This window comes from Gossypium hirsutum, chromosome A01 (assembly GCF_007990345.1).
Source record: "Gossypium hirsutum isolate 1008001.06 chromosome A01, Gossypium_hirsutum_v2.1, whole genome shotgun sequence".
Lineage (NCBI taxonomy): Eukaryota > Viridiplantae > Streptophyta > Magnoliopsida > Malvales > Malvaceae > Gossypium > Gossypium hirsutum.
In genome coordinates, this window is record NC_053424.1 from 110,403,688 (window position 1) to 110,475,776 (window position 72,089).

Sequence of the window (72,089 nt, forward strand, 5' to 3'; positions counted from 1 at the left end):
GACTAAGGCCCTAAGTTTGTATCTAATTCTGTTTCTGAGTGGGCCAAGGCCCGCACCGATTCTATATAAATGGTTTCAGCCCGAGTTATGACTATACTCTGATACATGTTTGTATGTATGCTAAATTGTGGGGATGTACACACTGGGTTTGCAAAAACTCACCTTTATTTTTTTTATCTGTTCAGGTAATCCCCAACAGTAGGTGAATTGGTGCAGTGGAGGACTCGACAGTGACCACGCTCACATATATTTGGTTTATAAACTTGTTGCTTTTGTTTTATTCATTATTTCGGGAATATTTTGATGTAATTTTGGACTTGGACTTTTGGTTTTTAATTTGGGTTTTTGAATTGAGAACATGAATTATAAGCTTCAACGCCCAAGTATGGTTTTCCTAAAATAAACTAAGAGTTTTCAAAATAAAAAATAAATTGGTTTCAAAAGCTTCCATGATAAAGAAATGTTTTCAAATAATTTGACTGTTATACGATATCGACTAAGAAAAAGATAACAATTTGAACGGTTTTCCTGATTCGAAACGATTTTTAAAGAAACCACTCACATGTGATATCGCCAGATTTGGCCATAATGTCTAAGCCAGGTTTGGGATGTTACAAATATAGTGCATTACTTCAAAAGACGCGATAAGGGCAAGTGGATATCACTTGGAGGAGTAGTACTTTGCATGACAGGAGAGTGCTTCCAGCTTTTACTTTATATCTTTTTTGTAATTTTGATACCCTTCCCTTTTATGTCTAAATTGTATGGACATTTCAAAGTAATGATGCCTATTTCATCCTGCATATGCCAATAAATTTGTGAATATGATCAAAGTCCAAATGAAGATAGTAGTCTTAGCAGGCTTTACAATTAGTCACTATCATCATCAAATTATAATCTACATATTATCTATGGATATGTGTAATTTATAATCGTCTTACAATAAAATATTTATGGAACATGTAATATGTAGTGGCCATTGCCTTGATGCTTTAGTTGAGCTTATTAGGCTCGAAGCAGTCAGTTTAGCAAGGAAGATTTGCTATGGAGAGTGTGAAAAATAAAAATAAAATAAAATAAAGAACACACAAATTTTACGTGGAAACCCTTTCGGGAAAAAAACCACGGGCAGAGGAGAAGAAAATTCACTATGTCAAAAAATTTGAATCAAATACAAGAGGAATAACTATGTCTATTTATAGGCTTGCAAAGCCATATTCTAGTAGGATTGAAACACCTTATCCTAATCAATATAAAATAGATGGAGTTTAATAAGGTTTAAAAACCTTATTCTAAAATAAAATAAAAGAAGTCTAGTTCTATATGGATTTTACTTTTATTTTATTTTCCATCGTATTTTATTTAAATAAGAATTTGGGTCACTTAATTCTAACAATCTCCACCTTGACACAAATTCTCAATGAACAAGTTCTTCATCGCTAACTTTCAATAAACAAGTTCTCCACCTCTTCCATAAAACCCCTTAAGGGTTTAACTTCAACAATGAACACCAACCAAGTCTAAGCAATGCTTAAACTTGGTTATAGGAAGTGACTTAGTCATCATATCTGCAGGATTTTCATGAGTACTAATTTTGCTCACAACAATATCACCACGAGCAATAATATCACGAACAAAATGATACCGAATATCAATGTGTTTTGTTCTCTCATGAAACATTTGATCTTTTGTAAGAAAGATGGCACTCTGACTGTCACAAAATACTGTGCTGATTTGAAGGTCTTCATTGAGTTCACTAAATAGTCCCTTCAACCAAATAGCTTCTTTACAAGCCTCAGTAATCGCCATGTACTCAACTTCAGTGGTAGACAAAGTGACTGTAGTTTGCAAAGTGGCTTTCCAACTAATTGCACAACCTCCGATTGTAAAGACGTAACCTGTGAGAGATCTTCTTCTATCAAGGTCTCCAGCAAAATCAGCATCAACATACCCTATAACTCCATCTTTAGTTCTTCCAAACTGTAAGCAAACATCAGTAGTGCCTCGTAAGTATCTTAAAATCCACTAAACTGCTTTCAAATGTTCTTTATCGGGATTTGCCATATATCTACTAACTGCACTGACTGCATATGATAAATCTGGACGTGAACAAACCATAACATACATGAGAGATCCCACTGCACTAGAGTATGGAACATGTGACATGTACTCAATCTCATCATCTGATTGAGGAGACAAGGCCGATGAAAGTCTGAAATGGGCTACTAATGGAGTACTAACAGGCTTAGCACTCTGCATATTGAACTTGCAAAGAACTTTCTCAATGTACCCCTTCTGACTTAGGTACAATTTACTTGCTTTTCTATCTCTGAGAATCTCCATACTAAGTATCTTCTTTGCTGGTCCTAAATCTTTCATCTCAAATTCTTCACTTAGTTAGGCTTTAACCTTTCTTATCTCTCCTTTATCTTTTGCTACTATCAACATGTCATCAACATAAAGAAGTAGATACAAAGAACCATCACTGTTTTTCTTAAAGTAAACACAACTGTCTAAACTACTTCTTTTGAAATCATGAGAAGTCATAAAGGAATCAAACCTCTTGTACCACTGTCTTGGTGACTGTTTCAAACCGTAAAGGGACTTTCTCAGTAAGCAAACATGGTCCTATTTTTCTGAGACTATAAAACCCTCTGGTTGTTGCATATAAACATCTTCCTCAAGTTCTCTATGCAGAAATGCAGTTTTTACATCTAACTGCTCAAGCTCCAAATCATGTATGGCCACAATACCAAGTAAAGCTCGAATCAAACTATGCTTAACAACTGGAGAGAACACATCTGTGAAGTCCACTCCTGGAATTTGACTGTAACCCTTTGCAACAAGCCTTGCTTTATATCTAGGTTCTTCAACTCCTACAATCCCTTCTTTCTTTTTAAACACCCATTTACAACAAACAGCCTTTTTACCTTTAGGAAGTTTCACAAGGTCCCATGTTCTGTTTTTGTGGAGTGATTCCATCTCTTCTTGCATAGCAAACATCCACTTTTCTGAGTCTTCACAGCTAACCGCCTCAGAATAATTAGATGGCTCTTGATTCGCATCTATATCTTTAGCCACATTTAAAGCATAAGCAACTAGATCAACCTCGGCATATTTCTTTGGAGGTTTAATTTCTCTTCTAGTTCTGTTTTTGGAGATAGAGTATTGTGGTGAAGAAGCAACTCTATTCTCAATTTTTGTTCTGGCTTGAGGAGTTGACTCTGTATTAATCTGATGCTCCACCTGCTTTTGATTTTCTTTATTGGAAGAGTCTTTAAGAGATAAGTTAGGTAGCATAGCAGTTTCATCAAAAACAACATCTCTTCTAATCACAACTTTTCTATTTTCAGGACACCATAACTTATACCCTTTTACACCAGCTTTATAACCAAGAAAAATGCATTTAATAGATCTCGGTTCCAATTTTCTATTATCAACATGATTATACGCAGGACACCCAAAAATCTTTAAATCAGAATAATTAGCAGGATTACCAGACCATACCTATTGTGGAATCTTTTTCTCAATGGCAACGGATGGAGATCGGTTGATAAAAAAATATGCAGTAGAGGCTGTTTCTGCCCAAAATGGCTTCGGTAAGTTGGCATTTGACAACATACATCGAACCTTCTCCATGATCATTCTGTTCATTCATTCTGCAACGCCGTTTTGCTGTGGAGTATGACGAACTGTCAAGTGTCTCATGATCCCTTTTGACTTGCACAATCTATTAAACTCATCAGAACAAAACTCTAAGCCATTGTCTGTGCGAAGGTATTTTATTTGTTTTCCTTTCTATTTTTCAATCATAATTTTCCAAAACTTAAATACGGAAAACACGTCGCTTTTCTGCTTTAGGAAAAATGCCCAAACTTTTCTGGAAAAATCATCAATAAAGATTAGCATATAATTAGCTCCACTTCTCGAAGGCACTCTGGATGGCCCCCACAGATCAGAATGAATATACTCCAACGTTCCTTTCGTGTTATGGATTCCTTTAGTGAATCGAACTCTCTTCTGCTTCCCAAAAACACAGTGTTCACAGAAATTCAGTTTGCAAATTCCTTGCCCATTAAGAAGTCCTCTTTTGCTTAATTCTGCCATGCCATTCTCACTCATATGCCCTAGGTGCATATGCCAAAGTTTAGTAATATCATCATTTGACAAGGAAGAGGAAGCTACAGCTACATCACCAGTAACAGTAGAACCCTGTAAAACATATAACTTGGCAATCTTTCTCTGCCCTTTCATCACAACAAGGGACCCTTTGGAAATATTTAAAACTCCACTTTCAGTTGTGTATCTGTACCCTTTTGAATTAAGAGTACTCAACGAAATTAAATTTCTTTTCAATTCTGGAACATGCCACACGTCACTAAGTGTTCTGACAACTCCATCAAACATCTTAACTTTAATTGTTCCAACACCTGCGATTTTACATGAAGCATTATTTACCATCAAAACAACACCTTCAGATATTGTTTCGTAAATTGTAAACCAATCCCGATTGGGACTCATGTGGAAGGTGCAGCTTGAATCAAGTATCCACTCCTCGCTTACTTTAGAATCATTGACAGAAGCGACTAGAAGTTCACCATCGCTGTAGTTTTCTACAACATCAGCTTCACCGGAATTTTCTGGTTGTTTTCCCTTTTGATTTGCAGCCTCCCTTTTAATCTTATTTTGTAGCTTATAGCACTCAGATTTAATGTGCCCTTTCTTCTTGCAGAAGTTGCAAGTTTTACCTCTGTTTGTAGACTTCGATCTACCCTTATATTTACCATGAGGATTCCGTTCCTGTGTCCTACCATGATCATCATCAACATTTCGATTTTGTCTTCTACGAACAAGGAGACCCTCTCCCTGAGAGTCGGGTTTAACCACAAGATGCTTCATCTTATCATACGAGGTTAAAGAATCATAAACCTCATCAACTGTGAGAGACTCGCGGTTATATAAAATCGTGTCTCTAAAGGTTGAATAAGACGGGGGCAACGAACAAAGTAGAATCAACCCTAGATCTTCCTTATCATACTGAACCTCCATGGCCTCCAAGTTTGAGAGAATTTCTTTAAACACTGTTAAGTGTTCGTGTACAGACGCACCTTCCTCCAAACGATGAGCATAAAGAAGCAGCTTCATATGCAAGTTGCTTGTTAGAGTTTTCGACATACATATTTGTTTTAGCCTCTTCCATAATGCAACGGCAGTTTTCTCTTTCATCACATCCTGCAAAATTTCGTTGGACAAATGCAGATGTAATTGTGTTAATGCCTTTCGATCCTTACGCTTCTTCTCTTCATCTGTTAATGTCGAAGGCATCTTATCTATCCCTAGCAGGGCATCCTCCAGATCCATCTGTGCAAGAACTGCTTGCATCTTAATTTGCCACAACGCAAATCTGGTGTTGCGATCCAACAGCGGAACTTCATACTTCAAAGACGCCATTACTGTGATCGAGATGAATAACCCGGAAGCTTGGATACCAATTTGTGAAAAATAAAAATAAAATAAAATAAAATAAATAAAATAAAGAACACACAAATTTTACGTGGAAACCTTTTCGGGAAAAAAACCACCTGCAGAGGAGAAAAAAATTCACTATATCGAAAAATTTGAATCAAATACAAGAGGAATAGACTATGTCTATTTATAGGCTTGCAAAGCCATATTCTAGTAGGATTGAAACACCTTATCCTAATCAATATAAAATAGATGGAGTTTAATAAGGTTTAAAAACCTTATTCTAAAATAAAATAAAAGAAGTCTAGTTCTATATGGATTTTACTTTTATTTTATTTTCCATCGTATTTTATTTAAATAAGAATTTGGGTCACTTAATTCTAACAGAGAGGATAGAAAGTTGCACAAACATCATTCTTTTTTTTTTACAAATCATGGTCTTTATTGCACGCACCAAAGAATAAAAAAGTTGGGGTTTAGTTTAACATTAATTTTATCCAAGTAATTTTGTCTCAAGGTATTTGAAACATCTCCATCCGTTTCACTTGTTCAACTAAATCTGGTTTCTGAGAATTCTACAAATGCTACACCAAATGTTCACTACTGATTTTAGCATTGGAAAATGAGGGTGATTGCTTTAAAACTGAAGTTGGCACCAGTTTAACTTGCATCTCAATGATTCACTTTGCGATTAAAATTCAATACAAGGACAACAACACTAGCAGGAAAATTCAACAGGTCATTTCAGATTCTTCGGAATATAATAGTTCAGAAATTTCTACATTACTTATTAACCAACCAAATAAATATTGTTTTCAAGAGAGCTCAACTATCCTTGTCCGCTTCTTTGATCGACTTTTTCCTGTTGCTTTACGGACAGCATCCTCGTTGACTGTGTTGGATTTTTCATGTTCCGTTGGACAAGATGTTTCCTTATCATCATTACCATCATCATAGCTTTCCTCATCACTGCTATCATCTGATTCTGTTTCGCTACTACTACTATTGCCAGCTACCATAATTGGTGGCTGATTGCCAGCAATTGCGGATTCAGCAGCAGCCAGAGCTTGAGGTGTGTGAAGATCAGCTACACCTAACATCAAACTTTGTTTTACAATATGCAACCAAAACATATTAACAAACTCATATACTCTTCGATGTGCACAATTCAAGAGAGAGTGAAGGAGAGTTCAATTTTAATGTTACCATTTCAATGACTTCAGAATCATTCCCATTGAGTACTTCAATATCATATGCTTGAGAATTATTCTACATTATGATAAACAAGAACATAGTTTAGAAATTAAAAAGAGTGTTTACTGATGACAAATTTGACAAAAAAAAGAAAAAACCTATGCATCAAGCTCCAGCCTTTTATTAGCTTCTGCCATGACTTCCAAGAAATCTTTCAATTTCCCCAAAACTGTAGCACTCAAAAGAAGAAAACTGCAATACTCAAAAAATTTGTTTTGTTTGTTTTAGCATTATCTTGAAATTATAGACAAAGTCTAAATAGAAGAAAACAAAATATAAAAGATCATATAACATATGGGTGTCATAAATGTGTTGTGCTTAACAACTGCGTGTGTAGCAGCATTGTAATTTTAATTTACCCGAAGCAAAGATATATTTTATTGACAAATCTACCGCACTATACTTACATATATATTATATGTAAACTCACTTATCATTTCATCAAGTCCTCTAAATCTCGAATGTCATTCCAACCCTTAGAAGTCTGGTTTGTGGTATCATCATCACTTTCTCCCCTTGCCTGAAGTTTCTCCTCAGAAAATTATACCCATAATCCACAATCATCCTTTTTGTATAGGAAGAATCGGATTTAGCTATCACTTCAGCTTCTCCTAGGAGGTAAATAATTCCTTCATCCTTTACTTTCTGAACAAACTGAATCTCTTCTTCAGCTACCAGTATGGGTGGTGCTGCTGAAACAATCCCACTCAACGAGTTATTTGATTTGGCCTCATTGAATGACTGGATGGAGGCTGAGGAACGACAAGATTGGTTAAGCTGGTTCAGTGTTTCCTCTACAAAAACTACCCTTCTACTACTTCCTTTGTCTTTTTCTTGATTTATTAGAATATTGGAGCTCTGGGGCGGGTTCTCTACAGCAACGGCCTCTCCTTCAGCTATGAAATATTCATGACGAATGAATTCCTTCAACTTCTCAACCAGTTGTTGCTCAAACTCTACAGGTGTTCCCATGAAATCCTTATTGTACAGGCTCAATTATGCCCGGCCCAAACTAAAAGACCAAACCCAATTAAATACAAACCCTAAAGCCCAAATCTTAGCCCCCTGCAGAGAAGAGAAAACAGCAGCAGCCCTCAAACCTCAGCAGCACACTAAGCCAATCAATGGCCGCCTCGCGCACCACCACCGGCATATGCTCCCTCCATGCGTCTGACACGCCCATACCCTGCAAACACAAACAACAAAAACAGCAGCCACAACAGAGGAATGAGTGAATTTTTTATTGTTATTGTAATCGGTTATAAAACCGAAGGGAGAAATTTTGACAGGGGGGATCGATTGTATTTTGGGGAGAGGGAACCGATTGAAAATAGGGGAATTTTTTTGGGAATAAAAAAAACATTGTATTTTTATACACACAAAGATTGAAATATAAAAAAAAAGAGCAATCAAAAAGAAAAAAGGGATTTCAAAAGTCTTGTACATTGTTTTTCTTGGGTCTATTTCATTTTTTTTTTGCTCTGCATGCGTTTTAGTATAATAAAGAGAAGATAGAAGACTTACTTTGCGAACGAGCCACCAAATCCTCGTCTTCTTCACCGGCGTCGAAGGTTGAGAGGGGTTTTGAGGCCGAAATTGATGAGCCTTGAGGCTGGGCTTTAAATGAAGGCATAAGGGGAACGCTTTGGTAGACCACCATCCATCGTTCATGGTGGACTGATGGTGGTTGAACGGCAGACCAAATGGGGGCAAACATTTTGGGTTTCCCCTTTTTCTTTCCTTTTTTGTTTTTTTGCTGCAATGTTTAATTGATTTTAGGGTTATAGATTTTTTTTAGTTAAAAGGTGGCTGCATTTGAAAAAGGGTATAAAAAAGGGGTTTTAAATTATTTGTAAAAAGGAAGGCCCGCATTTCAACTTGTTTAACAGGCCTGATCTGCGCCTTTTAAGTTGAAAATAGGGGAATTTCACATTGAGTCCTCCCCCTTTGTGCAAGCACTCAACCATGCCTTATTTATTTCACTTCCTTTTTTTAATTTGGCTTCAAAATTTACGCATGTTGGCAATTCGGTCCGCGTCTAAGCACTACATTATGGACCTGGATTATTTCCAGTTTTAGTCCTTGTGCATTTGCGCACCTTACACAGTGGTCCCCCATGTTGGTTTCTTTATTTTCAGATTACCCCTTTTATTTTAAATTTATTTTAATTAGGCTTATTATCTATTCAATACTTATTTCCAAAAGGATTCATTCAATTTTTTTATTTTTTATTACTATTTTTATTTATTTATTTTTTTTCCTCTTTTTGCCGAGATTGCTTTATTGGTTTTGCCTTGTTGAAAAATCATTGTTTTGGAATTTTCATGTTATATTATCCTAACATTTTGTATAATATTCCATTTAAAGACTTTTATATATATGTATATATATACACGTATATTTTAAAATCTAGATTATTTGTGTTTTCTACTGCACGTATTATTATTATTATTATCTTCATGTTATATTTTATCTTTTATTATTATGCACCTCCTATTTTGATTTTTATTTTATTTTGAGCCACTTTATTTGTTTTGTTGTTGCAATTTGATTATTAATATTGTCATCATTACTATCATAGTATTTTTATTATTATTCCTTTTTAATACTCTACCTAGATTATTATCCAACATTACTTTAACTATTTGTTTGTTATTTTTATTTCTAAATGTAATATTATACGCACACCTATTTATCCTTAAATTTTGTATTACTTCAAGTTGTTTGATTTATTTATTTATATAATTTCGATTTTTTTCTTTTTGTTCATTATTACATATATTTCTTAAATATGATTGTTTATAATCTCATGTTTTCACCAAATCTTACTATCGCCATTGTTATATTATTTTAACCCTTCTTTGTTATTTATTTATTTCTTTTTGATGTTTTCATATTCATTTTTTATACATATTCCACTTTCTTTCATTATTATTCTTATGTATATCATGGTTTAATTAATATTAGATTTAGTTGCTAATTGCCCCGGCATACTCATTGTTTTATTATTATAGATAAGTCGTTATGTTGTTTATTCGTGTTATCATTCAATTATTATTCCAATCACATCATGAGCCATGTTAAAGGTTCATTCTTTACACTGAAACTCAAATGATATGCATATTTTTAAACATTGCATACATATTTATTTGAATATACAAAAATAAAATAAGGCAATATTCCGTTCTTGGAAATTCGAGAAAATCGTGTCCTAATTTACTGGGTTTCGATTTTTCTCATTTAACTTAAATAACGGCATATTCTTTTAAATCATAATACGAGTTTTAAATAAAATGCTTACTCTCTGAGATTTTAGGTGTTGTATTCTAACTCACTGGATGTGACATCTTATTACCTTGAGATAAGGTTTTTTGCAAATAAGGCAATATTTCGTGTTTGGAAATTTCGAGAAATCATGCCCTACGTGTTGGGTTTCGATTTATCATTTGACCGAATAAACGGATATCCTTTTTAAAATTTCAATGCATGAGATTTGGAAATCATGAGATGATTTTGGGTATCGAAGGTTGGAAATGTCGTGTCCTACGTGTTGGATGTGATATTTTACTCCTTCGAAATAAGAGAATCTTAATATCCACTTCAAGTTAGCTAAACATTCATAAAAAGGGATCGTATTTCAAAATTTATTTTAAAGCTTTTCAATTTTCGATATTAAGACATTAATTAATCAATTAGGTACCAATTTTGGGCGTTATGAGGGCGCTAATCCTTCCTCGTACGTAACCGACTCCCGAACCCGTTTTCTCAAATTTCATAAACCAAAATATCGTTTTAGTAAACTAAAATGTTTTATTAAAACAAGGGTGATCCGATCACGCCCAATAAAGATCGGTGGCGACTCCCGTTTTAATTTTCACTTTCAAACCAAAGTCGATCCCCGTTTTTTAAAATAATGTATCTTACAACACAACGGAACATTCGATACTCTCTTGGTTCCACATGTCTGAAGAGAAAACGCTCCTCTGGTGTTACCTTGCTGATTGGAAGTTTCTTAATGGAGACAAAGACTAGAACTGAATGGATGGAAGGAATGCTGGAAATGAAATGAGAGAAGATGGGAGGTATGCCTTGAACCAACTCTGAGTACAAAAGACCAATTCCTGGTGCCCGGTTTATCCTTGGATCTTCTCCCAGTTGCTTAATGTATTCCTTTGAAACCTTATTGTTGATCTCAAATTCGTATTTTTTTTGGTGCACGTAGTGCCATATTCCCATGATTGTCATTAGGATAAGTGAGAAGACCAGTGGAAGGTAGCCACCTTCAAAGAATTTATACAAGACTGATGAGAGATATATGGTCTCTATAGTGCCGAAGAACACACAGAAGAGAGCAATCCATAATATGTTTGTCTTCCATATAACAAGCATGATAAGAGTAACCATACATGTTGTGATTACCATTACAGTTACAATAGCAATTCCTGTAAACCCAAGAGAAATGAAGTGTTATCCTTGATATTAATTTCAGTTAACTACAATTCATATACACAAATAAACTTCAAAATAAAATTTTAAGTTTTGCATTTCAAATTTGTTGAAATTTGGGTTACGAGCTTAATTACCATAGGCATGACCAATATTTTCTGTGGTTCTGAACCCAATAGTGACTGCAACACAAGCAATCATGAGCATGTAGTTGATTTCTGGTATATAAACCTGCCCCTCATACTCAGTGGAGGTATGGACCACCTTAACTCTTGGAAAACATCCCAGTGTTAACGACTGAGAGATAATTGAAAATGCTCCTGATATCATAGCTTGGCTTGCAATAATGGAAGCAGCTACAGCTACCACAAATGTTGGCCAATAGAGTGGATCTACATAATATCCAAATAAAATACATTATTCATCACAAAACTTGTTTTCGAAGCATCCATTTTCATACTCGTCTTAACAAAAGATGTTTACCTGGAATAGATTTGTAGAAAGTGTCCCCAACGTGTTCAGGGTGTTTTGTGAGGTAGGCAGCTTGGCCACAATATACAATAAGTAAAGAAGGCAAGGTAATAGTGGAGAAGCTAATCTGCAGATCCATGCACAAACAAACAACTGTTGAATAATATATATGTACAACAGTTTCCTATCAAACCATCCTATTTTCCACTGGTTGCATGAACTCGAACACTGAAGTGACCCAGATCAGCAAACATAGCCTCGGTTCCTATTTTCAAATGTCCATACAATTTATACATAAAAAGGAAGAGTATCAAAATAACAAAAAGATATAAAGTAAAAGCTGGAAGCACTCACCTGTAATGCAAAGTACTACTTCTCCAAGTGATATCCACCCTTTCTTACCGCGTCTTTTGAAGTAACCCACTATATACAACGGATTAAACGCTCGTAATACGCCCCAACCATGTGAGGAGGTTGTACGAACCAATACCACTTAGCAAGGTAAACCACAGGCATATGATTGGGGCAAATGAATATCCCAATTTGTTAGTTCCAAATCGTTGAACGCAGAATAGGATAACCAGAATTACCACAGAAATTCCCACCACAGCGTCTGAATATTATTCAATCATTTTACGTCAATACGTGTATTTATGCAAAAAATGGTTGAAGAAGTAAGAGTTATACCTTGCCCGAAGGAATCGATGCCACCAACCGCAGAAAGAACTGTGGAAAAGAAAGAATATTATATTAATGTAAATGAGTTATAAGTAAAAGGTTAATAAACTCACTGTCTTGATTGAATCGATGGTAGTGACAAATTGTGAGCAGATATGTAGGGAATACCTGAGATAGATGGGGTCAAAACCCCATCACCTATAACCATTAAGGTCGCAAGGATAGTGACCACGAAAATAGCAAGTTTGGCTTTTAAACTGTTCTCCATCTTTCCTCTAATTTTATATGCTCGATTCAACTGGCTGGAAGGAGTGTCCAACTGGTAGTTAGACAGCTCTCTATCCTCTGGTTGTTGATTCGGAAGTAAGCTCAATTTCACATGTCGGCACAACAGAGAATACAGCGCAAACGTTCCACCTGAACAATCATAGAAATTAACTATGGTAGATAGCGCTGACCACGTAGCTAGTTAGGAATAACTCTATTTAATTTTACCTTCACCGTTGTCATTGGCTCTCAAGACAAGGAATGCATACTTGAAAAATGGGATTAGAACTATGGAGTAAATGATGAGGAAAAGAACCGCAATAAGGTTATCTTGGTGACCAATACCGTCAGTGAAAGTACTGGCATATACATAAAGTGGAGATGTTCCAATATCTCCGTATATCACTCCAATAGACTGAAATGCTAATTGTTGCGGAAGCGACGATAATATTAATAACAATATTATCAGAAATATTTAGATAATTATTATGCCAACAATTATACTAAGAAAATTCCCAGTTAAATTGGAGGGGTCACAATGGTCCCGCTTAAAACCCAACAACTAGACAGAACTCACTTAGATATTTATAGCAATAATAACTAAATAAATATAACCAACATAAAGCTATTAAATAAAAGCAAACAAATAAGAAATAAAATACCAGAGATTTAACGAGGTTCGGCCAATTTAGCTTACGTCCTCGGACACTACCAAATCAATATTTCCTCTAGAAATATTACAAAGGAGAAGATTTTGGGATGATACAACCAAAGGGGGAAGGGTTCTATATATAACAAACCAAACCCCCTCCATTTCTATCTTTTCCTAATGTGGGATATTGCCAATATTCAACAAATCTCCACCTTGGCAATATTCCACATCTTCGAACATCTTCTCATAACACAAACTTCAATAGTGTCTTCAAATTTGCAACCAATCGCCTTCTTCCCTTTTGGTAGTTGTGCCAGCTTCCACGTCTTGTTTTTCTCTAGAGATTGCATTTCCTCTTCCATTGCACCTAACCATCTATTATTCTCTAAACTCTGAATGGCTTCGGTGTAAGTGGATGGAATATTATCAACAACTGGAAGTGCATAAGCTACCATGTCAGTGAAACGAGCAGGTTTCTGAATTTCTCGTCTCTGCCTTCTGACTGCAATTGGCTCTGATTGCTGTTGAGGTTCTTGGGTAGAAACCTCTTCCTCATCTGACTCTGCATCTGCCAATGAAGAATCACTAGTGGTACCTTTTGCTGGAATTACCACACTCTGCTCAAACTCCACCTGCTGCGGAGTACACTCCACCTGCTGCGAAGTACTACTCACTCCTTCTGGATTTACCTTATTCAACATGGCAGATTCATGAAAGGTAACATCCCTACTGATTATCGTCTTCTTTGCCTCTAGACACCACAAACGATATCCCTTAACACCAGCATTGAAGCCCATGAATAGAGCCTTCTTTGCTCTTGGATCTAACTTTGATTCTTTCACATGATAATATGCAATAGAACCAAAAATGCGCAAGGTGTCATAATCAGTAGCAGGTTTTCCATACCATTTCTCCAAAGGAGTCTTGCCATTTATAGCAGATGATGGCAAATGATTGATGAGATGTTGAGCGTACGTCACAGCCTCAGTCCAAAACTTTCTATCTAATCCAGCATTAGATAACATACATCGAACTTTCTCCACAAGCGTTCGATTCATACGCTCTGCCACCCCATTCTGTTGCGGTGTTCCACCTACGGTGAAGTGCCTTACTATGCCACAATCTTGGCATATCTTCAGGAAAGGATCGCTTTTATATTCTCCACCGTTGTCTGATCGGAGAACCTTAATCTTCCTTCCTGTCTGATTTTCAACTTTAGTTTTCCACTTAAGGAAAACTTCAAGCACCTCATCTTTGTTCTTCATAGGAAACACCCAAACTCGTCTGGAAAAATCATCAATAAAGGTGACAAAATAACGTCTTCCTCCAAGTGATGGAGTCTTGGACGGTCCCCATACATCAGAATGCACATAATCCAGAATACCTTTAGTATTGTGAATCCCAGTGCCAAATTTCACCCTTCGTTGTTTTCCCAGAACACAATGCTCGCAAAATTCAAGTTTGCAAGTCTTTGTACCTTTCAATAATCCTTGCTTGGCTAGAGTTTGCAAGGATTTTTCACCAGCATGGCCCAAACGCATATGCCACAGCTGTGTTGCCTCAGCGTCCTTCTTGGTACTCGTAATTGCTGCTGCTGTTGTCCCGACCACTGTACTACCTTGGTAGTAATACAGATTGTTCTTTCTTATGCCTTTCAACATCACCAATGCTCCTGAAGTTGCTTTAAGAACTCCATCTCGTATTGTCACAACTAGGCCTTTAGATTCTAACGACCCCAAAGAGATGAGATTCTTCTTCAACTTTGGGACATATCGTACATCCCGCAAAATTCTAGTAGATCCATCATGACTCCTCAGTTTAATTGAACCTATCCCGGCTATTTTACATGTGTTATCATTACCCATGTAAACAACCCCTTCATCTAGTTTTTGAAATTCAAAGAACCATTCCCGAATGGGACACATATGATAGGAACAACCAGAATCCATGATCCACTCATCTGCATATAATGTTGAAGATGTCATACTAAGAGAAAAGTCTGACTCTGCTTCACTATTGCATTCTGCAACATTTGCATCTTGCGGAGTCTTCCCTTTTTTCTTCAATTTTGGACAATCTTTCTTCCAATGTCCTTTTTCTTTGCAAAAAAAACATTCATCTTTGGCAACAGCTCGACCTTTGGACTTTCTTCTCTTCCCCTTAGACTGACTTTGCTGACGACCTCTTGTTACCAATGCTTCCACTGCTGCTTCACCTGAACCTTTCAACTTATCCTTTCGGCGTAGTTCATAGCTATACAATGCAGCAGTTACTTCATTGAAAGTTACTTCCGATTTTCCATGAAGTAGAGTAGTTTCAAGGTACTCAAACTCCTCAGGAAGCGATCCCAACAACATTAACGCCAAGTCTTCGTCTTCAAAAGTCACATCCAAATTCAACAAATCAGCCACCAGCTGATTAAAATTGGTAATGTGCTCGTTCATCGTGGTACCAGGAACATAACTGAAACGAAACAGTCTTTTCTTCATATGTAACTTATTTTGACTGTTCTTCTTCAGAAATTTCTCCTCCAATGCTTTCCACAATTTACTTGCAGAAGTCTCTTTACTGAATGTATACTTCTGCTCTCTGGAAAGACATGATCGAATTGTACCACATGCCAATCGGTTGATGGTCTTCCATTCTTTATCATCAACCCCTTCTGGTTTTTCTTCCTCAATGGCAATATCTAGACCCTGTTGAAAGAGGGCATCTAGAAGCTCACTTTGCCACATGCCGAAATGACCTGTTCCATCAAAAATTTCCACTGCAAATCTCGTATTTGCAGTTCCAATCCTCGGCAAAATGTACGAAGTGGAAGTTGTTGATATGGATGGTTTTTCTTCTGTCATTTTTGCCATAGCTTCTACTTAATAGCCACCAAATGCAGAATACCCACAAGCTTTCGGAAATGTTTCTGATGTGTAAGATCAGACTAAGCTGCAAACACAGAGCATACTACAAAACCTTGGCTCGGATACCAATTGTTGCGGAAGCGACGATAATATTAATAACAATATTATCAGAAATATTTAGATAATTATTATGTCAACAATTATACTAAGAAAATTCCCAGTTAAATTGGAGGGGTCACAATGGTCCCGCTTAAAACCCAACAACTAGACAGAACTCACTTAGATATTTATAGCAATAATAACTAAATAAATATAACCAACATAAAGCTATTAAATAAAAGCAAACAAATAAGAAATAAAATACCAGAGATTTAACGAGGTTCGGCCAATTTAGCTTACGTCCTCGGACACTACCAAATCAATATTTCCTCTAGAAATATTACAAAGGAGAAGATTTTGGGATGATACAACCAAAGGGGGAAGGGTTCTATATATAACAAACCAAACCCCCTCCATTTCTATCTTTTCCTAATGTGGGATATTGCCAATATTCAACACTAAACTCAACGTCCTCATCCAATCCACCTGTACAAAATTACATAAAGTAAACAAAAGCTTGTAGGTTTAGGCAATAAATAAATGAGTGTAGTCCGGAGCGACAACCTTGGAATGGGGGGACTTGGTTGAAGAAAATGAAAGTGTGCCTGCCTCCAAATTGAGAGAATCCACACGGCACAGCTTGGCCCGCGATAACTTTCGTTCTTTTAGTCGGTTTTTATCAGCTTCTGCTGCTGCCATCTCTTTCTCCTCACCTTTCTCCACATTCTCGGCCATACCTGCTTTGTTCTCTTCCATAAGTTGCAATGACGGTGAGAAATGAAGTGAAAGGTTGGCAATTTATTTATAGGCATTTAGTTCAAAAGATCTGGATTTATGATTTGATTTATGAATGAATGGCATAATGCAACATGTGAACAGCATTAAAAAAATTATTTTTATTTATTTTTAATAATTCACTTCTGTAAAAGAATTTATTTACAAATAGGAATGTTCATTTAAAGAATAAACTTAAATGGGGATTTTAATTTCTATTTATACCTTGATGTCCATCTTGGCATAGAAGTTAATTTGGAGTTTTTCTCTTTAGCATTTCTTTTTTGGAATATTTTATTATTTTAACATTAAATAATTAAATAACAAATTATTTTGGTTAAAAAAAAAAGAGAAAAACTACCCTCTAATAGTGCAATAAGATAATATAAAATAAGTTGATACTATCTTTTAAATTTACATAATGTAAACCTACGCTACAAAATAATTTACTTATATCAATGTAAAATTAATATGATTTTACTATTAATGTTTTACATCAACTGAATTTATCATAAACTACTTAAATATTAATCATATATAAAATTACATAGATATAAATAGATTTCTTTTCAAACATTTTTCTTAGAGAAAATTAGTAAAACTCAATAATATATTCCTGATGTATGCTAAGTCTAAAATAAAGTATCATAAATTAATGTCACACTATTTTCTTTTTTCCTTCTCTTTCCAAATAAATGTACAACGTTAGACATATTATTTTAATAAATTAGTGTTGGAAGTGGTGATCCTACATATGTCCTACGTTGTACCAGTTAAGTGCTCCCGCCCCTCCTCAGCCCCTCTTTAGCTAGTATATGGGCTAACTACCATCTACCTCAGGTATAATTCTTCCTTCTTCAACCATTTTTTGCCTGCATAAATACACGTATTGACGTAAAAATGGTTGAATAATATTCAAACGTTGTGGCGTGAATTTTTGTAGTAATTCTGGTCATCATGTTCTGCATTCAACGATTTGGAACTGACAAATTGGGATATTCACTTGCATCAATCATATGCCTGTGGTTTACCTTGCTAAGTGGTATTGGTTTGTACAACCTCTTCACATATGGTTGGGGTGTCTTACGTGCGTTTAATCCGTTGCATATAGTGGACTACTTCAAAAGACGCGGTAAGAACTGGTGGATATCACTTGGAGAAGTAGTACTTTGCATTACCAGTGAGTGCTTCTAGCTTTTACTTTATATCTTTTTGTTATTTTAATACCCTTCCCTGTTATGTCTAAATTGTATGGACATTTGACAATAGAAACCGAGGCTATATTTGTTGATTTGGGTCACTTCAGTGTTCGAGCAGTTCAAGTAAATTATTTACTTCATGCAACCAGTGGAAAATAGGATGGTTTAATAGGAAACTGTTGTACATATATATTATTCGACATTTGTGTGTTTGTGCATGAACATCTTTACCTGACTCTTCATTACCATTTTTATGGCACCTTATTTCATTTTCTCAGCGATCAAAAGTTTGCATTTGCAGCATCTTATTTTTTTTCTTAATATATATTATAAATTTCTATATTTTTTGTAATTTTTTTTTATTTTTAGGATTTTAGTCTTTTTATATTTTAGATTTTAAAATTCAAGTTTAAATATTAACACTGTTAAAATTATTTTATCAAATTCAGATTTATTATAAAATTATTTTTTAATTACATGATTAGTAAGTGAGTATTTTTTTTTACTTTAAAATGCGGCATTAACAGATTTAACAAAAAAAAAACAGTGTTAATAACTAAATTTAAAATGACTAAATTTTTAAAAATAAAAATACAAAGGCTAAATGTCAAATTTATGAAGAATATAAAGACTTATCGTATAATTTTGCCCTTCATTTTTCAAATTTGGGAAAGACTCAGAGGCTTACACCATCTCGATACAGAAAATGATAATAATTTAGTTCAATTGTTATTCACGCCAAACTCAATTATTATTGTTTTTTCTAGTCATTTTTTATTTACTGGGTGGAAGTATCGTATACACTTTCCAACAGTAGAAGTGTACAGGTGAGTACTTTAAGCTTTTACTTCATATCTTTTTGTTATTTTGATACCCTTCCCTTTTATGTCTAAATTGTATGGACATTTAACAGTACTGATGCCTATTTTATCCAGCATATGCCAATAAATTTGTGAATGTGATCAAAGTCCAAGTGAAGATAGTAGTCTTAGCAGGCTTTACAATTAGTCACTGTCATCATCAAATTACAATCTCCATATTATCCATGGATATGTGTGATTTATAATCGTTTTACAGTAAAATATTTACGGAAGATGTAATATGTAGTGGCCATTGCCTTGATGCTCTAGTTGAGCTTATTAGGCTCGAAGCACTCAGTTTAGCAAGGAAGATTTGCTGTGGAGAGGATAGAAAGTTGGCACAAACATCATTCTTTTTTTTACAAATCACGGTCTATATTGTCTGCACCAAAGAATAAAAAAGTATGGGTTTAGTTTAACATTAATTTTATCAAAGTAATTGTCTCAAGATATTTGAAACATCTCCATCCATTTCACTTGTTCAACTAAATCTTGTTTCTGAGAATTCTACAAATGCTGCACCAGATGTTCACAACTGATTTTAGCATTGGAAAATGAGGGTGATTGCTTTAAAACTGGAAGTTGGCACCAATTTAACTTGCATCTCAATGATTCACTTTGCGGTCAAAATTCAATACAAGGACACCAACACTAGCAGGAAACTTCAACAGGTCATTTGAGATTCTTCGGAATATAATAGTTCAGAAATTTCTACATTTCTTCTTGACCAACCAAATAAATATTGTTTTCAAGAGAGCTCAACTATCCTTGTCCGCTTCTTTGATCGACTTTTTCCTGTTGCTTCACAGACAGCATCCTCGTTGACTGTGTTGGATTTTTCATTTTCCGTTGGACAAGATGTTTCCTCATCATCATTACCATCATCATAGCTTTCCTCATCACTGCTATCATCTGATTCCGTTTCGCTACTACTACTGTTGCCAGCTACCATAATTGGTGGCTGATTGCTAGCAATTGCAGATTCAGCAGCAGCCAGAGCTTGAGGTGTGTGAAGATCAGCTACACCTAACATCAAATCCTGTATTACAAAATGCAACCAAAACATATTAACAAACTCATATACTATTCGATGAGCACAATTCAAGAGGTTCAATTTTAATGTTACCATTTCAATGACTTCAGAATCATTCCCATTGAGTACTTCAATATCATATGCTTGAGAATTACTCTACATTATGATAAACAAGAATATAGGTTAGAAATTAAAAAGTGTGTTTACTGATGACAAATTTGACAAAAAAAAAAAAAAACCTTTGCATCAAGCTCCAGCCTTTTATTAGCTTCTGCCATGACTCCCAAGAAATCTTTCACTTTCCCCAAAACTGCAATACTCAAAAGAAGATTTCAGCACAAAACAGAAGCTTCCACATTCTAATGCCCATGAAACACGTAATCATCTCTAAACAAGCTGGACCTCTCATAATTCTGCCTACAAGTCAAAGTTTTTTTTTAACAGTCCTCAAGTCTGAAACAATGATCATTATTCCATTCCCAAATCACATGCTATCAGTTTCAGATTCTTTAAAAGCTGTATATATGTTTAGCATAAATAATGGTACAAAATAACTACTTCAAAAAAGAAAGATGGAAGAAAGCTTACCTTGGCTTTTAGGAAAAGGAGTGAAGGGGGGTTTCTTGGAAGGATCAGGTTCATGAGTTTGAGGCTCCGAGTCCTTTTTCTTACAAACAAGTAGAGCGCATTCTGTTGAACATGTAAAACCGTCAAACACACACACACACAGATAATGAAATTTCAATGGATAGAAAACAAAGTTAGCATAAAATTAGATAGGAGCTTAGTTACCTAAGGGTGAAGAAGAGGATTTATTGTGTTCAAACCGTAGAAGATCTTTGCTTGAGCTTCCCATCTGTATATTTAGTTGAGAAACAAGCGGTTCCTTGTTCAGTCGGCAGCCTATAGGGTTTATGTAAACTAGAGTTTGAGCTTTTGTTACTTTTTGTTCTGTTTTAACATGATTTGGGAAGTATTATGGGCTTTATCCACTTTTATTAAATGGACCAGCCCTTGTTTTTAATATTGAAAGCCTTTTTCAGGTTGGGCTTAAACTCATGTAGTGTGAGGCTCCTTTTACTCGGTTTTAATAACTTTAATTTCTATTTTAGTCATTAATATATGAATTTTTTTCAATTTGATCACAAAACTATCCAAATTTGTTTTTACTGTTCAGTTTGAAACAACTAAATGATGTTATAAACTAAACAAATGGCCACTCAATTATGAGAATGTTTATCCAACTATAATTTTTTTTTGATTTAGTCATCATGCGGCTAAGTTAATAAATAAAGTTTGATGTGATATTTTTTATTGGTCTAATAATAATTTTAGCTCTTCAATATTTATATTTTCTATCAATTTAGTCTTAATTCTAAAAATCAATAAATTTAGTCTTCAATATTTACCAAATTTATCAATTTAATCCTAATTATTGCCTTTTTTTTCTCTCTCTCTACCTATTCTTTTATTCTCTTAGCCAATGTTATTCAATGCAAGAAATTTTAAAAGTTTCAAATCTCCTATACCAAAAAGATCATAAGTGGTCGATAATTTTTTTTTAACACTTTAGACTAAACGATGCTTATCCAACACTAAAAAATTCAAAGATTTTTAATTTTCGACAGTAAAAGATCATAAATTGTTGGAAAGTTCTTTTTTATATATTTTTTTATGTTAAAATAGTGATTCTCTAATGCTCAAAAACTATGGTGGTCTGTTCACACCATTCTAATGCTAAATCGAAACAACCATCACCTTTTTTTGTGCCAATAAAAATTCTAGTCCGTACTAGTTGCACTAACTTCTTTCGATCAAGTCTGATCGCACTAGCCAAAACATGGTCCACCAGCCGATGCATAAATAATATAAAAATTATTTTTTTAATTTTTTATTATTATGTTAAAGATTTAATTGGGATGTGACAGATCAAAAAGGACTTTACCAATATGTAAAAGTTTAAAAAAGTTTTTATGGACATACTTTCATATTTAAAATATAATAATAATAAACTCACTCACCTGATATAAAAAAAAAAATCTCCACTCGCCATTCAAATTCTTTCATAAATGGAGAGAAGTTAAATCCCTAAAAATTGATGATGGGTTTTTATTATTAATTTTGGATTTATATAAATGATATAATTTTATTTTTTGAGTTGTGAGTCATTTATATAATTGATGAATATTTTATATTTAAAATTTATTTAGTATCATCCATTTGATATTTGTAAATATATTTATATACATATATTAAATATTTTTTTTAAAAATATTGATAAATTCGAAATGATACACCAAAACAAACTAGTACCATACATATCAATTCCAATTGAAAATCAGTGTGTCCGCTAATGAGGTACTGACTACCTTATCAAAAAGCCAAATATTACTATTATAAAAAATCATTAAAAAAACTTGTAAGAAATTATTATCAAATACTAGTAATGTATAGGACTAAGTTTATTTATTTCTTTAGAGTTCATATTAAACTAATACAACATATAAGTATTGAATGGCAAAATTTGTTATTAGGTCAATAAAAAAAATCACGTCAAACTTCTATTATCAACTTAACAGAATGGTAACTAAAAAAATCTAATTTCGAAAGCTTTAGTGACATCGAAAAAATTTTATAGTTGAGTAACCAAAACAAAAACATTTTCATAGTTAGGTGATCATTCATGTAATAATCACATCGTCCAACCATTTCAGACTTAATGACATAATGACTAAAAAACCGAATTCGGATAATTTAGTGATCAAATTGAAAATTTTCATAATTCGGTTACAAAAATAGAAACACAAGAAAAATTCAGTGACTAATTAAGTAGTTTACCTAGTAAAATATCATGGTGTTGATATGCCTGCGAAGGGCGAAAAAGCCCAAGAATTTGCATTTTATCCGTTGCTGAATGCATAAGAAAAGGCCGAATGTTGAATTAAGATAATTGTTCATCGACATTTTACCATTTAAATGATTTGTTGCATTTACTGCAGGGAATCTGGCTAGAAACTTGACCAATATATTGAACATTGTCATCCCAGTGGAGACAGCTAATGCATAAAAAGTTCCAATACCTTACTTTCATCTACTGATAAAGATGATGTTAAGCAACGAAGCCCTAGGCTTGGAGGCTAAAAGTTTCTATACATGCTAATAGTTCATTAGAGCATAAGTATTATGAAAGAAAAATCTGCAACAATTAAAGCCAATGAACCGATTTGAAAACTATCTATTACATTTTGTATTAGTACTTGGGAAGGAAGCATTCCTTGGGAAGATTATTTTGGAATCTTTGGTTATCTTGGCAATAATCATAAACCATGTGGTAGTTCCTCACCCATTTGAACCATCTCTTCTGTACCCTGGTTAGAGTGCTAAAACTGCGTTTGTTCCACCAGTTGGCTGAGCTATCCGCCCTACAAAACCTTGGATTTCCTTTCCAAACACAGGCATCAATGGTGTAATTCTTGAATGAAGCTATGAAAGGACTCTTTGACCAATCAATTTTGTCTAATCCCCCGCGTGTCGCCCAGCTGTCCCCATTCCATAGGCTGGTTTTTATGCTCATTGGCTGCCACCTAGGATATGCCACTCCCTTTTCTGCATGGTTTCTATATAATCTAATAGGAATTGAATCTATCATAAACCTGAAATAAAGATGAAAATAATATCATCGGTGATGATTGATGAAACAAAGTACACAAATATGTGTTATCTTCTAAAGGACAACCAACTTACACAATTTGATGAAGATTCCATAGTATGGAATATGTATGGAAGTCCTCTGTTGGATCAAACCATAAATAAATCCTCTCTTCACGGTTGTCGAAACCATCAACATAGATATTTGTTTGCACTATATATGGCTGGCCACTCACATTGCCAAGAAACTCAAAATCTATCTCATCTCGATTAGGTTGATCCGATGCCAACTGCAATGTCAAAGCAATTTGGTTTATCGAATTACACAATGAATTAGAAACACTGAAATGAAGGGGAAATTGCTTACATAGTAGGCCAACACTGTCCCTGCTGAGTTCCCTGGCACTAGTTTAATTTGCATGTCCATTTGACCAAATAAGAACATTTGGTTTGATGCAAAACCAGATCCTGTATCAATTACAACAAATGTATAAGTATATGAAACCAAAGAGAAAAAAAAAAAAGGAAAGAATAGGAAGTTGTCTCTTGTTGCCATCATACCAGATACTTGATCAAGTTTCAGGCTTCTTTCCCTGCCATTAGATGAAGTGCTTACATGATCAGGAGCCCACATCACGAAGAAGTCTTTGTTGAAATCTCCGGTGGAAACAACCGAAGCTACTGAAACTCGAAAGAGATTCAAGATAAGAAGGCTGATAACTAAGGCCCTGCATTTCAAACAGTTCTTCATGGCTCTATTGACCCAAGGCTACAATATGGAAAGATAGGTTGTTCAATTGTATATATATATATATTGCATGGGATTATACAACAAAAGTATAAACAGGGAGGCAATGTTTGGTGGAATATCTTTAGGAGGAAGCAAAGAGGAATGTGAGGCTATTAGAATGCTGCAAGATGAGTTCTTAAAGGGATTGTTGTTCAAATTTCTATTAGAATGTGCTGTAAGCAGTGTAAAAATTAACTTTTCTTTTTAGGGACTCAATAAATTACTTGTATACCAAGGTTTATCCATATTCTCTAAGACCTCCAATTAACCTGTTTTTCCCCCCCTATTGGTGAATCATTGGATATAAACTAGAGCATTGCGGTCATTTAGGTAAAAGTAGTAAGCTTTGGGAAAACCCTCAGGCCTTCTTAACAAGAACCTTTTCAGCTGTTTTTTCCTGAGCAGAAGACAGTTTAGGAAGATAAAGAAACTGACAAAGAAATTTGCTTTCTTTCTCCTGGGTTTTTCTATTTCAAATAACTTTGTCTTTCAAGATACCTTTTTTTTTTTTTAGCACACATGCAAAGACTTTTGACTTTGGAGTTTATTCCTTACCTCCTTTTGTTGGGTGTATATGGTTTAATTATTCCTGTGGATTATCTTCAAAGCAAATTTAACCAAAGCAGAACATAAGAAAAATCATTAATATTACTACGAGCTGATTGATCCAGTAAGCTTTTTTGTTATTGTTGTTGTTAATATTGTCTTTGAGAAGATTTGGCATCATAAATTTCAAATGCTTTATTTGTTGGCTAACTCAAGTGTTCCTTAAACCCGACTTCAAATGATGGCATGTTTACAATAAATCACCCAATTACCACACCCACTTTTCACATCTTCCAGGGCAGAAGAAAGTAGCAGATGAATTCCAATCAAGTAATTAAAGTGGCCATTACCGCCTCAGCCACCTCAAGGCGAGGTGACTTCAGTCAGACGAGCGCTTTATGTGCTTTTCAGGTGCCTTTTTTGCAAAGTCGGGCGCAAAAAATGCGCATTTCACTATGGAGCCATTCCATTATCTTATTTATTTTTTTTATTTTAACTTTTAAAAGAAAAATATAACAAAATATAACAAATGACCTTTTTAATTAATTATTCACAAAATTTTATTATATAAAAACCTAGTTAACTCTTAAAAGTTAAGAATTTTGGGGAGAAGATGAAGGAAATTTAAAGCTAGATTCTAATGCTGATATTTAATTTCGTTATTATTGTGTTTTATTTTACAATACATTAACTAAATTATTAAATTTAAACTACTGAAGAAGGTTTTAAATTTATATATTGAATTATATTTGTTGAGTAATATTTTTTTATGTTGGTATTAATGGAAATACAGGGATATTTATACACAATCTCTATTGCTACTATTACAGCTCACAATGAGACCCACTGTTTTGTCATGACATTTGGGCCAAGAGTACTAACATTCTTTGTCCCACGTGCTTACATTCTTTGGGCCTCTTTTGGTTTTTAGACGCTTGCCTGTGGAGCACTCTGTCCTTTCTGACCCTAGGATTGACTCTCCCAACAAACTTTACACCTGCCAGTCACGAAGGGAGGTCTTTTTTGCAGAAATGGCTCGCGACCTCGTTTCTGCGAGGTTTACGCGAGCTCCCTCTTGCGACCTTGTTTGTGCGAAGCTTACGTAAGCTATCTTTGTGAACATCTTGCATTCCTGTAAGATCCTCAGCTGACTATGCCTGGAGGCAAACATTCATCTTCTGGGTTGAAGGTCCAGATCCTATCAGCCATTTGGACTATCGGTTCTCAAATCCTAACAATATTATAATTTATATTTCTTTTACTAATTAATTAATACTTATTAACTATATATATCACTTACATATGTTTTTATATGCATATTACATTTATATTTATATTTATATACTTGTGGCTAGATTCACTCGGACGATTGCTTTTTTTTGCACCTTGCGCCTCAAGCTATATAGATGTTTTAGTTCTTAAAAGCCTTTGACAACATTAATGTATACATAAAACTTTAATCTTAATTTAATTGTACACATTTACAGAAATGAATAAGTACATTATTTCTCATATTGAATTAATATAATTATTTGTATATATCGACGTAAAATTGTGTTAATTCAATAATGTTAGTGATTTCTGAAAATTAAATAAAAAAATTTGAACAAAAGTAAAGTTCACATATGATATTGCACATTGAATCAAAGTATGTATAGTTTTGATGTTTATTCCTATTAAAAATTATAATATTTGAGATTAATTTTTAATTTTTTTAAAAAATTAAAATTAAAATTTTAATATCAATATAATCATTGATTTTATTTAAACTAATTTTTATATACAAATTGAGTTACTCTATTTTCGAAAAATTATTTGTGTTTTCTAATATGAAAACTTATTTCCCAGAAAAAAAAAAGGACTTATCTTTAATTTACCGTATATTTTTTTCTATTGACTAAACTATTTTTCACCTAATACAAAAAATATAAACAACATTTTCTATAAATTATTTTCCTTTAAACAAAAACACCCTAAAATTGATAACGGATTGAATAACACGATGAAGCCAAATAAGCAAACTGAATAATCCAAAAACTAAACAAATGGACTTGGTTCCATAAAATTGATTCCATTTATTCAATTAATTCTCTTTTTGGCTCACCCTTGCATGGGGGATTCATCCCCATGATGGAAAAGTTGGACGAAAAAGGTAGCGGTCTCGGGCTTCCCTCGAAGGTGACAATGAAAGCTTTTGTTGTGAACCACTGCCAACGATTACAATGGCTTCTGCGTCTAAGGATCGCATCGAGTTGTTTTTATGTGCATGAAATTGTTGTATAATGTGAACCCGTTAAGTAACCATTGTAACTGTCAACAAACACTAGAGGATTGTTGCCGACTGCTAGTCTCTAGTAACATGAATATATGTCTCCTTACAAACCCTCATTCAATCCCTTTACACACCTATGTCTGACGGCGAAAAAGAAGCTTAGATAATGGCTTGGTACTTCCAGAGTAAATTCCCAAGCCTTTGATTGTCGGTTGCAATTTCTAAGAGATACTTGCATGTCATGAATTGATCTAACAGCTGAAACCAGTAAAGACGTTAACTTGAATGCCCAATATTCTGATAATGTAATCTTTATCAAAATCTTACAGGTCATTTGTTGAAGGAGATCTAATTGGTTATTACAGTATAAGGTGCAATATTCAATCTCAAAGGAGTACCATACATGAGGAAAGCGAGGAAAGAAGCTCATAGTTTTTAAATTAGTGAGATGGGTATTTGCTCAAGTTAATATTAGATCTAAATTTTCATCTCTTGCAAAGTACGATATTACATAAGAATGAAAGAGAAAAAGATTAACCCATCTTGGGAGTTGATTTATCAACCCAAAAAAGAAAATTTTACAGCAACAAGAAACTAAAAGAAAAGGGAAATACCAAAACCCAGAAACAAAAAATTTAATTTGGGAAACATATTTCATGCCTCACTTCTTCCTCGCGCCTTCAAGTTATGTTTATGTTTAGGATTTTTACTATAATAATATGAAAAAAAAAACCAAAATGGCATGTCCTTAAGATTATATACGAAAATGGGTCATTGGAAGTAATGGAGGGTGGTGCATAGGCGGCACCACCCTCAAATCTGACAGATTTACAGTTAAAAAAAAAGAAAAAGAAAAAGACGAAAAAAATAATAAAATAAGGGTGGAGGGTACCCCACAGGCGGCACTAGTGGTGCCTTTCTCACAGCCTTGACCCCCTTTAGTACATATTCACCCTACCCCCTTTATTCGACTACCAGATTGGAAAAAAAATTACAGAAGAAGAAGAAAGAAAGAAAGAAAGGAGAAGAAGAAAGAAAAGAAAAAGGTAATTTTGTTGTTGTTATTTTTTTTAAATAAAATAGATTATGATAAGAAAAAAATATTTTGTTAGTATTATATAGTTTGTTTAGTGTTACTTTTATGTTTTGTTTTAAAATTTATTTTGTTTATTGTGAAATGTTAGTGAGTTTTGTGTTTAGATTAATTATGTGTTTATTGTGAATTTTATGTTTTAAATTTTTTAAATATATTTGAAAGTTTTTATGTTAGTAAAACTATTATAAAGTAATTGTTAATTAGTGATAACAACTAAAAATATTTTTGTTATACATATTGTTAGAAATGGCAACATATTTGGCATTGCCTGATGAGATAATAAGTTTAGCACAAAGGGAGAAAGTTGATAAGATGATAAGAGAAGTCCAAGATTACAGAATGAAACCAGAAGAAGACATTGTTCAACACCTTATTACCGTAAATCAAAAGATGCAAAAAGTGTTGTGAATGGGTCATGAAATGATTAGAAACAATAAAGTGCAATACCTAACCCTTAGAGGGACATTAATAGAACAGGAGCATCAAATCATTTTAAACGAACTTTGGAAGACATCGGTACCACAAACCTATTGGAATCTAGTTATAAACTTCGCGAAGTTTATAATATCTTATGGAGCAAGGAAAATAGCGAGACAAAATATAGGTTCACGAAAGTTAATTAGGAAGCAAAATGTGTTTGACAAACCATGGATGGATAAATTAGTTGTTAGGAAATTACCAAGAGAACTTATATATTCAATACCAGTTATAAAGATTGAAGAGGCAGAAGATCCCGAGGAATTTCCAAATTGGATTGTAGAAGATGAATATGAAGAGAATCAAGAATTTCTAAATTGGATTGTAGAGAATTTCCCAGATGAAGATACGGGATCGGAGATGGAAGAAAATGTAGAACTCAATATAAGTGGTTAAATGTAAAAATAAATGTTGTTCATGTACAAAATTAAAACTGAAAAAGTATGGGCTTATGAATGAAAAAATTGCATATTGATTAATTAATTTTTTATTTAAGTAATTTATTTATTGTTCGAAATTGTTTTGAGAAATTTTGTTTATTTTTTAACAGATTGAGTATTGAAGATGGATAATCAGTTTTTCGTATGCGTTTATTTCGATGGAATCATCTTAACAACAACCGTTGGATGCATATTTGAATGTCGGCAACAAATAGCAATGAGATTTAATAGAAATGTCTCATTGGATGATATGAAGGGAAGAATTAACGTAAAAATTGTTAGACGTTGTGGGAGAAGGATCTCAAAACTTTTCTACAAGTTTCCAATTTCGACAGATCCTATCAAATTCACCGAAATGGAACTTATAGACGACAAAAACGTAGAGACAATGATAGCTTTTTACTGTGGGAATGGGAGTGACAAAAATTCACCGATTCACTTATTTGCTGAGTTAGCCGGTATGGAGCAGAATGAAGATCTCACTGCATATAGTGAAGAACATGCAACTGAAGAACCGTGAGTGGTGGCTCCAATATCGTACGTTGATAGTGAATAGACTATACGTGGGATCGATATCGATCTTAATATTACACCCGATATTGACGTGGTTGGTAATGATGGATACGATAATAGTGATCATTGTGACGAAGAGGTCGATAGTGATAGTGATCCCAATGTAGACGATGTCCCCGATGATATTGATGATGAAGATGTGAATAACGATGGAAACATTAACGCGTCTTCAGTGGGGAACCAGATGCTACGTATTGTGATACACAATAACCTTGGGCCACACATGTCGCTCATAAACCCCGACGCGGCGCATGAAGCTGAGTTCCCAGAGTACCCTGAAATACTTCCTGCTCACCGGCTGGCCGTAAATTCTGATCATGAGGAGTTATTAGTAGGCCAGAGATTCGAAAGCAAAGAAGAGTTTGTATTTGCTATTAAGCGGTATAGCATGAATATATCAGTGGATTACAAAGTTGCAGTGTCTAAACCGACATTATATATTAGAGAGTGTTGGAAGTCGATGGAAGGCTGTAATTGGCGTGTATGAGCTGCATTTATTCAAAAATCGCAGATGTGGGAGATACGTAAATTTTTTGGGCCTCACACGTGCACATCAATACGTATGACTGAAGACCATGGAAAACTTGATTCTAAAACTATCTGTACGTTTATCATGCCAATGGTGAAGGACATGCCGACCATTAAAGTTTCAGTATTAATTGCCGAAATGCAGGCACAGTTTCACTATCGAGTATCATATCGAAAGGCGTGGATAGCTAAACAATTGGCAATGGAGCAGTTGTATAGGGATTTCGATGCATCGTATAACGAGTTACAGGGATGGATAGCTGCTATGCGAGAGTACGTACCTAGGACTATCATTGAGTTACAGACACGACCTTATTATGGGCCGGATAACCAATTACAACCAGAAAAAAGAATTTTCCATCGGATGTTCTAGACGTTTGATCCATGTGTGCACGCATTTCCTCACTGCAAGCCGTTTGTGCAAGTAGATGGGACGTGGCTATATGGAAAATATACACAGATCTTACTTCTTGCGGTTGCTTAAGACGGCAACAAGAATGTGCTCCCGATAGCATTTGCCATCATAGATAAAGGGAACATGGAATCGTGGGAATTCTTCCTTACCAAATTGCGGAGGTATGTTATTAGCAACGATAATATTTACATCATCTCCGATAGATGAAAAGGATTAATTGCCGCCATTAGGCGTTCCAGTGTACCCTGGAAATTTGTTTACTATATCCGGCATATCGCAGCTAACTTTCATCGAGATTATAAGAATGCAGACTGGAAGAGACAAGTTGTGAAAATGGGTAAATGATTACCTTATCTTTTCAACATATGTTTTAATGCTTTAGGCCAATACTGTAACTTATCTTTCTTTAATACATATACAACGCACAAGCTGGAGCCACATATTTTTTGCCAAATAATGGCTCGACTTGAGAGTGACATGGAGGGTCAAACGAACACATCTTTCCAACAGTGGTTGGGTACTATGGAGCCATGGCAATTGGCTCAAAGTTTTGATGAGGGCTTTCGTTATGGTCAAATGACCACAAACTTAGTGGAGGGGGTCAACGCTGTGTTGTTGAAAACACGACATCTCCGTAACAGACGGTGTGATTGCAGGAGGTTCCAAACACTTCATTATCCATGTGCGTATGTCGTGGCAGCGTGTGCTAAGGTAAACCTTAATGTTGAACAATTTGTTGATGATGTGTACACACTCGAGTGCACGTTACGTGTCTGGGAAAATGAATTCCTCGTCCTGCCTGACTTATCTACGTGGGAGGTGCCTCCGACGACTTTCGAACTTGTCCAGACAGAGGGCTGTGCAGGAATCCGAGAGGTCGTCCGCAATCATCCAGAATTCGTAATGAGATGGACATTAGGGAGAAATCCGATGGTAAGCATTATGGATTATGCAGGTTAGCTGGTCATAATCGGAGTAAATGCCTGCAACGAAACTATCATATTGGACAATCGTCACGATCGGGTAGGAATTGAGCCTATGTTGTAATGAATTTAATTTATATAAAAAAATTATATTGCAAAATTTGTTCCAATTAGATTAATGTTGTAATGTATTTAATTTATCTTACGATACTAAGTTTGTTAAGTTTTACTGTTTTAATATTCAAAATATCCAAATTAATCTAATTTACGTTATGGTCAAATTTTGTTACAATTTTCAAAGTTCCAATTAATCTAATTAAATATATAGAAAGAAATACAAACTTTTTTAATATAAAAACCCAATAAACCCCTAAAGTTGATGGTTAGATGGTGTGGTCCTAGGGGTATACCTATTCGGAGGTCGACGTTCACGTTGTGGGTGATCACGACAACCAACATCCTCTTCAGTCGCAGGTGAGGGTGTCTGATACATGGAAGAAAAACCATATGGCTCGAATGGCATCGATGAACTTGAGCCAGGAGGAGTGCCATGCTGCAGCGGATACATCCAAGGAGGAGTGGAATACTGCGGCGGATATGGGCCGAGGCTAGTGCTGTACTGAGGGGGATACAGGCCGAGAGAAGTGCTGTGCTGCAATGGAGACGACCCAAAGATATCAAACCCGTAATGGTATCTGCCCCCTGACGAGCCCGGGAAATAGTCGTTGTCTGGGAAATCCGGATGATAAGAAGTATCAGCCGAATGTGAATGCGATTGCTCAGACTCGGCCTCGGGCTGTGCCTCAAGCTCCACCTCTCGCTCGGGCTCGAGATCTGGCTGTGGATCGGGCTCTATATCGGCCACTGGCTCGTATGCCCCAGGTCACTGCACGTGCGGGGGGGCTACAGTCGACTGGGCACCAAGTAAATATGGCTTTCCCATACTAAAGTACCATTGCATGTACTCTGGCGATAGTTGTAAAACGGAAGACATATCCATCCGAGGTCTTCGACCCATCCGATTATCCCACACCGCAATATATCTCCGGTGCACAACCCCCCAATGTATTCCATGTTTCCCTCTCTTGTTGATGCCGTAAACCTTCCCCACCTCCTTTGGCGGATCCGGGATATACTGGATGCAACCAAACTGTCGTAATACTCGATCCCCATGGTACCACTCGACCACATTGAAACTGATAATTGGTGCATTAGTACACCACAATTGAGAATGAATGTAGGCAGAAGATGGTATAACGACCACAATTTTTGGTCTACGATATGACATCCAAATAAACTGCACGATTAATACCATGGTTAAAATTTCACACGGTTTGAGTAAGATATATAAAGTAATTACATGTCGCGAATATTGGAATAGCTTACCTCTTCTCCGGCATGTTGCTCAATCAACAAACGATATATCGAGACAGTGTACGACCTCCCGATACCCAGATAAATACTCCATCTACGAAAACAAATTTCAAACAAATATAGTATTGTTAGAATAGTATCATTATAAAGAAACTATCAATTAATAACAAGTTAAATTTTATCACCTGTTAACTAGTGGATATACGTATGGCTGGTGACTAACCGATGCCAAGAATGGCATCCGATAAAGAGCCCATGACTGCAACAATATAAGGCACCTGCCTATGTCTGCAGCATGAGGCTTTGTCATCCGACAAAGCTCACGATACAACATAGCCAGAACTGCGGAGCCCCAGCTATACGAGCGAACATTATGCAAATCAGTTAATAGAGGTAAATACATGATATGAACCCTGTTGTTGTTCGCATCGGGCATCAATACACCCCCTATAATATGCATAATGTACGCTCGAGCTGCGCACATCAACTCTTCTTCAGTGGCATTATCTGGTAAATGCTGAAAATTTGATTTCAACCATATAAATTTCAAACTCGATAAATTGGACTCATGATCGCCGGGCGAAGCTCCTAGGAGGCTATAACAAAGTGCAGCCGGCTCAGCTAACACACTTACGCCCGTTACGGGACTCCCGTCGATTGGGAGCCCAAGTTGCAGTGCAACATCCTCCAGAGTGACAGTGCACTCCTCACACGGCAAATGAAAAGTGTGGGTCTCCGGGCTCCAACGCTCAACCAATGCGGATATTAAATCGTACCGGAAATCAAACGTCCGGATCAATGCTGTTGACCCGAATCCAGCTAGCTCCAAGTACGGCATCAGTCGTTCATCCGGGGAATATCCTAAACCATTCACCCGGCCCCCTTAATACGCGGTACGATTCCTGATAATGTTAAATTGCAGAAATAAGTTATAATAACATAATTTATTTGCGTAAATTACATAAATCTTTTTAAATGGAACCTGTGAGTAACAAATAACAATATATTACCGTTTTATTAACTGTGTCAGCTATGTGAGGATCTTCCTTAATCAATGAAGCCGTTGCCATACCTGCAATTTCAAATAAATTTCGGTTATTAATTTCAATGTTTGATGGATTTTAAATATTTGTCAAAATAACTAAATTTTATATATTGCTTTTAATTACAAAAAAAATACCAAACCGTTTTTTCGACAGCATATTTTTTGTCATACTACATTAAAAAAAATAAATATACCCAATTCAAATACAAATATTTTTATTATTATTTTAAAATGATAATAAGTAAAATATTTTGGTTTAAATTATAATATATATAATATACCCGGCATGTAGTTCAATATATTTTAGTATTTATTTTATTTTCGGATTTTATTTTTTAAAATATATTATTTTCGTATTTTTTATATTATTTTAGTACATAATGTTTCAAATGTACTGTTTTTGTATTTTTTTATATTAATTTAATAAAAAACTCTGATTTTGACCGTTTGTTTTTTTATTTTATTCTCGGATTTTACTTTTTAAAATAAACTATTTTCATATTTTATTTTTTATATTATTTTAGTACATAATGTTCCAAATGTATTATTTTAGTTTTTTTATATTAATTTAATAAAAAAACTCTGATTTTGGCGGTTTATTTTTTATTTTATTTTCGGATTTTATTTTTTTAAAACATACTATTTTCGTATTTTATGTTTTTTATATTATTTTGGTACATAATTTTTAAAATGTATTATTTTAGTTTTTTTATATTAATATAGAAAAAAAACTCTGATTTTGGCCCTTTTATTTTTTATTTTCAGATTTTATTTTTTAAAATATACTATTTTCGTATTTTATTTTTTATATTATTTTAGTACATAAGTTTTCATGTATTATTTTAGTTTTTTTTATATTAATTTAGTAAAAATCTGTGATTTTGGCCGTTTTATTTATTTTGTTTTCGGATTTTATTTTTAAAAATATACTATTTTTGTATTTTATTTTTTATATTATTTTAGTACACAATGTTTCAAATGTATTATTTTAATTTTTTTATATTAATTTAGTAAAAAATTCTGATTTTGGCCGTTTGTTTTTTATTTTATTTTTGGATTTTATTTTTCAAAATATACTATTTTTGTATTTTATTTTTTTTATTATTTTAGTACATAATGTTTCATATGTATTATTTTAGTATATTTATATTAATTTAGTAAAAAAACTCTGATTTTGACCTTTTTATTTTATTTTCGGATTTTTTAAAATATATTTTTTAAAATATACTATTAAGCTATTCTTTTAATATTTTTATACTATTTTTGTAAAAAAACTCATCACATAAAAAATAAAAAAAAATCAAAAATATAACATGCCAAATAAAATTAATAAAAATATATCTAATTAACCTAAAACACACTTACCAAATAAATTAAATAAAATAATAATAAAATATTTTTTTGTACATAACATAGATAGGATTTTTTACTTCAATAAAAATTAAAAATAAATTATAAATATATATAAAAATTAAAATAAATACAAACATACCTTAATATCTCTTTTTATCCAAAATATACCTTGCAAAAAATTAAATTTAAAAATTAAATTAAAATCAATCAACAATAATAACATTAACAATTAATATAAATCATTTATTTCCTTAAATTAACAATTAAAAATTATTTCCTTACAAAAAATATTACCTTTTTTTCCTTCCCTCCCTCTTCTTCTTCTTCTCCTTCTCTTTTTCTTTTTTCTTCCCTCACCAATACCGCCTCCTCCTCCTCCTCCTTCTCCTTCTTCTTCTTCTTCTTCTTCTCTTCTCTTTCTTTTCTCCTTCCCCCTTTCTTCTTCTTCACTTATGCACACAAAGAAATTGGGGACCATTTTAAGGTCCCCAAACACAATAAAACAAAATAAATGTCTCAGACCAGTCCCGTCGGTGACAGTGACGAGTCCCGTCGGTGCAGAGGAGTCAGCGGTGCCGCCTGTGAGGTACCCTCCACTGGTGCCGCCTATGGGGTACCTCCACCCATATTTTATTATTATTATTATTTTCGTCTTATTCTTTTTTTTAACTGTAAATCTGTCAGATTTGAGGGTGGTGCCGCCTATGCACCACCCTCCATCACTTCTAATGACCCATTTTTGTATATAATCTTAAGGACATCCCATTTTAGTTTTTTTTTCCATATTATTATAAAAAAATCCCGTTTATGTTTATTGGATAAAAGAAATTAAAAAAAAGGTTATGTTTCTCAAATTTTAAATTTTTGTTCTCATTGAGGAATGGGTAGATTTCATATACTTGTTTAACTTTTTAAAGAGCGGGTTGTTTATCCATAAAATTTATTTGAGTTTGAATTTTCGAAAAGTAATTATAACCCTTTATTTGAATAGCTAGTTTTAATTGTATTATCTAACTGTATGATGTAAATATATTATTACCATTGAATGCATGAATATTAAACTTTTAATTCTATATTATAAAATTAAAAAATAAAAATTGGAGTGGATGCTCTGCACATTCAATAATTACATCAAACCAAAGTTGTAATAAATGCCAACAAGGTGGATAGAAACTAAAGGCTGTTTCACTTTCTGCTTTCTGTTCTCATGTCTCCACACTTGTAAATCTAAAAACTCCAGTAATGATGAAACTCATTAACCATTTATTTTGGTTCCCTTGCTTATATCTGCAGCAAAACGAAATGAACGAAAAACATAAAAGATTGTCTTATTGGGTTTTAGTGGAGCCTGATGAATTGAAGTAAACATATTAGTTAATCTGCTGCTTTAATAATCGACATTGTTGTTAAAGTGAAAGGGGGTGATTCTATCCGATTTCTAGTTCATTTGACAAAATCTAGTTAGGGAAAGTACACGAATCCCTCCCAGCATCTTGCAAAATGGATTTACTTGACTACCCCTTTCCTTCCACATTTTCAACATAGGATTCTCATGCAAAAGCACATATATCTATGAGGAGAAAGTACAAGGAATTAAACAATCAACAAATTCACTAATCACAAAGTTTTTTAAAATAAATAAAAAAAGGTTCATGCCTCGTCATTCCGCACTGTACAAAACTAATCCTTACATTCAGCTCAAAAACTGCTGTTAGCTAATCTGCCGAAAGAATCCCAAATCCCAATCCAAAAACAACTAAATCGACAAAAACCCTTAATCTACAAAGGTCTGACTTTGCTGTCTCAGCTCTTTCCTTAACTTTTGAGAGAAGGACTGACAAGCATCCATGCTTAGATCCATAGCCGCTGCCAATGCCACAAAGGCAGCAGCATCCTCCGTGCATGTCACGTGCTTTACTCCTACTTCCACTTCCGGTTTACTGCATTTCCCCACACCTTCCACCGTTGACGACATCACAAATCCACCCCGGTACATGCTCTGCGGGGAAAGGGGCAACCCAAATCCGAAATCTGACCCTGATCCCGATCCTGGTCTTGACCCGGGACGTGAGCCTGACCCCAGGTCGCAGCTGCTTTGCGGGCTTATTGATGGAGTTGATATGTTTGTTGTCATATCCATGGTGAATTTTCCCCCAAGTTTGGTGCTGAGGGTGGAACTGGCGACGGTGGTGGTTGTTCCTGTGGCCACAATATCATCATGGAAGAGGTCAAATCGGTATCCAAGGGCGTCAGTGAAACCAGGCTCACGCCAGGCTTCGAGGCGACCCCAGGGTTTCCAGGTTCCACATTCCGGACGAAGAATTGACCATGCTCCAGGGTTTGAACGGCTGACCCTGTCCGAGCCAGGGGAAGGGACAAATGGGGTTACCATTGATGCCATTGCTACGGGAGAGCCTGAGAGGTCGTGGACTGTTATTGACCAGCCTTTTCGTTCTTTGGCCGATTGATCTTTATCTGTTTTTAGAGATGGTAGCCAATTTCTTGAAGTGTTTGATTCAGGCAAAGATGTCCTGGAAAATAATATGACAAAACAAAACCTTGAGAAACACTTGGACAACAATAAATTAAACGGCAAATCCAAACAATAATTGAAAAAAAAAACAGAGATCAGGAGGAAAAAGCAAACCTTGATCCCAAGTTCCGATCGCTGGAGCTTCTAAAACCGAACTTGCAAGTGAAAACGGCCTGTTTAACACTCCCCTGAACCTGAAAAACCTGAGGACTACACTCTGGTTCACCACCAAACTGGAACACAAATCTCGGGTCAGGTTCAGTCCTGATAGTTAAAAACAATTGCGCAGAGGATCCATTCTTGTTGCTTTTGTTTCGGCCTATATCAACCCATCCATTATGAGCAACAGACGGCCTTGATTCCGCTCCACGTAAATCCAAGGGCACCGTAACCTTCCCCAATAACTTCCCAGATGCCAATCCGCAGGTACTGCCATCAGGGTCAGCATAAACCTCGATGGAAAGTTTATATGATGAACCCCCTTTCGAGATGATCCTATCCACCTGGAACTTGCTTAAACTGAAACACGCAGCGAGCGATTTCTGCAAAGAGAAGTTGCAGCTTTCTGGGTTTTGGGTGTTTGCATGGATCAAAGGGATTGAACCCACTTGGTGAGGGAAGTTCTTGAGTTTGATCTTGCAGTAACATGGAGAAGTAGAAGGATGGATCCTTGAAAGCGAGGGCTTTGTAGAAAGTGGAAGCCTCAGGGCCAAATTACCTACCAGGATCCGTACAAAAGGACACGGATCCATTAATATAACTCTTACTATTTTTGCTCGTTTTAGGAAGGGTTTTGGATCGTCTTTTCTCCCAGCTGCTGCTGTTGCAACCCTGCGAATTACTTGGTGTTGAGTTTACCGACTTATGCGACGACTAAAGCATATTAAAAAGGGTAAGGGGGCAAAGGGATCTGCAAGCAAAAAGGAAAGTCGAGAGCTGATTAGAAAACAGGCTGTAATATCGCTGGGTTGCAGTGCAGCTGACAAGGGAGAAGGATATGGTAAGGTTAAGTGTAGTGTTACGCCTTTGAGATCGGTCAAAGGCCTGAGATTCAATTTCTCTCAACTTACGTTTATGGTAAAAATGTCATCGAGGCCCATCTACTAGAAATTAAATTGCATTTTACCCCCTTAACTCAAAAATGGATAAATTTTTAACAATAAATGAAATTTTTAGCAAAAAAAAATTAATTTATTTTTTAATCTAATATACAAGGATTAATTTTGCTCATTCTTTTTTTTACTCTAATATTAATGAGTAATTTAAAGAAAAAAATTACAAAATATTCTTCAAAAGTTCAATATATATATAAATTTCTAGAGATTTATACAAAATAAAAAAATAAAAAAATATGTAAAAATATTAAATTATAAAAAAATAATTTTAAAGTAAATTACCAAATCAAATTATCATACTAAAGTATATTTATTTACCTTATTTTGCTTTGGAAGATTTTTAAAATATATATAATCTCAAATTTATACATTTTAAAATGTAATCTCCTTGTCAATAAAATTTTGTTTTGACATGTTACTTTCTACTTTTGAAAAAATTTAACTCGAATAAATTTAATTCTCTAGATTTAAAATTTTATTTCACTTCTTAATATTTTCACTCCAAATATATGGGTTTAGTCCCTATATTTTTTAGATTTAAAAACTTAAAATTTATTGTTAAAATTATTTTATTAAATTCAAGTTCATTACAATATTATTTTTAATTATATGATTACAAAGTGAGTATTTTATTTTATTTTAAAATTCTGCACCGACAAGTTTAACTAAAAAAATTAGCGATGTTAACAAATAAACCTAACTATTAAAATCTAAAAAAAAAAGGATAACATTCGTGTAAATAAGAGTACAGAATCTAAATTTCAAATTTAGGAAAAGTATAGGGATTGATGGCATATTTAAACCAATTCAAGTTAATGGTTTGGGGTGGTTTTGCAGAACAAGTTCACAAAAATTGAAGCTAGAACCGGCCTCAGGCTATGATTTCTCCGACTTAAGAGAATGGTTGGCATTGGAATTGATTGCAACGACATGAGTTGGCACACAATGCGCACGTACACAAACAGAAGATGCCTTTGCCAGCGGCAGCGACAGCCAGGATCATCAATGTTATCCTAAAACACTATGCTAATCCTTTGTCGTTTTTAAACCTCTTTCGTCTCTTTCGTCTATTATTTTATTTACTTTTTAAGTTTTCCCCACGTACGTTAAAATATAAGGTGAAATTTTATTATTAGTCTATATTATGCACTATGTTACGAATTTAGTCTAATTTGATCAATTTTTTTTTTGAATCTTAAAATTTTGATATTAATTTGAATAATAATGATTAAATCATTAAATTAAAATTTATTACTGGTTATATATTATATGTAAGTTGTAGATGTAATCTTTATTTTCAATTTAATTATTCTAATTCATATATTTTTTACATTTTAAAATTTGAGTTATGATCTAGAATGATTTTTGTTAAATTTATAAACTAAAAAAAGTATGACTTTTTAATATCATGTTAGTATAAAATTATATATAATATTTATTGCATAAAAATTTCAAATTTTAAAAATTATATAAATATTAAAATAATAAAATTCATGAATAGAAAGGTGAATAACAGAAATTACCTAAAATTAAAAAGAGAAACAATGTATAATAAGATTGATAGGGTTGGAGAATGGACATTGACAGGCGGAATGTGGTGTGTGGGGTTCGGGGCTCCAAGATCAACAATGGTACACAGCTGTTACATTTCACAACATTGATTGGATGCGGAGTAGTGGAGAAGTGGGGGCATCAAGCTAAGGGATCCAACTCCAATATTAGGTCCGCATTCAGGATGATACCACTTCAAATGAACACGTTTCAGGCTTAAGCGACACTCCCATCACATTGAAACTGTATTTTTCAAACTTTTGATTGGTGTGCCAACTGAAATCTTGCGTCAATGGGGTTTCAGCACGGCATTGACCATTTCTTCAATGTTCAACTTCATTTGAAATAAAATGCTTTTAATTTGAAAATATTGGTATTTCTATATTTATTATGGTATGTTAAGCCGTCAGATTTTTCAAGCTTAAAATTTCTCAAATTTACAATAAAGTAAAGAAAATTGCATCCAGTACAAAATGTCAAACTTCGATACTATGGGTGTTGGGTTATTTGTAAATTAAATATATCTGTATTCAAATTTGACTACTACGGGATTTAATTTTAATTAATATAAGAAAATCTTGACATTTATGGGTGTTTTAAGTAAATTGATGTCATGTATTAGTACTTTATTTTGGTTATTGGACAATAAGACTTTGACACATATGAGTGTCGAGTTTCATGTAAATAATGTTATGTATTTACGTTTAATTTTGACCATTGGAAATTTTAACCTTAATATAAGAAGACCTCGAGATCTATGAGTGTCGAAACATGCGATCACCACTACATATAATCATGGTAGAAAGGTGAAGACTAGATACCTTTACCTTCTATTTTCCTTGTGCTAAAGACTCAATTAGCTTGGAAGATATAGTCTTAATCATGTGCCTTCCAATTGAAGGAATTATTGTAACTGGTTAGTCTCAAATTCGATCAATGAGATTGATATCAACTGGGATCGAATCAAGTTCACTTTGTTGCAAACATTTAGCAAGATGCTGCCATCATATGATGTCGTTGATGAAGAGTTTGGACATTATGTTAGAGCATACATACTGTGAAAAATAAAATAAAAATAAAAAAATAAAGAAACACACAAATTTTACGTGGAAACCCTTTCGGGAAAAAAACCACGGGCAGAGGAGAAGAAAATTCACTATGTCGAAAATTTGAATCAATACAAGAGGAATAGACTATGTCTATTTATAGGCTTAAAAAGCCATATTCTAGTAGGATTGAAACACCTTATCCTAATCAATATAAAATAGATGAAGTTTAATAAGGTTTAAAAAACCTTATTCTAAAATAAAATAAAAGAACTCTAGTTCTATATGGATTTTACTTTTATTTTATTTTCCATCGTATTTTATTTAAATAAGAATTTGGGTCACTTAATTCTAACAATCTCCACCTTGACACAAATTCTCAATGAACAAGTTCTTCATCACGAACTTTCAATAAACAAGTTCTCCACCTCCTCCATAAAACCCCTTAAAGGTTTAACTTCAACAATGAACACCAACCAAGTCTAAGCAATGCTCAAACTTGGTTATAGGAAGTGACTTAGTCATCATATCTGCAGGATTTTCATGAGTACTAATTTTGCTCACAACAATATCACAACGAGCAATAATATCACGAACAAAATGATATCGAACATCAATGTGTTTTGTTCTCTCATGAAACATTTGATCTTTTGTAAGAAAGATGGCACTCTGACTATTACAAAATACTGTGCTGATTTGAATGTCTTCATTGAGTTCACTAAAGAGTACCTTCAACCAAATAGCTTCTTTACAAGCCTCAGTAATCGCCATGTACTCAACTTCAGTGGTAGACAAAGCGACTGTAGACTGCAAAGTGACTTTCCAATTGATTGCACAACCTCCGATTGTAAAGACATAACCTGTGAGAGATCTTCTTTTATCAAGGTCTCCAGCAAAATCAGCATCAACATACCCTATGACTCCATCTTTAGTTCTTCCAAATTGTAAGCAAACATCAGTAGTACCTCGTAAGTATCTTAGAATCCACTGAACTGCTTTCCAGTGTTCTTTACCGGGATTTGCCATGTATCTGCTAACTGCACTGACTGCATATGATAAATCTGGACGTGAACAAACCATAGCATACATGAGAGATCCCACTGCACTAGAGTATGGAACATGTGACATGTACTCAATCTCATCATCTGATTGTGGAGACAGAACTGATGAAAGTCTGAAATGGGCTGCTAAAGGAGTACTAACAGGCTTAGCACTCTGCATATTGAACCTGCAAAGAACTTTCTCAATGTACCCCTTCTGACTTAGGTACAATTTACTTGTTTTTCTATCTCTGAGAATCTCTATTCCAAGTATCTTTTTTGCTGGCCCTAAATCTTTTATCTCAAATTCTTTACTTAGTTGGGTTTTGACATTTCTTATCTCTCCTTTATCTTTTGCTGCTATCAACATGTCATCAACATAAAGAAGTAGATACACAAAAGAACCATCACTGTTTTTCTTAAAGTAAACACAACTGTCAAAACTATTTCTTTTGAAATCATGAGAAGTCATAAAGGAATCAAACCTCTTGTACCACTGTCTTGGTGACTGTTTCAAACCGTAAGGGGACTTTTTTAGCAAGCAAACATAGTCCTTTTTTTTTGAGACTATAAAACCCTCTAGTTGTTACATGTAAATATCCTCCTCAAGTTCTCCATGCAGAAATGCAGTTTTTACATCTAACTGCTCAAGCTCCAAATCATGCATGGCCACAATACCAAGCAAAGCTCGAATCGAACTATGCTTAACAACTGGAGAGAACACATCTGTGAAGTCCACTCCTGGAATTTGACTGTAACCCTTTGTAACAAGCCTTGCTTTATATCTGGGTTTTTCAACTCCTGGAGTCCCTTCTTTCTTTTTAAACACCCATTTACAATGAACAACCTTTTTACCTTTAGGTAGTTTCAAAAGGTCCCATGTTCTATTTTTGTGGAGTGATTCCATCTCTTCTTGCATAGCAAACATCCACTTTTCTGAGTCTTCACAGCTAACCGCCTCAGAATAATTAGATGGCTCTTGATTCGCATCTATATCTTCAGCCACATTTAAAGCATAAGCAACTAGATCAGCCTCGGCATACTTCTTTGGAGGTTTAATTTCTCTTCTAGTTCTGTTTTTGGTGATATAGTATTGTGGTGAAGAAGCAACTCTATTCTCAACTTTTGTTCTGGCTTAAGGAGTTGACTCTATATTAATCTGATTCTCCACCTACTTTTGATTTTCTTTATTGGAAGAGTCTTTAAGAGATAAGTTAGGTAGCATAGCAGTTTCATCAAAAGCAACATCTCTGCTAATCACAACTTTTCTATTTTCAGGACACCATAACTTATACCCTTTTACACTAGCTTTATAACCAAGAAAAACGCATTTAATGGATCTCGGTTCCAATTTTCCATTATCAACATGAGCATACGCAGGACACCAAAAAATCTTTAAATTGGAATAATTAGCAGGATTACCAGACCATACCTCTTGTAGAGTCTTTTTCTCAATAGCAACGGATGGAGATCGGTTGATTAAAAAACATACAGTAGAGGCTGCTTCTACCCAAAATGACTTCGATAAGTTGGCATTTGACAACACACATCGAACCTTTTCCATGATCGTTCTGTTCATTCGTTTTGCAACGCCGTTTTGCTGTGGAGTATGATGAACTGTCAAGTGTCTCACGATCCCTTCTGACTTGTACAATCTATTAAACTCATCAGAACAAAACTCTAAGCCATTGTCTGTGCGGAGGTATTTTATCTATTTTCCCATCTGTTTTTCAATCATAATTTTCCAAGACTTAAATGCGAAAAACACATCGCTTTTCTGCTTCAGGAAGAACGCCCAAACTTTTCTGGAAAAATCATCAATAAAGGTTAGCATATAATTAGCTCCACCTCTCGAAGGCACTCTGGATGGCCCCCACAGATCAGAATGAATATACTCCAATATTCCCTTCGTGTTATGGATTCCTCTAGTGAATCGAACTCTCTTTTACTTCCCAAAAACACAGTGCTCACATAAATTTAGTTTGCAAATTCCTTGCCCATCAAGAAGTCCTCTTTTACTCAATTCTACCATGTCATTCTCACTCATATACCCTAGGCGCATATGCCAAAGTTTAGTAATATCATCATCTGACAAGGAACAAGAAGCAATACCTGCATCACCAGTAACAGTAGAACCCAGCAAAACATATAACTTGGAAGTTTTTCTTTGCCCTTTCATCACAACAAGGGAACCTTTGGAAATCTTTAAAATCCCACTTTCAGCTGTATATCTGTACCCTTTTGAATCAAGAGTACTTAACGAAATTAAATTTCTCTTCAATTCTGGAACATGTCGTACCTCACTAAGTGTTCTGAAAACTCCATCAAACATCTTAACTTTAACTGTTCCAACACCTGCGATTTTACACGAAGTATTATTTCCCATCAAAACAACACATTCAGACACTGTTTCGTAAGTTGTAAACCAATCCCGATTGGGACTCATGTGGAAGGTGCAGCCTGAATCAAGTATTCATTCCTCGCTCACTTTAGAATCATTGATAGAAGCAACTAGAAGTTCACCATCGCTGTAATCTTCTACAACATCAGCTTCACCAGAATTTTCTTGTTGTTTTCCCTTTTGATTCGCAGCCTCCCTTTTAATCTTATTTTGTAGCTTATAGCACTCAGATTTAATGTGCCCTTTCTTCTTGCAGAAGTTACAAGTTTTACCTCTGTTTGAAGACTTCGATCTACCTTTAGATTTACCACGAGGATTCCGTTCCTGTGTCCTACCACGATCATCATCAGCATTCCGATCTTGTCTCCCACGAACAATGAGACCCTCTCCCTGAGAGTCGGGTTTAACCACAAGATGCTTCATCTTATCATACGAGGTTAAAGAATCATAAACCTCATCAACTGTGAGAGACTCACGGCTATATAAAATCGTGTCTCTAAAGGTTGAATAAGACGGGGGCAACGAACAAAGTAGAATCAACCCTAGATCTTCCTTATCATACTGAACCTCCATGGCCTCCAAGTTTGAGAGAATTTCTTTAAACACTGTTAAGTGTTCGTGTATAGACGCACCTTCCTCCAAACGATGAGCATAAAGATGCTGCTTCATATGCAACTTACTTGTTAGAGTTTTCGACATACATATTTGTTCTAGCCTCTTCCACAATGCAGCGGTAGTCTTCTCTTTCATCACATCCTGCAAAATTTTGTTGGACAAATGCAGATGTAATTGTGTTAACGCCTGTTGATCCTTACGCTTCTTCTCTTCATCTGTTAATGTCGAAGGCATCTTATCTATCCCTAGCAGGGCATCCTCCAGATCCATTTGTGCAAGAACTGCTTGCATCTTAATTTGCCACAGCGCAAATCTGGTGTTGCGATCCAACAACGGAATTTCATACTTCAAAGAGGCCATTACCGTGATCGAGATGAATAACTCGGAAGCTCTGATACCAATTTGTGAAAAATAAAATAAAAAATAAAAAAAAACACACAAATTTTACGTGGAAAACCTTTCGGGAAAAAAACCACGGGCAGAGGAGAAGAAAATTCACTATGTCAAAAATTTGAATCAATACAAGAGGAATAGACTATGTCTATTTATAGGTTTGTAAAGCTATATTCTAGTAGGATTGAAACACCTTATCCTAATCAATATAAAATAGATGAAGTTTAATAAGGTTTAAAAAACTTTATTCTAAAATAAAATAAAAGAAGTCTAGTTCTATATGGATTTTACTTTTATTTTATTTTCCATCGTATTTTATTTAAATAAGAATTTGAGTCACTTAATTCTAACACATACTGTACATCATCAATGGAATGTTGATGGAAGATAGATCTGACAATTTTTGCCACTACATGTATTTACCTTTGCTTGAAAACCTCATTTATACCTCGTACATAAAAGGGGGTTTACACTTTTGGCATTCATGTACCGAGCATTTATGATAGTAACCTACCAACAAGCCATTGGATTAACGATTGTTAAACCCTCCGACGAGTAGTATGCTGACATTGTTCATAGTTTTAATTCCTTCTTATCCATTCCCTTTTCCATTAGAGAAAAGATACGAAGATATTTATATTTAATATTCAAAGTGTATTTTGAGTTATAATTTTTTTTATAATGCGCATTCATTTAAAATATTTATATAATTCAGATATGAATTAATATCGATAAATATACAAGTGAATGGGTAAGTTATTAGATATTTATTTTTAAAGAATTAACAATTATTGTAAGCTTATGTCTCTATTTATTATAATAATTTGTAGTTTCTAGGGACACTATATTGGGTTGAGGAGATTCAAGTCCTAGTATCGTGACACGTAGCCGAGGAGGTGTACATACTAGGGAGGGTTTACATGTTCGTTAAATGCTTCCATATTGTTGAGTGACAACATCATGATTGAGTGTTACGACAGTTCAGCATGTAGCAATCTGTGATAGCCCAAAATTGACCCTAGTCGGGAAGTGGTTTCGGGACCACAAAACCGAGTCATACTAATAATTAGCCATCATATTTGATGCTTATTATATGTATATATGCATGTGTGAAAATTTCATGCTTGAATTTGGTTAATTGTAAGTGAATTTTATTAAATAGGACTTATGTGAGAAAATTTAGAAATGTGCTAGGCAAATGTGAAGTGGCCTATTAATGCATGTTATGAAAATGATGGGTTTGCATGTCAAATTACCCAAAATTTGAGCTAGTGGCTGGCCATGCTATGGGTGGAAACATGTTGGGAACATGTTGGCTTAGTGTGTTATGTTAGAAAGAATAAATAAAAGGGTTAGTAATTAAGTAATGAAAAGGGAGGGGTGATGAAAACAAAGTTGTCTCATCCATCCCCCCCATTTGCCGTAACTAGACAAAAAAAGGAGAAAGAATGTGTTCATCTTCTTCTCTATCTTGCCAAAACCGAAACAAAAAGGAAAGAAATAGGGAAGTTTTCATTAAGGCAATTCGGCAACCCTTTTTCTAGTGGGAGGTGAGTTTTGAAATGTTGGTTTTAACTTCCTTTGTATGTTGAGCTAATTGTTGAAATGCATTTCGGCAATGTCATGAAAAATCAAACTTTTATGGTGGTTTGGGCATTTAGCCGTATATCAAGAGGTTAGGAGTAGAGGTTGTTTCATGTTGTATTGAATAAGTAGAGATTATTATGAGGTTGAAATTTGTGGAATTTTAGTTAAGTAATGCTTGGTACATTCGGCCATATGGGTTAATGGAATGTTCATTTTATTTGTTAATTTCTTTTATGAGAAATGGGTAATTGTTAAAGCCGAATGAGTTATGGAAGTTTTTATAAATGTATGAAGTTCAAGGTGCAAAATTTTAGTCTTGATGTTATGGATAATTCGGTTGAGATATGGGGAGAGGGAGTTGTCATTTAGGTTAAGATCAAAGGGATGAGCAATAGGCATTAAAAGGTGAAATGTGTGAAACTTAAAGTGTAAAAATCTATATGTAATTACATAGGAAATGTTAAAAAAACTAACATGGTATATTCGGCCATGTAGAGTACATCCTAGAGATATTATATTTAATTCCCTACAATCGACTAAATGGGTGATTAGTAAGAGTGATTGCCGAATATACTAACATACATATGCATGTGTAATTGGATTGTAAATATTTAGCAAGGCGGTTAAACTAGTTGATTTATTGATTAAGCTCAAGGAGTTAAAGGAGGAGAATCAAGCAAAGGCAAAGAAAAGATCATCGAGTAGCCGAGTTGGAACCGTCTTACCCAACACAAAGTAAGTCATTAAGCATATAGTTTGTATTAATTTAAATGGTCATAACGTCTATGTAATGATGCTGAATGGAATGATAAATATATATATATACATGTATGTATGTGGTGATGAAAGTGTTGAATGAGAAGAAAAGAGGTGAGATGTATTGAGTTGTTGATCTTGGCACTAAGTGTGCGGGTATAAACTTTTATGATCATGAGATTGGCGCTAAGTGTGCGGGTTTAAATTGTACAGCACTAAGTGTGCGAGTTTGATTATATAGCACTAAGTGTGCGAGTTTGATTATATAGCACTAAGTGTGCGAGTTGATTATATAGCACTGAGTGTGCGGACTTAATATATATTTTTGAATCACTATGGACACTAAGTGTGCGACATTATTGAGTTGATCACGGACAGCGGATCGGGTAAGTACCTTGAGTTCATGGCCAATAGGCGCTATGTTTATAATTGGAGTTGAGCTTGGTAAGTTTGAACCTATGTGACAATTATAATTGAAGTCACGTACATAAGATTTATTGTGGAATAGGTGAAAGGTCGTTTAGATGTATGATTGTAACGAAAATAAAATGATGTATGAAAATGCCTCAAATATCCTATTGATTAGTATATGGAATGTGAATGCATGACTTGGTATGAGATTGAACCGATAGGTCTAAGGAACTATGGTATGGTTCGGTATGGATGGAGTAACTAGCCTCGTTCCATTTTGTTTCCTCTTGTGATAATGTTGTTAATGGATGGTAGTGCATTGCTTATGACTTACTGAGTTATATACTCACTCGGTGTTTCCTTGTCACCTATTTTAGGTGTCTTGGACTCGTCTCTTTTTGCATGATCGGGCCGTCATTGGAGTCATCACACCGGCTAGCAAGTTTTGGTACTTTCTTCTTAGTCGGCTTAGGAGTACATTTCGGCATGTATAGGCTATTATGTTGTGTTGAACTTTGGTATGTAAACTTTTAGCCATGCGAAAATGGCATAAATGTCGGTTGGGTTTGGTTTTATAACGCTAGGTCGTAAGCCTTGGTAATTCGACTTTTCTTTTTATGCCATATGTCATGGTTGATTATTTTGGTGTTAAAATTCATGATATGGCAATAGTTTAGTAGGGGGATGTTTGACAATGATTAGCCTTTGGCATGGCTAGTCATGATCATAATTTGTGATATGTATGATGAATTACTAGCTAGATCAAGGAGAAATCACGAAATGGGCATAGTTGCTTTCGTAACAGATGCTGGCAGCAGCAGTGACGTGAGATTGAAAAATCACTAAAAATAGTAGGAGTGGAATTAATTGATGAATAAATTATGTAATCGAAGCTCGATGAGTCTATTTTCATATAGAAGTAACGAAACGATCATATGGACAGTATGTTAAGAGATATTCAGGTTCTCGTGAGATAGGGCCAGAACGGTTTCTGGATTCCCTGTTCCGATTTTGGAAATTCATTATAAATTAACCAGAGATAATTAGGAGTCATGCCATATATGTGCAGATTCCTCTTTGAGTCTAGTTTCTATAGAAACAAACTACATCAGTATTGAAGCTCTGTGCAGGGATATATCCAATTCGTAATTCGCAAGGGTCAGTGTAGTCGATCCCTGTAACATGGGAGACTTTGACTAATAAATTGTACTAATTGGCCTGACAAAAAATTCTACAAAAATTCTACCATATAGGTATATGAGTCTAGTTCTAGGGAAAATTTACGGAATTGGATTTTGAGTTTCAGAACTCAAGATATGATTTTTAAAGCGACTAGTACGCAGATTGGCAGCTTGTCTGGGAAATGTCAAATAAGTGGTTTGAAGTCTGTTAACACCTCGTGTTCGACTCCGGCGACAGTCTCGGGTTCGGGGTGTTACAATTTTATTGGTATTAGAGCTATGGTTTAGTCGGTTCTAGGACTACCATAGCGCGTATGAGTCTAGCTATACATGCCTTAATGTTAATGTTTAAATGTGTGATGACTTCTGACGGTTAAAATGTTTTTGTTTTGATTAGTAAATGGACCCCGGTGTAGAAAGAACCTTAGCGGATGACGTTGAAAGTGTAGCGGCTGCTCCTGCACAAGGGACACCGCCTGTTGAACCTCAGTCATCTGCGAATAATCAAGGTGAGGGGGCTAAACAAGCCTTCTTTACCATGATGAATGAGTGGGTCGCGCAATATGCCCGAACCAATCCGGCTGTCCAACAATTCCTGAATTTGAATAATCCACCCCAAGAGCCCGTAATGCCATCAGTCACTGATCCTGTGAGGCTGAGTAAGCCACCTGTAGACTTGATTAGGAAGCGTGGGGCTGAGGAGTTCAGGGCCATAGTTACTGATGATGCTGAAAGGGCCGAGTTCTGGCTTGATAACACCATTCGGGTGTTTGATGAACTGTCATGCACACCCGATGAATGTCTAAAGTGTGCTATATCCTTGTTGCGGGACTCAGCCTACTATTGGTGGAGGACCCTGATTTCCATAGCCCCAAACGAACGAGTTACTTGGGACTTCTTTCAAACGGAATTCCGAAAGAAATATATTAGCCAACGGTTCATTGATCAAAAGCGCAAAGAATTCTTGGAACTCAAGCAAGGCCGTATGACAGTATCTGAATACGAACATGAATTCGTAAGACTCAGTAGGTATGCCCGGGAGTGTGTAGCTGATGAGGCTGCTATGTGCAAAAGATTCGAAGAAGGATTGAATGAAGATTTGAAGTTACTAGTGGGTATTTTGGAGATAAAAGAATTCGTAACACTAGTCGAACGAGCCTGCAAGGCGGAAGAACTTGGAAAGGAGAAGAAGAAGGCTGAATTTGAAGCTAGAGACTATCGTAAAAGATCGACGGGTAAAGCTCCGTTCTCAGCTGTAAAGAAGTTCAGGGAGGACACTAATAAGTCGAGGACGACTGCGGGAATTTTCGTCAGACCACGACCATCGACGGACTCCCGAGCTACTTCGGTAGCTAGTGTGGGCAATAATCGTCAAGAGAAACCTGAATGTCCCCAATGCGGAAGACGACACCTAGGTGAATGTTGGGGTAAGTCTATTAACAGGGCCTGTTACGGAAGCGGTTCGAAGGACCACTTCATTAGAGATTGCATGGAGCTTGATGAGAAGAATAAGATTCAAGGTGCAAGACCTAGTGGAGTGACAACTAGAGGTAGACCACCGAGAATTTTAGGAGGTAGGGGTGGTAGTCAGAGAGGGGCCTCTGATACGACTGTTTGAGCCGAGAACCGTACTCCTGCTAGAGCATATGTCATTCGCGCACGAGAGGAGGCATCCTCCCCTGACGTCATCACTGGTACCTTCACTCTCTTTGATACTAATGTGATTGCATTGGTTGACCCTGGCTCTACTCATTCATATGTATGCGAAACCTTAGCATCCAGTAAGACTCTACCTGTTGAGTCTACTGAGTTCGTAATTCGAGTGTCAAACCCTTTGGGTCAATACGTACTTGTTGATAAAGTGTGTAAGAGATGCCCTCTAATAATCCGAGAATCTTGTTTTCCGGCCGATTTGATGCTTTTGCCGTTTGACGAATTTGATGTTATTCTTGGTTTGGATTGGTTGACCGCGCATGATGCGGTTGTGAATTGCAAAAGCAAGACTATTGATTTGAGGTGCGCAAATAACGAGATAATCCGAGTTGAGTCTACGGACTTAAGGGGGTTGCCAGCTGTAATATCAGCAATGTTGGCCCAGAAATATGTAAGAAAAGGGTGCAAAGCATACCTTGCGTATGTACTTGATGACAAAGAATTAGAAAAGAAACCCGAATCTGTGCCGGTGGTTTGTGAATACCCGGATGTTTTTCCTGAAGAGTTACCGGGTTTGCCACCTGTTCGGGAGATAGAGTTTGGTATTGAGCTTATACCTGGAACTACGCCAATTTCAATAGCTCCGTATCGTATGGCACTAACCGAGTTAAAGGAATTGAAAGCTCAATTGCAAGAGTTGACGGATAGAGGTTTCGCTCGACCAAGTTTCTCACCTTGGGGTGCACCAGTATTGTTCGTGAAAAAGAAGGACGGAACCATGAGGTTGTGCATTGACTATCGTCAACTGAATAAAGTGACGATAAAGAATAAATATCCATTACCGCGTATTGATGATTTGTTTGATCAACTAAAGGGAGCCTCAGTGTTTTCAAAGATAGATTTGAGATCGGGTTATTATCAGTTGCGGATTCGAGATTCGGACGTACCCAAAACTGCTTTCAGAACGAGGTACGGTCACTACGAGTTCTTAGTGATGCCGTTCGGGCTCACTAATGCCCCTGCGGTATTTATGGATTTGATGAATCGGATCTTCAGACAGTATTTGGACCGGTTCGTAGTTGTGTTCATTGATGACATCTTAGTCTATTCAGGAGATGAGACCGAACATGCTGAGCACCTGAGGTTAGTGTTGCAAATTTTGCGGGATAAGAAGTTATATGCTAAGTTCAGTAAGTGTGAGTTCTGGTTAAGAGAGGTTAGTTTCTTGGGTCATGTGGTATCCGCATCGGGTATTCGAGTTGACCCGAGCAAAATTTCAGCCATACTTAACTGGAAGCCTCCGAGAAATGTTACCGAAGTTCGGAGCTTCCTGGGGCTCGCCGGTTATTACCGATGATTTGTAAAAGGTTTCTCGATGATAGCCACACCAATGACGAAGCTACTTCAAAAGGATGCTAAGTTCGAATGGACGGAGAAATGTCAGAAAAGCTTCGATCAACTGAAAACTCATTTGATTGAAGCTCCAATTTTAGTGCAACCCGAATCAGGCAAAGAGTTTGTCATTTATAGTGACGCATCCCTACTCGGATTGGGTTACGTATTGATGCAAGAAGGTTGAGTTGTGGCCTATGCGTCGAGAAAATTGAAGCCACACGAGAGAAATTATCCAACCCATGATCTCGAACTAGCCGCCATCGTATTTGCTTTGAAAATATGGCGACATTATTTGTTTGGCGAAAAGTGCCATGTATTTTCGGATCACAAAAGTCTCAAATATTTGATGACTCAAAGAGACTTAAATCTGCGACAAAGACGTTGGCTTGAGTTGTTGAAAGATTACGAGCTTGTCATTGATTACCACCCAGGAAAGGCTAATGTGGTTGCGGACGCCTTAAGCCGGAAATCGCTGTTTGTTTTACGAGCGATGAATGTGCACTTGTCTGTTCTACCCGACAATGTGTTAGTAGCTGAATTAAAGGCCAAACCATTATTGATTCATCAAATTCGTGAAGCTCAGAAAATCGATGATGAATTGGTTGCAAAACGGGCTGAATGTATTCCGAATATGGAATCCGAATTTCAAATTGATGATGACGATTGTTTGAGGTTCAGAAGTCGGTTGTGTGTTCCAAGAAATTCAGAACTCATTTCGATGATTCTGAACGAAGCTCATTGTAGCCGAATGTCAATTCACCCGGCGAGTACGAAAATGTACAACGATTTGAAACGTCGGTTTTGGTGGCATGGTATGAAACGGGACATCTCCGACTTTGTTTCGAGATGTTTAATATGTGAACAAGTGAAAGCGGAACATCAAGTGCCTTCAGGATTACTTCAGCCGATCATGATACCCGAGTGGAAATGGGATCAAGTCACAATGGACTTTGTGTCCGGACTACCATTGTCAGCAAGCAAGAAGGATGCGATTTGGGTTGTTGTTGATAGACTGACTAAGTCGGCTCACTTTATCCCCGTGCGTACGGATTTTTCATTGGATAAACTAGCCGAATTGTATGTTCCTCAGATTGTGAGATTACATGGAGTACCTATTTCTATCGTGTTGGATAGAGATCCGAGATTCACCTCGCGATTTTGGAAGAAATTGCAAGAAGCTTTGGGTACCAGGCTGCATTTTAGCACTGCTTTTCATCCACAAACCGATGGTCAATCTGAGCGGATAATTCAGATACTTGAGGATATGTTGAGATGTTGCATCCTCGAGTTTAGTGGTTCATGGGAACGGTATTTACCTTTGATTGAATTCGCTTACAACAATAGTTTTCAATCAAGTATTAAGATGGCACCTTACGAGGCTTTGTACGGTCGTAAATGCCGTACACCATTATTTTGGACCGAGCTTGGTGAAAGTAAAATTTTCGGAATCGATTTGATTAAAGATGCCGAACAGAAAGTAAGGGTAATCCGTGAAAGTCTAAAGGCAGCCACGGATCGTCAGAAATCGTATGCGGATTTGAAACGAAAAGACATTGAATATCAGGTGGGAGATAAAGTGTTTCTTAAAGTTTCGCCTTGGAAAAAGGTACTCAGATTTGGCCGAAAGGGCAAGTTGAGTCCGAGATTCATTGGGCCATACGAAATATCCGAACGAGTCGGTCCAGTTGCGTATCGATTGATTTTACCCCCTGAACTTGAAAAGATTCACGACGTCTTTCATGTTTCGATGCTTTGACGCTATAGATCTGATCCTTCGCACATAATCAGTCCGTCGGAGGTTGAAATTCAAGCTGATATGAGTTATGAAGAAGAGCCGATGCGTATCCTAGCTTGTGAAGTGAAGGGGTTGCGAAACAAAAGGGTTCCGTTAGTAAAGGTGTTATGGCTCAAACACGGGATCAAGGAAGCTACTTGGGAAACCGAGAGCTCGATGAAAGAACGATACCCAAACCTATTTACCGGTAAGATTTTCGGGGACAAAAATTTCTTGAGTGGGGGAGAGTTGTGACAGCCCAAAATTGACCCTAGTCGGGAAGTGGTTTCGGGACCACAAAACCGAGTCATACTAATAATTAGCCATCGTATTTGATGCTTATTATATGTATATATGCATGTGTGAAAATTTCATGCTTGAATTTTGTTAATTGTAAGTGAATTTTATTAAATAGGACTTATGTGAGAAAATTTAGAAATGTGCTAGGCAAATGTGAAGTGGCCTATTAATGCATGTTATGAAAATGATGGGTTTGCATGTCAAATTACCCAAAATTTGAGCTAGTGGCTGGCCATGCTATGGGTGGAAACATGTTGGGAACATGTTGGCTTAGTGCGTTATGTTAGAAAGAATAAATAAAAGGGTTAGTAATTAAGTAATGAAAAGGGAGGGGTGATGAAAACAAAGTTGTCTCATCCATCCCCCCCATTTGCCGTAACTAGACAAAAAAAAGGAGAAAGAATGTGTTCATCTTCTTCTCCATCTTGCCAAAACCGAAACAAAAAGGAAAGAAATAGGGAAGTTTTCATTAAGGCAATTCGGCAACCCTTTTTCTAGTGGGAGGTGAGTTTTGAAATGTTGGTTTTAACTTCCTTTGTATGTTGAGCTAATTGTTGAAATGCATTTCGGCAATGTCATGAAAAATCAAACTTTTATGGTGGTTTGGGCATTTAGCCGTATATCAAGAGGTTAGGAGTAGAGGTTGTTTCATGTTGTATTGAATAAGTAGAGATTATTATGAGGTTGAAATTTGTGGAATTTTAGTTAAGTAATGCTTGGTACATTCGGCCATATGGGTTAATGGAATGTTCATTTTATTTGTTAATTTCTTTTATGAGAAATGGGTAATTGTTAAAGCCGAATGAGTTATGGAAGTTTTTATAAATGTATGAAGTTCAAGGTGCAAAATTTTAGTCTTGATGTTATGGATAATTCAGTTGAGATATGGGGAGAGGGAGTTGTCATTTAGGTTAAGATCAAAGGGATGAGCAATAGGCATTAAAAGGTGAAATGTGTGAAACTTAAAGTGTAAAAATCTATATGTAATTACATAGGAAATGTTAAAAAAACTAACATGGTATATTCGGCCATGTAGAGTACATCCTAGAGATATTATATTTAATTCCCTACAATCGACTAAATGGGTGATTAGTAAGAGTGATTGCCGAATATACTAACATACATATGCATGTGTAATTGGATTGTAAATATTTAGCAAGGCGGTTAAACTAGTTGATTTATTGATTAAGCTCAAGGAGTTAAAGGAGGAGAATCAAGCAAAGGCAAAGAAAAGATCATCGAGTAGCCGAGTTGGAACCGTCTTACCCAACACAAAGTAAGTCATTAAGCATATAGTTTGTATTAATTTAAATGGTCATAACGTCTATGTAATGATGCTGAATGGAATGATAAATATATATATATATACATGTATGTATGTGGTGATGAAAGTGTTGAATGAGAAGAAAAGAGGTGAGATGTATTGAGTTGTTGATCTCGGCACTAAGTGTGCGGGTATAAACTTTTATGATCATGAGATTGGCGCTAAGTGTGCGGGTTTAAATTGTACAGCACTAAGTGTGCGAGTTTGATTATATAGCACTAAGTGTGCGAGTTTGATTATATAGCACTAAGTGTGCGAGTTTGATTATATAGCACTAAGTGTGCGAGTTGATTATATAGCACTGAGTGTGCGGACTTAATATATATTTTTGAATCACTATGGACACTAAGTGAGCGACATTATTGAGTTGATCACGGACAGCGGATCGGGTAAGTACATTGAGTTCATGGCCAATAGGCGCTATGTTTATAATTGGAGTTGAGCTTGGTAAGTTTGAACCTATGTGACAATTATAATTGAAGTCACGTACATAAGATTTATCGTGGAATAGGTGAAAGGTCGTTTAGATGTATGATTGTAACGAAAATAAAATGATGTATGAAAATGCCTCAAATATCCTATTGATTAGTATATGGAATGTGAATGCATGACTTGGTATGAGATTGAACCGATAGGTCTAAGGAACTATGGTATGGTTCGGTATGGATGGAGTAACTAGCCTCGTTCCATTTTGTTTCCTCTTGTGATAATGTTGTTAATGGATGGTAGTGCATTGCTTATGACTTACTGAGTTATATACTCACTCGGTGTTTCCTTGTCACCTATTTTAGGTTTCTTGGACTCGTCTCTTTTTGCGTGATCGGGCCGTCATTGGAGTCATCACACCGGCTAGCAAGTTTTGGTACTTTCTTCTTAGTCGGCTTAGGAGAACATTTCGGCATGTATAGGCTATTATGTTGTGTTGAACTTTGGTATGTAAACTTTTAGCCATGCGAAAATGGCATAAATGTCGGTTGGGTTTGGTTTTATAACGCTAGGTCGTAAGCCTTGGTAATTCGACTTTTCTTTTTATGCCATATGTCATGGTTGATTATTTTGGTGTTAAAATTCATGATATGGCAATAGTGTAGTAGGGGGATGTTTGACAATGATTAGCCTTTGGCATGGCTAGTCATGATCATAATTTGTGATATGTATGATGAATTACTAGTTAGATCAAGGAGAAATCACGAAATAGGCATAGTTGCTTTCGTAACAGATGCTGGCAGCAGCAGTGACGTGAGATTGAAAAATCACTAAAAATAGTAGGTGTGGAATTAATTGATGAATAAATTATGTAATCGAATCTCGATGAGTCTATTTTCATATAGAAGTAACGAAACGATCATATGGACAGTATGTTAAGAGATATTCAGGTTCTCGTGAGACAGGGCCAGAACGGTTTCTGGATTCCCTGTTCCGACTTTGGAAATTCATTATAAATTAACCAGAGATAATTAGGAGTCATGCCATATATGTACAGATTCCTCTCTGAGTCTAGTTTCTATAGAAACAAACGACATCAGTATTGAAGCTCTGTGCAGGGAGATATCCAATTCGTAATGCGTAAGGGTCAGTGTAGTCGATCCCTGTAACATGGGAGACTTTGACTAATAAATTGTACTAATTGGCCTGACAAAAAATTCTGAAAAAATTCTACCATATATGTATATGAGTCTAGTTCCAGGGAAAATTTACGGAACTGTATTTCGAGTTTCGGAACTCAAGATATGGTTTTTAAAGCGACTAGTACGCAGATTGGCAGCTTGTCTGGGAAATGTCAAATAAGTGGTTTGAAGTCTGTTAACACCTCGTGTTCGACTCCGGCGACGGTCTCGGGTTCGGGGTGTTACACAATCAATCCCATAAGAGTCAATGAACTTGGATACACTTTGAAATGGAGTTTTGAAAGGGTGTTAAAAAAAGAAATTGGATTGATAAATGTAGACAGAATATCCAACTTTTTCTTATAGAGGGTAAGGGAGAGGGTTATAGAGTTTGAACCCATGTCAAATGACTATTCAATAAAAGTTTTCATCATCCCTCCATATAAGTTAAGATACAAAGTATCCAACATTAGCACAAGCATAGACATTATGCCATTGCCAGAGACTTAATCTTAGGATATAAGCTCCACATAGACTCAAGATATATGGATTTATTTAGGGTTAACAATTTACTATTTTTATATCTTGATGACCAATATCTTGTGATCCCTAAAATATGTGTAGAGAGTAATTGTTGAACTTGACATAAATGAACCCAAGCTCAAGCGCGTGAGATAGTTTTTGAGGAGCTTGTCCCACAACTAGTCCAACCTGACCCACCCATTGAGAGTAACCATCAAAGTTGGGAACTATGAGCCTGAGCACAAAAACTTATGCTACCAAGGAGCCTATCAAACAAGCTACCCATTTTGAAAAAAACATTAATCATTAAGGGCTAAAAAAAATAGTTTTCCTTTTTTTAATTAAAAAAATTAAAAGACTAAATCCCAGGTAAGGGTTATTTAGCATTGCTTCTAAGAAGCACTTTTGAGATAAAAGCATTACTAAACAAGATATTTTTTAGCTTTTCAAAAGTGCTTTTGGGACAAAAAAATCTTTGCAAAAACACTTTTTAGCCAAAAGCAAAAGCAGAAGTAGAAAATTTTAACTTTTGAGAAGCAATGCTAAAGTAAGCCTAAGTATTTTTATAGTTTAAATAATGGGGAACAATGATATGATGAGAACAGAAAGAAGCTAGAAATTTTATTTAGAGAGATTTAAAAAAAGTTATAAAATTTAAGGGTTAAAATTAAAAATTTTATATTAAAAGTGTTTAAATTAAATTATTAATTTAATTTCACAGGGTATGCCTTTACAATTGGGGGTTACGCAATCAGTTGGAAAGCTTTTTTCAAACTACAGTTACTTTGTCTATTACTGAAGCTGAGTACATAGCGATTACTGAGGCTTGTAAAGAAGTTATTTGGTTAAAGGGACTATTTGGTGAACTCAGTAAAGACCTTTAAATCAGTATAGTTTTTTTTTGTGACAGTCAAAGTGCCATCTTCCTTACAAATGATCAAATATTTCATGAGAGAACAAAACACATTGATGTTTGGTATCATTTTATGCGTGGTATTATTGCTCGTGGTGATATTGTTGTGAGCAAAGTTAGTACTTATGATAATCATACAGATATAATGACTAAGTCATTTCCTATAACCAAGTTTGAACATTGCTTGAACTTGGTTGGTGTTCATTGTTCAAGAAGTGAAGAACTTGTTCGTTGAGAATTCGTGTCAAGTGGAAATTATTAGAGTTGTGTGACACAAATTCCTATTAAAGAAATAAAATACAGTGGCAAAATATGGGGATTTGTGGGGGCGAAGGTTGCAGCCAACATAGATCCCCATTAAGCATAAAACTTAACTAGGGTTGCGATCGGGGGTGTCCACCCCCCGCAGTACAATATAGGCTACACAAGCGGAATCTGTATAGAAGTGCACTTCTTCTATTTGATATTGATTGTACAAGTAGAATCCGTATATAACTTCTCTCCTATTTGACATTGATTAGAATAGGTTTTTCAACCTATAAATAGAAGTAATCGAAACTCCTCTTGTATCATATGAATTTTAACATTAGTGAACTCTCTTCTCATCTGCCCGTGATTTTTTTTTGAAAGGGTTTCCATGTAAAATCTGTGTGTTTTTATTTTTCTTTCTTATTGCTTTACGATCATTCTATAATTGCCATTATCGACGTTCATATTTTACATACTCTATTTTCCATAATAAGCTTCCTCAAGATTGCAAGTTAAATGCAGCATCCCAACCAATGGCAAAACTATAAAAAAGCCAAGGGATCTTGTCCCCTAACAATTTTGGTTTTCCTACTCTAATATAGGTATTTATATATGCTTATATATATTAAATAAATTAAATTAGTCCAGAAACTTTGAAATTCCTTCTTATTATACACATTTTTATTTGAATAAAATTAAAGTACCTCTATAATTTTATATTTTTATCTATAATACAGTTGTTTTTTTTCATAAAAATAAGTCATAAACATGTCAACTAGACTTTTTTTAATCATATAATTACTTTTTCGTGTCTTTCCTTTTTAAGCTATCTTTACAAAATTCAATGAAAATAAGCAGAGGCAAATACAGGGTGGTTGGCAGTGGCCCTGGCCCCCTTAAAATGGAAATTTTATATTTAGGCCCTTGAATTTTTTTTAAAATTTTAAATTAATAAAAGTAAAATTGTACTTTGGTCCCCTAAAATTATAAAAATTCGATTTAATCCTTTAAAAATTATAAATATATAAACTATAAAAAATTAAAATTTCATTCGGCCCCTTTAAAAATTTGTTCTAGCTTCGCCCCTGAAAATAAGTAGTAAGTTTTTGCCATAACATTCATATTGTCTAATCAAATAGATTTTGTTTTTGCTATTTGTATTCCTTTTTATAATTGAGATAGGATGTTGGATTTTTAGAGATTCATGAATCTAAGTTCTCATACTATATAATAAAATCATATTTACCATCAAGCTAAAAAGTTGTTGATGTTTTTGTATTCTTATTATTTTTCAGCATAATATGATGTTTTCTATGTAGATTATAAATGTTTCGTTGTTACTCAGAATACTAGTGAAGGAAAGAAATAAGCCAAGACGTTTGGTTTGATGGAAAAAGATCACTAATCTAAGAATTTAATCACTTGGAAAATAATTTCAACGTTTGGTATGTCAAATTTTATTTACTTTCCTTGGAATCTATGGGGTGTGCCTTTCATTTATTAAACATGTTGCAAGCACCTTAGACAAGAATTGATGAACAACCGAGGAAAGGCCAAAATAGGCCCGGCGTCGGGACGATAAGCATCAGCTCGTTGGGATGACGCGCTATACGACATCGTGACGAGACGAATGGGACGTTGCGATGTCATGACGTGTTCTCCTATTAAGAAGTCGCATTTTAGATTTCAAGCAGAACTTCTTCTCCCAGTTAGACTCTGAATATTCCAGAGATATTTTTGTATGATTAGAACTCTAATCTAAGCCTATTTAAAGGGGTCATTGTATTCCTGCTTTGTTAAGCCAATCAAGATGTAGTCGTAGGCTTTTTCTTTGATGGCGATATGAAGTAGTCGCATATGAGTTTTGATGAGAGTTTTGTGGTAGTTATGGAGAGTATTTTATACCCCTTTTAAGTTAAAATATACGAACTTACCTTGTGTACGGAAATGACGAAATGGATCAACTATTCAATTACTTTGCTTTTTCCCCGATCTAAGTTTGAATTCCTCTGTTCTTAATCTAATTGCCAAGATTAAAGTTGCTAAAATAAAAAGCATAAAAATGGCTTTTGCTAAAATAAAAAGTTTAAAAATGGCTCCAACCCTAAATTTTGGCCAAGAAGATGAATGAAACAATAATTTCATTTGTTTTATTAAATTATACATTAATTACTAAATACCAATTTTAACCTTAAAAATATTTAATAACTACACCAAATACCACTCTGATATCATCCATTAACTCTCAAATGGGTTAACTACCACTTAAGGACCTTTACTTTAAGGTTCCATAGCTATATAATACCTTTAGCTAATAGAACTCAAGTTTTACACTTTACGCGATTTCGTCCTTTTTATCAAATTGAGCATTCAAATGATAAAAATTCTTAATGAAAATTCCACACAATCATTCAATCATGCTGTAAATATTATAATAATAATAAAATAAATATTTTGACCTCGAATTTGTGATTCCAAAACTACTATTCTGATTTGACCAAAAATGAGCTGTTACACATCACATATGTAATAAGCATAATTGCATGTTATTATTTACTATCATAAAATATTAGTCCAAATTAAAAGTGGTGTAATTTGGTCAAAGTTTATTGGGCTTCAGTGAATAAATAAAGTATAAGTCAAATATGTGTAAATACTCTCGTAACTAATATCTAATTGATGATGGGCTAACTAGAAATTGATGATGGGTTACGGAAGTGTATCTCTGATTGTGCTTTCATGGAAGTTCCTCTACTAGGGTTTAGCTTCACTTAGAAGGGGATAGGTTCCTTGGAGTTTGCTATAAAATGGCTCAATCGAGCATTTTTCAACTCAGAGTGGGCATGGATCTATCCCTGGTTCAAGCTTTATAGTTTGACAAATGCTATTTCTAATCACATCTCGATCAAGCTTGTCGCTTGGTCTTCACTTTCTATTCAGCGAGGTAGAAGGTTTAAGTTTGAAAATATGTGGCTATATGAGGAAGGCTTTATGGATGTCGTTTTAGCTAGTTGGGTTGATTGTTCATCGTCTTTGTTTATTAATAAATGGGCCTTCTATGGTGCTCGTTTGTTTTCTTGGCATTGGTCTTTCTAAAGTAATTTCGGACCTTATATTCAATCACTGAAAAAGAATATAGTAATTTTAGGCATTTACTAGTGCAACAAGCGGTCTATTGGAGACAACGTTCTAAAGTCTTCTAGATGATGCATGGTGAAGTCAATCCCAAGTACTTTCATGCAAAAGTATTTAAAAGACGACCCACCAATCATATTCCTATGTTTGTTGATCCAAATGTTACTCATTGCATTAGTGTGGTAAAGTAATAAACCGTAAATTATACATATTTTTACCCCATGCTTGGCATACTTATGAATGATTTTTTTCCTTGGTTTTAGTGAATTTGATGCTTCTAATCCTTTAATTTCATATTTTTATACTCAGGAGAGCTAAGGATAGCGAAAAGAACGAGAAACGGGCCAAAACGGATAAATTGGGCTTAAAACAGTATTACACACTGCCTAGGCACTTTCATACAGGTAAACCACACGCTCGTGTGAGGCACACGGGCAGTCCACTCACCCGTGTGTCATGGCTGTGTCGACATTAATCCAAGTCAGAATTGCACATGATTTGAGTACTTGCGCACGGGCGTGGCACACGGTCGTGTCCCTGCCGAGTTGAAGCCTAGTTCTATTCGGAAAAAGGGCACTTTTGAAGGTTTGGAAGCACTCTAAAGCCTATATAAATACCCTAGAAGAGGATGAGGGGGGAGACACAGAGTTGGAGGCAGAAAATACTCGCGAATAGCCATCGGAATCACTTCGGATCCAAGATCTACATCAAGACTGAAGATTTCCATCCAATTTCCTAAAAGTTCTTGGGGTTCTTTATGTTTTGTTGTTTTCCAAACTTTGAGATGTTTTCCATTATTATTATGAACTAAACCCCCTAAATACCAAAGGGAGATAAACCCCCTAAATACCTAAGGGATATGAAACCTAAGACAAATCTTATTACTCTTTGATTTATATGATAAATATTTGTTCTTATTCTAAATTGTGAGTTTTAACCCTTACTCTAATATTCCAGGATATTAATTCAGGTTCTTGATGTGCTTATTCAATGGAGCAAAAGTCCCTGTTTAAGAGTAGATCATCCATAATTAAGCGGAGTTGCATGCAATCCTAGAGATAAGATGACATAGATCTGCCGGATTAGAGTCAAATCTAATAAAGGAATCCATAGATTGAGTTAATGCGACAATAGGAGTTTTAATTAGAAAGAGATTTCAATTAATCAACTTAGAGTCAGTTGTTTTTAGTCTCGAAAGGGATAATAACATAAATCAGGGATTTCTACGGAATAAGTCAAGTGAATAAATCGTCTAAGTTAAAGGTAAGAAGTGAAGTCTAGGTGGATTCTTTCTTGGGTATTGTCTTCTCCATTAGTTTTTACTAAAGTATTTTCCAACTTTCATCTCTGTCGTAATCTTAGTTAAATTTGAAAATTAGTTTAGTTTAAAAACATCATTTAAGTCTTAGGCTAGATAATAAAAAAATAGTAATTACTAGTACTTTTAGTCCTCGTGGATACGATATTTTTGGTCTCACCATAACTATACTACTGTTCGATAGGTGCGCTTGCCTTAAGTTGAATTTTTAGTTAGTTTCATGACCATCAAGTTTTTGGCACCGTTGCGGGGGATTAAGATATTAGGAACGCTTAATTTTTATTACTTTAGCCATTTTTTATTTCTTTATTGCAATTTAATTTTATTTTTGCTTAAATTACTAAATTTTATTTTATTTACTTCTGGCAGGTTTTTATAATTTATGACTAGAAGAAACCCGTCAGGATCTCTACTTTTTGATAGTGAGATCGAAAGCACAGCTCGCAGAAACCGAAAAGAGATAAGGCGAAGCCTACGATACATAGAGGAAGGGCAAGAGGACAATATTCAACCCACAACCGAGGAGATGGCTGATAATCATAATAATCCGCTACCTCCTGTGGCTGTTGCTAACCTAGTAAATCAGGATCTTGCTCATCGTATATGTATGATTATGCTAAACCTACTTTAATAGGAGTTGAATTGAGTATAGTTAGACCTGCTATTGCTGCAAATAATTTTGAATTGAAACCTAATACGATTCAAATGTACAAAAATTTGTTCAGTTTGATGGTTTGCATGACGAGGATCCAAACACTCATTTGGTGAATTTTCTAGAATTCTGAGACACTTTTAAGATCAATGACGTTTCTGACGATGCCATTCGCCTTCGGTTGTTTCCATTCTCATTAAGGAACAAAGCTAAACAGTGGTTGAACTCGTTACCTCGAGGGTCAATCACAACTTGGGAACAAATGACCGAAAAAGTTTTACTAAAATATTTTTCGCCAGCTAAAATAGCTAAATTAAGGAATGATATTTCTTCTTTTGTGCAGTTGGATTTAGAAACTCTTTATGATGTATGGGAGAGATACAATGACCTATTGAGAAGGTGCCCTCACCATGGGTTACCCCTATGGCTACAGGTTCAGACTTTTTACAACGGTGTGAACCCCTTAACAAGGCAACTTATCGAGGCAGCCGTCGGTGGAACATTAAATAACAAAACACCTGAAGAGGCTTATGAATTTATTGAAGAGATTTCACTGAATAGCTATCAGTGGCAAGTCATGAGAACAAAGCCGATGAAATCTGCTGGTGTTTTCAACCTCGACGCGGTTACTATGCTATCTAACCATGCATAACTTTTAATAAAAAAATTGATAGCTTGTATGGTTCTACTCAGGTACATTCAGTGATGAGATGTGATTCAAGTGGAGGATGAGTACACACAGGTTATCCAACTTTCAACCTTAGCATCGAGAAGGAACAAGTTCAATATATGGGTAATAATAATTCTAGACCTCAAAATAACCCATACAGTAACACTTACAATGCAGGTTGGAGGAAACATCCCAATTTCTCGTGGGGTGGTCAAGGAAATCAAAGGCTACAACATCCCCCAGGTTTTCAACAACCACCTTACCAGCAGGAAAAGAAGCCGAACCTTGAAGAGATGCTAACAAAGTTCATCTTGGTGTCAGAAACTCATTTTTAGAATACCGAAACAGCACTTAAAAATCAACAAACGTTGATTCAAGGGCTCGAAACTCAGATAGGACAACTTGCTAAGTTGATTTTCGAACGACCATAAGGTAGTTTACCGAGTAATACTGAAACTAACCCAAGGGAACAGCTTAATGCAATTACTGTTCGAGATGAAAAAGGGTTAGTTGAACCTGAACCAGAACCGAGGCAAAGAATTATGGTAAGTAAATGTAAGGATGAGGTGGACCACAGTGAGCAAAAATCGGTAAGTAGAGAATATAAACATCGTGTGCCATACCCCAATGCGATAAGGAAAGACCACACAGACGAACAATTTGGTAAATTCCTTAAATTATTAAAGAAATTACATATTAACTTACCGTTTATTGAAGCTCTTTCGCAGATGCCAAACGCAGTTAAATTTTTAAAGGAGCTTTTAGCAAATAAGCGGAAGTTGGATGAGGCGTCGCATGTAGAATTAAACGCAGCTTGCTCAGCCATTCGACAGAATAAGCTACCCAACAAGTTGAAAGATCTAGGGAGTTTTAGGATTCCTTGTTTAATTGGTAGTCTAAATGTTAACAATGCTTTGGCTGATTTAGGGGCAAGTATTAATGTCATGCCTTATAAAATGTTTAAACAACTAGGTCTTGGGAAACCCAAACAAACTATGATGAGTATTCAATTGGTAGATAAAAAAATTAGATTTCCTAGGGGTATTATTGAAGACGTGCTTGTTAAAATTGATAAATTTATATTCCCAATTGATTTTGTTGTTCTAGACATGAAATAGGATAGTAACGTGTCTTTAATTTTAGGACGACCCTTTTTAGCAACTGCTAAAACTATCATAGATGTTGGCACAGGTGAATTGATACTTCGTGTAGGTGATGACACGATTACTCTCCAAGCTCGTGATTCTGCTAAAATATCTAGTAATCGGGATGATTCAGTTAATTTAAATATTGTTACAACTCAAACTTCTTTGCAGAAGTCCCCTAGGAAGAACGTGATGGAGCATCATTCGAATCCATGCCACAAAAACGGAGCGACTCATGAAGAACAAAGGCTTCAGATCGATGAACTAGATAAATGACGAACACATGTCAAGGAGAAACCAAAAGCACATGAAAAATCAAAGAGATACCACGATAAGCGTAGGGATGAAACAAAGCAAATTAAAGTTGGGGAGAAAGTATTGTTAGATGAAAAGGACCCCCGTATTGCTACTTCAGAGCTTAATACGAATAGAGCGACTCCTTTCATGGTACTGAATGTTTTCCCATACGGTACAATCGAGGTAAATCATTCTTAATTCGGCACTTTTAAGGTAAATATTACTTAACTTAAAATTTATGTGGATATTAGAATTACTAGTGAGAAAAATGAGTCTCGACTCTGTGATCCGCCATAATATGCGAATAAGAGGTAAGTCGAGCTTAGACTCTAAATAAGCACTTCTGTGATCCGCCCAAGTACTAACACCATTAACTAGTTTATTTTAGCTATTTTTAATGTTTTTGTGCAGGTACAGTGGCCCACACGGCCTGGACACACGGATGTGTCCTTGGCCGTGTGGAAACAGGGCTAAAAATTCCCCAGATATCGAGCCACACGGTCATAAATTCAATCCACACGGCTGTGTGAAAACTAGAGCTTAAATTTCAAATTTTAATTAAGTAAGGAGCCACACGGGCAAGGCACACGGCTGTGTGTTCGGACACACGGGCGTGTAAAGTACAACACGGGCGTGGGAGAAGCGAAGAACCTGCCACACGGGTGTGTGACATGACCGTGTACACCACACGGCCTGACCACACGGGTATGTCCCTAGGCTGTGTGATGATTAGACATTAAAATGTAGCGATAAACACGGGCTAGGCGCGAGCCACATGCCGTGTGACACGGTCGTATGGCCCAACACCGGTCTCACACGGCTGTGCATCATGGCTGTGTCGACATTAATCCAAGTCAAAATTACACACGGTTTGAGTACTTACACACGGGCGTGGCACACGGCCATGTCCCTGCCGAGTCCAAGCCTAGTTCTATTCAGAAAAGGGCACTTTTGAGGGTCTAAAAGCATTCTAAAGCCTATATAAACACCCTAGAAGAGGATGAGGGGGGAGACACAGAGTAGGAGGCAGAAAATACTTGCAAATAGCCATCAGAATCACCTCAGAGCCAGGATCTACATAAAGACTAAAGATTTCCATCCAATTTCCTAGAAGTTCTTGGGGTTCGTTATGTTTTGTTGTTTTCCAAACTTTGAGATGTTTTCAATTATTATTATGAACTAAACCCCCTAAATACCTAAGGGAGATGAAACCTAAGATGAATCTTATTACTCTTTGATTTATATGATAAATATTTGTTCTTATTCTTAATTGTGAGTTTTAACCCTTGCTTTAATATTCCAGGATATTAATTCAGGTTCTTGATGTGCTTATTCAGTGGAGCAAATATCCCTGTTTAAGAGTAGATCATCCATAATTAAGCAGAGTTGAATGCAATCTTAGAGATAGTTAGACATAAATCTGCTGGATTAGAGTCAAATCTAATAAGGTAATTCATAAATCGAGTTAATGCGACAATAGGGGTTTTAATTAGAAAGAGATTTCAATTAATCAACCTAAAGTCAGTTGTTCTTAGCCTCGAGAGAGATATTAACATAAATTAAGGATTTCAACGATTAAGTTAAGTGAATAAATTGTCTAATTCAAAAGTAATAAGTGAAGTCTAGGTGGATTCTTCCTTGGGTATTGTCTTCTCTATCGGTTTTTCCTAAAGTATTTTCCGAACTTCATCTTTGTCGTAATATTTGTTAATTAGATAAATAGTTTTAGTTTAAAAACACACTTTAATTCTTAGGCTAGATAATAAAAAAGATAGTAATTACTAGTACTTTTAGTCCTCGTGGATACGATATTTTCGGTCTCGCCAAAACTGTACTACTGTTCAATAGGTGCGCTTGCCTTAGTCGAATTTATAGTTAGTTTCACGACCATCAAGTTTTTGGTTGGTTTCAAAAACTTGATGGTCGTGAAACTAACTATAAATTCAACTAAGGCAAGCTCACCTATCGAATAGTAGTATAGTTCTGATGAGACCGGAGTTAAGGGGGGTTGCGACAGTAAGGGGATGAATAGGGAAAGGAGATGATGAATAGGAGTTTAAATAGGAATGGTTTAAAGGTTTAGGGTTTTAAAGGGAAAGGGTAGTGTTTAAAAAGGGGCACGACCATGTGAAACCCGTGTTGGGCCACACGACCGTGTCACACGCCCATGTGGATCGAATTTAACCTGTGTTTATCGAGAAAATTGAATGTCCAATCATCACACAGCCTAGGGACATGCCCGTGTATCCTGGTCGTGTGGTTCACACGGTCGTATCGCACGACTGTGGGTGATGTTGTTCGTTTCTCCCACATCCGTGTTAGGTCTTCCACGTCCGTGTTCCTGGTTTAAGCTTATTGGTTGATGTTTCAAATCAGTGTTGCACACGGCTTGAGGACATGCCCGTGTCCTAGGCCGTGTGACCCACACGGCTACATCGCATGCCCATGTGATGCTTCCTTCATTTCTCCTATGCCTGTGTCCCATCCAACATGCCCGTGTCAATTAGTCAGGATTGTGCACGGCCCTTAAGCACAACCGTAGCTTTCACCCGTGTTCTATCCTGACTTCTTTTATTGTTTCAATTTTTGGGCAAGTCCTCACACGGTTGCACGCACGCCTGTGTATCAGGCCGTGTGGCTTCCACGACCGACTCACATGGCCGTGGTTTTTTTTATTGTAGGCCGTATCTCTGCTGAATTTTGGGTAACTTAAGGTGCAGTTTCACCACGGTGTGTGGCACAGTTGTGTCCTTCAACCGTGAGCGTCACACAGCCGTATCACACGGCCGTAGCTCCTTTGTTGCAGCCGGTATGCCTCTGTTTTGGTAAAAATGAGAAACTTATTTCAGTACAGCCTTGGCCACGCCCGTGGGTCCAGGCCGTGTTCAATACTATCGATCGTCTCATTAAAGTGCTCAAGGTTTACACGGTTCCAAGCATGCTCGTGTCTCCACCCCGTGGGTGTCACACAGCATAGGATACGCCCGTGGGTCTAGGCCGTGTTCGCCCTTCTCAAATTTCAAAATTACTTGTAGATGAACTATGAATAGTTAAAGAAAAATTAAACCCTATTTAGTGAGGTTAGTGCTTGGGTTTCCATCCAAGAAGCGCTTATTTAAAGTCTAAGCTCGACTTTACCCTGTGACATATTTAGGCAGGTTCGTGGAGCTATAGCTCCTCTCTATTATCCTTAAATTCATCATCGTTCGAAAGTTTAAGACGATGTCCATTTACCTTGAAGGTGCTGTGAGTTGGATGACTTACCTCTACTGTGCCATATGGAAAAATAGTTTGGACGACGAATGGACCTGACCATTGTTATTTTAGCTTCCCAGGAAACAATTTGAGCGTTACGTTGTATTGCAAGACAAGATCTCGAACTTCAAATTGCTTATGTTGCTTTAACCAAGCATCATGGCGGCGTTTCGTGGCTTCTTTGTATAGGCATGAATTCTCATATGCATTAGCTCACCACTCATCTAACTCGTTCAACTGCATCAACCTGTTTTCACCTGCAAGCTTGAGATCAAAGTTTAGAAACTTTATAACCCAGAATGCCTTGTGTTCTAACTCAAACAGTAGATGACAGCTTTTTCCATAAACAAGCCTGTAAGGGGATGTTCCTATGGGGGTTTTAAAAGAAGTTCTATAAGCCCATAAAGCATCATATACTTTCATCGCCCAATCCTTCCTGTTTGATTCTATTGTCTTTTCTAGGATACGTTTAAGTTCTCAGTTTGTTACTTCGACTTGTCCACTAGTTTGAGGATGGTAAGGTGTAGCTATTCTGTGGTGAACTCCGTATTTCTTAAGGGTCTTATCAAATTGGGTGTTACAAAAATGAGTACCCCCATCACTAATAATTGCTCTAGGTGTTCCAAATCAAGAGAAGAGTTTCTTAAGGAATCGTACTACCACTCTAGCATCATTTGTAGGTAAAACTTGGGCTTCCACCCATTTGGACATATAAACGACAGCTACTAAGATGTATTTATTCCCAAATGAACTAGGGAATGGACCCATAAAGTCGATACCCCACACGTCAAATATTTCACATGAAAGTATATATATTTGAGGCATTTCATCACATTTGGAGATATTACCTGTCTGTTGGCGTTTGTCACAGGAAGTAACTTACCTGTTGGCGTCTTTGAATAGCGTGAGTCAATAAAAACTTGATTCAAGCGGTTTATGTGTAGTCTTAGTTCCACTGTAATGTCCTCCAGTTGGTCTTGAGTGACAATGTTCCAAGATCTTCAATGCTTCTAACCTTTTAACGCATCTCCTAATAACTTGATCTGCACATATACTGAAAGAAAAAGGTCTTCCCAAAAGTAGTTTTTCACATCAGTAAAGAATCACTTCTTTTGCTGATATGTCAACCCTTTTGAGATAACGTTAGTGGCTAAAAAATTCGCAATGTCTGCAAACCTAGGTACTTCAGAATCAAATATAGCAAAGAATTTCTCTTTAGGAAACGAATCATTTATTTCAACTTCATCTAACTCTTTGGTACTTGAATTTTCAAGCCTGGAAAGATGATCAACCGCGAGATTTTTAGCTCCTTTCTTATCCTGAATCTCCAAGTCAAATTCCTGCAATAACAGAATCCATCGAATGAGTCGAGGTTTTGTATCAGTCTTAGTTAAAAGGTAACAAAGAGCAGAATGGTCAGTATAAGCGACAACTCTAGATAATATTAGATATGGCCTAAATTTATCGAATGTAAAAACCACAGCTAGCAGCTCTTTCTCCGTGGTGGTGTAGTTTTCTTGTGCGGCTGTAAAAGTATTGCTAGCATAACAGATAGGTTGAAAATGCTTGTCTCTTTGCTGTTCGAAAACTGCACCTACTGCAAAATCACTCGCATCGCACATTAGTTCAAAAGGTAAATTCCAATCAAGTGTGATTATAATTGGAGCATTAATCAATTTATCCTTTAAAGTATTAAACGCTTCTAAACATTCCTGAT

General features: G+C 35.7%; 3 protein-coding genes, 1 non-coding gene and 1 pseudogene across 4 annotated transcripts; all 5 read right to left on the minus strand.

The window, feature by feature from the left end:
• Nucleotides 1-6,115: 6,115 nt before the first annotated feature.
• Nucleotides 6,116-16,923, minus strand: LOC107925353 (potassium transporter 5-like; annotated as a pseudogene).
• A 2,680-nt stretch (nt 16,924-19,603) lies between these two features.
• On the minus strand, nt 19,604-21,006 carry LOC107925352 (uncharacterized). Its single transcript, XM_016856014.2, has 5 exons — nt 20,847-21,006; nt 20,643-20,744; nt 20,294-20,364; nt 20,148-20,210; nt 19,604-20,060 (listed from the first exon to the last, which is right to left on the minus strand). The coding sequence occupies exons 1-5, from the start codon at nt 20,908-20,910 to the stop codon at nt 19,770-19,772; spliced, it is 591 nt and encodes a 196-aa protein (XP_016711503.1). The 5' UTR covers nt 20,911-21,006; the 3' UTR covers nt 19,604-19,769.
• Nucleotides 21,007-23,059: 2,053 nt separating this feature from the next.
• On the minus strand, nt 23,060-24,497 carry LOC107925408 (probable xyloglucan endotransglucosylase/hydrolase protein 10). The gene is made up of 4 exons (XM_016856068.2): nt 24,264-24,497; nt 24,070-24,170; nt 23,799-23,992; nt 23,060-23,707 (listed from the first exon to the last, which is right to left on the minus strand). The coding sequence occupies exons 1-4, from the start codon at nt 24,451-24,453 to the stop codon at nt 23,305-23,307; spliced, it is 888 nt and encodes a 295-aa protein (XP_016711557.1). The 5' UTR covers nt 24,454-24,497; the 3' UTR covers nt 23,060-23,304.
• A 12,651-nt stretch (nt 24,498-37,148) lies between these two features.
• On the minus strand, nt 37,149-39,169 carry LOC107925469 (uncharacterized). Its single transcript, XM_016856174.2, has 2 exons — nt 38,182-39,169; nt 37,149-38,065 (listed from the first exon to the last, which is right to left on the minus strand). Exons 1-2 carry the CDS (start codon nt 38,817-38,819, stop codon nt 37,309-37,311), a joined length of 1,395 nt encoding a protein of 464 aa, XP_016711663.1. The 5' UTR covers nt 38,820-39,169; the 3' UTR covers nt 37,149-37,308.
• A 26,146-nt stretch (nt 39,170-65,315) lies between these two features.
• Nucleotides 65,316-65,422, minus strand: LOC121208033 (small nucleolar RNA R71). Its single transcript, XR_005903066.1, has one exon. It is a non-coding gene; the product is annotated as a small nucleolar RNA R71 (small nucleolar RNA).
• Between the last annotated feature and the right edge of the window lie 6,667 nt (nt 65,423-72,089).

What these genes read in the sequence shown, in the direction of transcription:
- LOC107925352 (XM_016856014.2), bottom strand. Translation starts at nt 20,910, where the DNA reads ATGGGAAGCTCAAGCAAAGATCTTCTACGGTTTGAACACAATAAATCC. An exon ending in ATCCTCTTCTTCACCCTTAG is followed by an intron (nt 20,745 to 20,846) that starts GTAACTAAGCTC and finishes CATGTTCAACAG; the next exon opens with AATGCGCTCTACTTGTTTGT. An exon ending in TCCTTTTCCTAAAAGCCAAG is followed by an intron (nt 20,365 to 20,642) that starts GTAAGCTTTCTT and finishes TGAGTATTGCAG; the next exon opens with TTTTGGGGAAAGTGAAAGAT.
- LOC107925408 (XM_016856068.2), bottom strand. Translation starts at nt 24,453, where the DNA reads ATGAAGAACTGTTTGAAATGCAGGGCCTTAGTTATCAGCCTTCTTATC. An exon ending in GGACAGTGTTGGCCTACTAT is followed by an intron (nt 23,993 to 24,069) that starts GTAAGCAATTTC and finishes TTGACATTGCAG; the next exon opens with TTGGCATCGGATCAACCTAA. An exon ending in TGGAATCTTCATCAAATTGT is followed by an intron (nt 23,708 to 23,798) that starts GTAAGTTGGTTG and finishes TCTTTATTTCAG; the next exon opens with GTTTATGATAGATTCAATTC.
- LOC107925469 (XM_016856174.2), bottom strand. Translation starts at nt 38,819, where the DNA reads ATGGATCCGTGTCCTTTTGTACGGATCCTGGTAGGTAATTTGGCCCTG. An exon ending in GATCGGAACTTGGGATCAAG is followed by an intron (nt 38,066 to 38,181) that starts GTTTGCTTTTTC and finishes ATTATTTTCCAG; the next exon opens with GACATCTTTGCCTGAATCAA.